The sequence below is a fragment of the Carcharodon carcharias genome, chromosome 14 (assembly GCF_017639515.1).
Source record: "Carcharodon carcharias isolate sCarCar2 chromosome 14, sCarCar2.pri, whole genome shotgun sequence".
Taxonomy (NCBI): Eukaryota; Metazoa; Chordata; class Chondrichthyes; order Lamniformes; family Lamnidae; genus Carcharodon; species Carcharodon carcharias.
Window position 1 is genome coordinate 94,709,446 of NC_054480.1, and position 72,089 is coordinate 94,781,534.

At 47.8% G+C, this 72,089-nt stretch overlaps 1 protein-coding gene across 1 annotated transcript; it reads left to right on the forward strand.

Moving 5' to 3' along the window:
• The first annotated feature begins 40,116 nt into the window (after positions 1-40,116).
• Positions 40,117-45,033, forward strand: LOC121287325 (vimentin-type intermediate filament-associated coiled-coil protein-like). The gene is made up of 2 exons (XM_041205105.1): positions 40,117-40,408; positions 40,727-45,033. The coding sequence occupies exons 1-2, from the start codon at positions 40,209-40,211 to the stop codon at positions 41,097-41,099; spliced, it is 573 nt and encodes a 190-aa protein (XP_041061039.1). The 5' UTR covers positions 40,117-40,208; the 3' UTR covers positions 41,100-45,033.
• The last annotated feature ends 27,056 nt before the right edge of the window (positions 45,034-72,089 follow it).

Below are 72,089 nucleotides of genomic sequence, written 5' to 3' on the forward strand. Positions count from 1 at the left end.
TGTCCACGCATACCACCTATCATGCCTGCTGCTAGCGGACACGGAAAATCTGGTTGCCATGTCTATAAAATGTCAAATGAAAATATTTCAGTCTTTATCCCATACCTTTAGATCCATGGCAACCACCTCATTAAAGTCACGTGCCAATTGAAGGACATGGCTGTTTTGCTCTCATCTCTTCAGTGAGTCCTGTATACTCCTCATCAACCATACCTGAATCCTTTAGCAAGATTTTTAATCTTTGACAAGAAGGGTGAGCAAATTGTCTGTGTTGCTTTAAGACAATTTGCTTTTTACCTCTCTATCACCTGATGCCATTATTACTTCTGTAACACTCTGATTACAGATGCTATGTTTTTTCAGAGGGATACAATAATGCCCTGATTGAAAAGTCAGTGGATCTGCAGTTTACCCAAAAACAATTGCTTTATTATGCTCCATGTCCTGTTTCATTTGTGCCTTTTCTTGGAAGGCTGACTTAACAGCAAAGGCGTCTTACTACAGGCTACATCAGTCCTAATAAAGTGGCTTACTACAGCTATTTTGCATAAAATCATCACTCTTATTAGTGACCTCATTTTGCTGTCATCCCCGAAATCAATACAAGTAGAATTTCATACTCCTTGACTTTACATCGACCTTCATTACTGAGTGAGTTTAGATAATAATTTAGCCAATCTGTTCAACACACTGTTGAGGTGCAACCACTATCTAACACCACACAGTTAAATGATTCTGAGATGAATACACTCATCACTGAACAAAGGCTTCCTGTAACTAGTACAATTCCTTTAGGCAGATCACTAGCATCATCTCCAGCCTTCAAATTCTGTGCCAAGCATCAATTCGAGAACCCAGCTTTTCTGCTCTGGCAGCTCATTGCACAATGATATTTTCAGTCACATCTGAAGCGCCTGTTTACTGTTCTCTGGGCATTCCTGGGATTCATTCACCTACTATTGCTGCTCCAATCCTGTTGTCTGCTGTGGTATCCAGGTTTGCTAAAAGTGCTTTCATTCTCATTCCTTCTGTCTGTCACTCTTCTTTTGTCCAGTATCTGGACGATTTGGAAATACCACAACCATATTGTCCTCCAACTTTTGTGGCACTGCAGAATCTCCCATTTGTACCACAAGGCTACTGAAAATGACGGCTTCCCCTGGATTTTTTTTCCAACGCAGCAGACATCTGCTCCAGAAGGGAGTCTCTTTCTGAGAAATGAACCCAGTTAAGACCAGGAATCTGTCAATAAGCGACACCACAGCACAAACCTGCAATTTGAATGCAAAAACTAAACAAAGGATCACCAAATTCAATTTATGCGATCTTTCATGTAGTCTATTAAAGTCCATGATATATTCCTCCATGGAATGACCAGCCATCTTGCAAAATCTCTGTCCACGGCTCGTAAACATCAACTAGATCATTTTCCTGGTACATTTCATCCATGAAACCTCAGAAGAGCCAAACCTTCCTCAGTATCCAACTGATGGGCTTCCAGCTCACAAAATACTTTTCTTCTAATTTTACTTTCGTTAGGAAGTGACAGTGCCAGGGCCATATCTCATTTCCTCTTTGGAGGGGATGTAACCAGTGTTCATGTATCCACTTCATTCTTCAACTGGTCACAAGATTCAGATTTGGAGAACTTCAGTGTGTAATCATACCCTGAGAATTTACATTCGCTTTCAGCCAGTCTTCACAAAAGCTAATCGGATTGTAATCTTCTGTCTAAAAAAATATATTCTTTCCAATCTTCACCTATAGGCAACCATTCTCTGTTACAATGTTAAACTTCATATATCCAGCTGGTGAAGGGCAAGACCAGAATCCTGACCAGAAACCAAAATCTTTACTCAGTTATAGATTTATTCACAAAGTGAGGCATTACAAATGTATCAGTTTCAACTCTACAACCCATCACCACTGTCAATAAGTGACTCTTTATATCTGCCCAAGTAAATATCCAGTGACTGCCCCCACTGGTACACACTTAACATTAATTTATACAATTAACATAGCTAAGGAATCAGCAGTCTGGGATGTGAGGTGACGAGAGATTATGAAGATGGAGAGGTAATAGAAAGGGGAATAATTAAAAGATCAAATTGCAATCATATTTCGAATGGTGTGACTTCATATTAATGATCAATCTGCAGCTTCCGTAATCCCATATATCATTACAAATGATCAGCCTCTTTATTAATGTGTTTCATTACTGATGAACAATTTATTGATTATTTTTGATTAGTCTAGACAACTAACGAGGGATTACTTCACTAAAATTAACCCTGCTCGATCAATTATTCTTGTTTTTGTTAATTCTCAAGATATGGGCTTCATTGGCAAGGCCAGCATTTATTGCCCATCCCTAACTGCCCTTGAGAAGGTGGTGATGAGCTGTCTTCTTGAACTGTTCCATTCCTGTGGTGTAGGTACACCCACAGTGCTGTTAGGGAGGGAGTTCCAGGATTTCTGACCCAGCGACAGTGAAGGAACAGTGATATATTTCCAAATCAGGATGGTGTGTGACTTGGAGGGGAACTTGGAAATGCTGGTTTTCCTGTGTTTGCTGTCCCTGTCCTTCTGGGCAGTTGTGGTTGTAAAGAGGCACTGTCAAAAGAGTCTTGGTAAGTTGCTGTGGTGTATCCTATATATGGTGAAAACTGTGTACTCACTAGTGATGGAGGGAGTGAATGTTTAATGTTGTGGGTAGGGTACCAATCATGCAGGTTGCTTTGCCCTGGATGGTATCAATCTCTCTGTATGTTTTTGGAGCTGCACTCATCCAGACAAGTGGAGAATATTCCAACACACTCCTGACTTGTGCCTTTTAGATAGGGAATCAGGGTGAGTAACTCACCAAAGAATTCCCAGCCTCTGACCTGCTCTTGTAGCTGTAGTCTTTATATGTCTTGTCCAGTTGAGTTTCTGCCTTTATTCTATTATTAGTCATTATTGCCATTAGTGACAGCAGTAGCTCATTAATAATGACCAAATCTGATGATGATCCTGCATTACTAACATGTTAACATGACTAACTACCAGTCCTCATCGCTAATTATTCACTTAATTTCACTTCACTAGTAATTATTACTCTGAATTAATAATGACCATATTCCAATATGTTTAATCTGCTCCTGTTTTTCTCAGTAACTATCTGTATTCTCTGCTTTGCAGCGATATCTATGATGATATTGACAGACCAGGTATGGAACTTTTTCCTTTGTCTTTTGTATTTTGTTGTTCGATTACTCATTGAGGTTATTTCTCTGGTATTACTAATATTTGGGGGCTTGAGCCAAAATTGGGAGAGTTGTCTCAAGGATTAGTGAAGTAACAGCCTGACATAGTCATACTCTCAGAATCATACCTTATAGACAATGTGCCAGACACCACCATCACCATCCCTGGATATGTCCTGTCCCACCAGCAGGACAAACCCAGCAGAGATGGCAGCACATCAGTATACAGTCGGGAGGGAATTGCCTGGGAGTTCTCAAAATCAACTCAGGACCCCATGAAGTCTCATGGCATCAGGTCAAACATGGGCAAAGAAACCTCCTGTTAATTACCATGTACCACCTCCCTCAGCTGATAAATCAGTGCTCCTCCATGTTGAACACCACTTGGAGGAAGCACTGAGGGTGGCAAGGGCGCAGAGTGTACTCTGGATGGGGGACTTCAATATCCATCACCAAAGGTGGCTCAGTAGCACCACTACTGATCGAGCTGGCCAAGTCCCAAAGGACATAGCTGCTAGTCTGGGTCTGCAGCAGGTGGTGAGGGAACCAACAAGAGAGAAAAACCTACTTGACCTCATCCTCACCAACCTGCCTGCTGCAGATACATCTGTCCATGACAGTATCGGGAGGAGTGACCACCGCACAGTCCTTGTGGAGGCAAAGTCCCATCTTCACATTGAGGATACCCTCCATTGTGTTGTGTGGTACTACCATTGTGCTAAATGGGATAGATTTCGAACAGATCTAGCAGCTCAAGACTGTGGACCATCATCAGCAGCAGAAATATACTCGAGCACAATCTGTAACTTCATGGCCTGGCATATCCCCCACTCTATCATTACCACCAAGACAGGGGCTCAACCCCGGTTCAATGAAGAATTGCCTAGCTCTGTCTATCACTTACTGCTTTTGCTGTTTGGCATTCAAGTAGCCCTATGTTGTAGCTTCACCAGGTTGACACCTCATTTTTAAGTATGCCTGGTGCTCTCCTGGAATGCCTCCCTGCACTCTTCATTGAACCAGGGTCAATTCCCTGGCTTGATGATAATGTTAGAGTGGAGGATATGCCAGGTCATGAAGTTACAGATTGTGTTTGAGTACAATTCTGCTGCTGCCGATGGCCCACAGCACCTCATGGATGTCCAGTCTTGAGTTGCTAGATCTGTTCGAAATCTATGCCGTTTAGCACAGTGGTAGTGCCACACAACAGGATGGAGGGTATACTCAATGTGAAGCCGGGGCTTTGTCTCCACAAGGACGCTGTGTTGGTCACTCCTACTGATACTGCCATGGACAGTTGATGAGCAGGCAGCTTGGTGAGGATGAGGTCATGTACGTTTTTCCCTCTTGTTGGTTCCCTCACCACCTGCTGCAGGCCCAGTCTAGCAGCTATGTCCTTTAGGACTCAGCCAGCTTGGTCAGTAGTGGTGCTACCAAGACACTCTTAGTGATGGACATTGAAGTCCCCCATGCAGAGTATGTTCTGTGCCCTAGCCACCCTCAGTGCTTGCTCCAAGTGGTGTTCAACATGGAGGATTACCAATTCACCAGCAATAGCACTGAAGACTTGTGTTCCAGAACTAACTGCACCCTTAGCCAAACTGTTCCAGTACAGCTACAACACTGGCATCTACTTGGCAATGTGGAAAATTGTCCAGGTATGTTCTGTCCACAAAAAGCAGGACAAATCCAAGCTGGCCAATTACTGCCGTCAGTCTGCTCTCCATCATCAGCAAAGTGACAGAAGACGTCATCGATAGTACTATCAAGCGGCACTTACTCAGAAACAACCTGCTCACTGACACTCAGTTTGGGTTCCATCAGGGTCACTCAGCTCCTGACCTCATTACATCCTTGGTTCAAACATGGACAATAGAGCTGAACTCCAGAGGTGAGGTGAGAGTGACTGGCCTAGCTAGTGACACCCATATCCTGTGAAAGAATAAAAAAAATGTGCTGACCCCAACCCTATACTACTGTCCTCAGTTTTCTTTTATTCATTCACAGCATGTGAGCTTCGCTGGCTAAGCAGCATTTAGTTGCCCTTGAGAAGGTGGTGGTGAGCTTCCTTCTCAAACTGCTGCAGTCCTTGTGGTGTAGGTACACGCACAGTGCTGTTCAAGAGTTTTAAAGATTTTGACCCAGCGACAGTGAAGGAACAGCGATATATTTCCAAGTCAGGATGGTGAGTGGTTTGGAGGGGAGCTTCTATCTTGAAGGTGTTCCCATCTATCTGCTGCCCTTGTCCTTCTAGGTAGTGGAGGTCGCAGGTTTGGAAGGTGCTGTCAAAGGAGCATTGGCGAGTCGCTGCATTGCATCTTATAGCTGGTGCACACTGCTGCCACTTGCATTGGTGGTGGAGGGAGTGAATGTTTAAGGTGGTGGATGGGGTGCCAATCAAACGGGCTGCTTTGTCCTGGATGGTGTCAAGCTTCTTTAGTGTTATGGGAGCTGCACTCATCCAGGCAACTGGGGAGTATTCCATCACACTCCTGACTAATGCTTTGTAGATGGTGGACAGGCTTTGGGCACTCAGTTAAGTGAGCTACTCACCACAGAATTCACAGCCTCTGACCTGTTCTTGTAGCCACAGTATTTATATGGCTAGTCCAGTTTAGTTTCTGGTCAATGGTAACCCTCAGGATGTTGATTGTTGGGGATTCAGCAATGATAATGCTATTGTATATCAAGGGGAGATGGTTAGATTTCACCTTGTTGGAGATGATCACTTGTGTGGCACGAATGTTATTTATCACTTATCAGTCCAAGCCTGAATGTTGTCCAGGTCTTGCTGCATTCAGACAAGGACTGAGATATTGTCTATTAGTATCAGGTCAAGTGATAGGGTCTCTACATCAGTGCTCTGCTTTTGCTGTCTCTCCTCCTGAAGTAGTTCTTGGGTGTCTGAAATCAAAAATCAGAAGCGGAAGGCTGGGGTGAGGGAAGAGGTTTAGTGGAAAGCAAGAAGTACAAGATTACACCAGCTGCAACTTGCTCATAAAGCTAGATACAGGATGATGAAGGACTGGGAGCAGGGAAGTGGCATAAAGCAGGAACGTATCATCACTCCCAGTGTTCTCATTGATGCCAGTTGCCACGGGTTTTATCACAACCAGTCTTATGGTGCTGAGAGTCATCTACTCCATAGGGTGACCTTGTCTCCTGCTGGTTCTACTCTTCTCCCTTCTGATGTATACCACCTTGTCCTGAAAGAGCAAGGGTAAAATATCAGTGAATGTGTTGCACTGAGTTTCATTGATGTTCCTGCCAAAACTGAATAGCTGGAGGTATGTGGAAGCAGTGAGATTGGGCATGAGGCTGGCAGCATTGGTAAGAGTATCTGGATGTTAGACGTGAGTCCTGAGTGCCGGGCTGTGGTGCATTGAGCAGTGTGAGAGGACATTGCTACAGTAGGTAGATGTTGTGTGAAGATGCATTCCCTGACTTTGATCAGGTATGTGAGGTCATTAGATGGCTTGTGGCACTGCTGCCAGGTCTTCAGGTCCAGGAATTGACCCTCCTGACCACATGCTCCCAATCCTTTTTAAGGGAGGTTCTTGTGAGCTTTTTGGCCCCCTTCGAAACAATGGCCTCTCTCTTCATTCTCAAGGTCTCCAACCCTGCATCCTTCACACTGGAACTGTCACTCTGCCCTGGTGTTCCATTTTCCTTATTTACAATTGTAACAATAGCATCCAGTAGGCTCTTGTGATTAAATGCAGCTTCCCTTTAAGAGGGACAGATTGCCTTTGAGAATAGAAGGTTGGCTGCACACTGCTCGGCTCCCTGCTGAATCAGCTAAATGTGAATGCAGCGACAAATTTGCATGTTGCCATCCTCTATTTCAAAGGGCACAGACAGGTCACAAATCATAACTCTTATGCCCAGAAAATTGACACAGGCAAATTTTTACCCTATGAGTTTGCAACTGAGCTCACCTTGTGTTTTGCACACTGATAGGAATTATTTTACTCTCCAGAACTGACAGTTGCATCTTATAAAGAAACATGACTTGTATAGGCAGAGCTGCTCTATTTCTCAGTGACATTTCTTTTGACCACAGAAGGCATGTACTGCAACAACTAACAGGCAGAAGAAAAGAGCACATCCATCAAAGTGTCAGAAGTCAAGATTGCAAGCTAGAGTAGAAATATGTTTGCTAACAGCACAAGACCTTGCAGTTTAAGGCTACCTACTTATGGTTACATTACCAACAACCTGAAGCCAAATAGCCCCAGCCCGGGAACCAGCAATTCTCATCTGCAATTGTGGCATCAGAAGCCTCAGATTTTCAATAGGATTTGATCAATCTCTGTACAAATGTGGAGAGCTAGCAATATCAAGTAATTGTTCAGTCAGTTTGTGGTTGTGTTTGTTGGGGGTGGAAGGTGGATGGATGTCTTTGTAATTGGGTTCCTCTCTAACTGCCACTTTGATCACAGCTGTTTTTTTACAATGTACAATAAACAAAGTATTGTGTATTTTTTGCCATAATTGAAACCAGATGTGTGCTGTTTTGTATTCTCTGGCATTGTGCTCTAATGTATAATAAATGTTTCTTTCGAATAAAATGATTTGAAAATATTTATAAACATCAGGTGGAAACTTTGCATGATTGCAGTCAGGAAATGGCTTCCATGCATCAATCAGACAGATTCTTTAAGAAGCAAAGACAGTATTGCTTATCCGTCACAGCGTTTAGTGCTAATTGACCTGATGAAAACTTGGAGATCTATTTTTACAAATGGCAGTAATTTCTGTGGCAACTTAATGTCAGGTTGATAGAGCCACTGATGTAAATTCTGTGATTGTACCATGTTACACTTTGCACTATGGTGCCATTCAGCAGTAAAACACTCCCAATATAGACTGAAAATGGTTCTCAATATCCTGGTCTCTTATTGGGTGAGTAAAAACACAGCTCAGCCAATATTCCTGCCTTCGATTGGTATCAAGGGTCACCTGGAGGGCAAGGCATGGATGTGAGTACTGGGTTAGGAGAGGGTTGACTGAGCAAAGAAATTATCCAGTGTCGTTCGCTGCTCAGGCTAGAGTCAGTCATCTGAGTGATGGTTTGCCAACCTAAATGAACTTTACCCAATGCTGTGGTGGGAAAAGGGAGATGAACAAAATGTCATAGCAACAGAAACCTCCCAATCACACATTTAATTCCCACCAACAGGAAGTAACTCTTTTTGAGTTAGAACAATTAAACTAAATTAACAAAATGAGGGATAAATCAAGCACAGCCCCTAATTCAGGTCAGTTGTAAAACTAAGGACAAAGTTTAAAGGAAACTTACAAACTTTAAACCAAAATGTGATCAAAGGGGTCAATAAAAGACCCCAGTCCCCGTGGTGCCCAGCGAGTATGGAAGGCCTCGAGAGTTCCGGCAGACATCGCATGTTCCCTCTCCAGGGACACCCGACTGCGAACGTAGCCGCGGAAGAGTGACAAACAATCGGGCGGGACTCCCCCGTCGATCGCCCGCTGCCTGGACCTATTAATGGCCAACCTGGTCATGCCCAGGGGCAGGTTCACGAGGAGGTCCTCCTCCTTCCCGACCCCCTTCCGCACCGGGTGTCCATAGATCAGGAGCGTGGGGCTGAAGTGCAAACAACACAGTAACAAAAGGTTTTTTAAATAACTAAAAAGGGAGTGCAGCCTACCACACCCTCCATAAGCATGGTCCACGGACTCCACAAGACCACAAAAAGGGCATGTGTCCTGAGAGTCCGTGAACCTACACATTCTACAATTATAGGGGACTGCTGCATGCAACACCCTCCAACCCAGGTCCCCGATAGAAAGCGGGAGGATACCTCCATAGAGAGCCTCCCATCGGGGGCCTCTGCCACCGGACAGCAACAAGGCATGCCAGGGCATGTCCAGGCTGCGGACAAGGGTGAGAAAATGAAAGGTGTGCAGCAGCAGTCCATACAAAAAGCTCCTCCTTGCCATGCCAAATGGCACAGAGGGCATGTCCCCGAGGCAGCTCATATTGCGGGGCACCGGCACCCGAGGGAGGGGTCGGGTCTTGGGGCCAATGTGGAATTCCGTCCGAACAGGGGAACATTCAGCAGGAAGACCACCGCGCACCTGGGCCACCTCGAGACCTAAAATAACATTGGGTCCGAGCACAACCGTCCTTAGGTCTTGGATGGTATTGGCTGTGAGCTGGACACTCACAGACGCGCGACGCGCCAACTCCTGCAGGAGCATCCAGCCCAATCCTCCGCCACCCAGCACGTCCCCCATCCTGGTCACCCCTGCAGCCACAGCCTTTCTCTCCGCCAACCATTGAAAAGGACGGAGGGGCGGATTCCTGAGCAGCGGCTCTCTGACGATAGCCGCTACTCCTGACGGGGAGAGCTGACCAACAGGAAGTATTAGCCCTAATTAATGCCCCATGTCCACCCAATCAGGAATTGACCCATACATTGCTCTAGATGGATCAATCAATTCATTCATTACTCCAGCCATGAAAAGAAACAATTGGCCAAATAAGAAAGATGTTATTGTAGTGCCAGATGTCCAACGTGCTGGGTGTTGTGGACTCTATCATGAGTAGATTGATAGATTTCTGGTAGTGCAATGTTGTTCATCGATTGTAAAACCTGTTCCTTCAATGCATGAATGGTCTGTCAGGCACACCTTTTTTTCTGATGAAGAGTCATACAGACTTGAAACGTTAACTGTGCTCCTCCCTACAGATGCTGTCAGACCTGCTGAGTTTTTCCAGCTGTTTTTGTTTTTGTTCCACTTTTTTTTATCCATTTATGGGATGTGGGCTTCGCTGGCTAGGCCAGCATTCATTGCTCATCCCTAATTGCCCTTGAGGTGGTGATGTTGAGCTGCCTTCTTGAACCGTGGCAGTCCATGCGGCATAGGTACACCCACAGTGCTGTTAGGGAGGGAGTTCCAGGATTTTCACCCAGCGACAGTGAAGGAACGGTGATATATTTCCAAGTCAGGATGGTGAGTGGCTTGGAGAGGAAATTGCAGGTGGTGGTGTTCCCATCTATCTGCTGCCCTTGTCCTTCTAGATGGTAGAGGACACGGGTTTGGACTACAAGCCTACACCACGAACCTCCTGTGCACTGGTGATTTACACAGGTCAGTGAATTATAAGGCTGTCCTTTACTTTTGTAAGTTTCCCATTAGGACCAGGTAATGCCAGCAAACATCCCTCAAATGCCGGCGAATGACTGGTTCGAATGGGATGCACAATGACATCCATGTCACGCCAAGCTTCTGCCTTACTTGTCTAAACAATGGGGTGCTCAGCTTGTTCTAGGGGTCACTGGCTAGTTCTGGGGGTGGGGATAACTTGGATTATTGTGGCATGCCTGGATTGTTCTGGAGTTACTCGGTTATTCTAGGGGTTCCCGGATTGTTGTCTGTGTGACCAGGCGGTTCAGAGGGTATCCAGATTGCTCTGGGGATGAGTGACTGGGTTGTTCTGGGGATGGAATTCAAGGCATCAATGCAGAGATCACAGAATGTCATTTACCCATAGGAGCTCAAACAGTCTGTGTTGGGGAGATGGATGCCAAAATTGGCTTGGGATTGATTGTTCTGATTAGTGAACAACTCCATTACCACAGTACCATGCAACTACCAGGAAAGTAGAAGTTGAACTAGATGGACCTTGCTCTTTTTTTCATCTAGTGATTTCCTATATTAGCTTATTCAATAAGATACCAAGTGAAGGACTACTCCCAATGCAGCTTCCTTCAACTGTACCAACTGCCCATCGAGATATCAAGTGGGACAACCCACCAACTGCATTTGGGTGGCAAACATCATTGTATTTACATTGTCATATCCAATTTGGGCACTGCTGGAAAATATCCCTAACTCTACCCATTGCCCAACAATGCACCTAAGTACAATTTGAAGTTCATATGTGACCCTGACAGTGACAATTTACTAACAGCAATATGAAGGGCAGAGTCCCAGACAAAAGGAGGTGTTCAGTTTGATAATCTTTTAAATCTTTTAAATGTGTTCAGTTTGATGGTGAAGTGAGTAACACTGGGCACAGAATGGCTTGAATTTTCCTCCGGATCAAGTAGTAATGGCAGACAGAACTGGCACTCCTCATTGGCTAATCAGTAATGAGGAGAGGGAAATTGAGGGCTGGGGCAGCCCTTTGAAAGGCTGCAGCTGGTTCATGAGGACCAATTGGACAACCTTTTGAGATGCAGCCAGACAATTGCAAACGTTGCTGAAGGAGCAGCAGCCTCGTTGAACAGGCAGGGCTCCCACATTCACAGATGAACCTGGTGATGAGATGTTAAACTGAGGCCCCATTTGCTTCTTCAGGTGGATTTAAAAGATCCAATGGGACAATTTTAAAGAAGAGCAAGGAATTCATGCCCAATGTCCCTGCCAATATTTATCCCTCAACAAAAAAACATTATCTGGACCTTATTACACTGCTGTTTCTGGTATCTTGATGAGTTCAAAATGGTTGCTGCGCTTCCTATATTACAACAGTGATTACATGTCAAAAATTCTTCATTGGCTGTAAAGCACTCTGAGATGTCTGGTGGAGGTGAAAAGCCCTACATAAATGTAAGCCTTTCTTTAGTTTCTTTCTGTGGAGGTGTTGCAGGCTGTAGTCAGGGCCAGAAAGAAGAGACTCTTTGGCACTGAGGGCTGGAGGCTCCATAAGTGGGTGGTACAGGCTCTATGGAGGGAGGTGACTTTCAGTCAGTGCAACCTCCTACCACCCCAAGAACTGCCACACATGTCAGGAAGAGACTCAGTGACCTCAAGGGGGCAACAACAACTATTTGCAGGTATACTGCACTCTTAACATAGGAACATGTCCCAAGGAGATTCACAGGATTGGGGTTAACAAGCAAAATTTGCAATAAAAACAGAAAACGCTGGAAAAACTCAGCAGGTCTGACAGCATCTGTGGAGAGAGAAATAGAGTTAACATTCCGAGTCCGTATGACACTTCAGAGCTAAAGAGAAGTGGAAATGTGATTAAATTTGACACTGAGTCACATCAGGAGAATTTAGTCGGCGGGGAGGACCGAAAGCTTGGTTAAAGAGGTCAGTTTGAAGGAATGCCTTAAAGGAGGAAAGCAAGGTCGAAAGGTTTATGAAGGGAATTTTAGAGCTTTGGGCCTAGGCAGCTGAAGGCATGGCAGCCAATGGTGGGGATGAAAATCGGCGATACTCAAGATGTCAGAATTGGAAGTGCACATATATCTCAGAGGGATGGAGGACAGGCGGATGTTACAGAGATAAAGTGGGGCAATAAGGATACGAATTTTAAATTGACACATTGCTCAACAGGGAGTCAACGTAGGTCGCCGAGAACAGTGGTAATGGATGAATGGGATTTGATGCAAGTTAGGATATGGATAGCAGAGTTTCGGTTGAGTTAAAATTTCTGGATAATGCAAATTGAGGGGACTCATGAAACTGAAATCATCAAGCCCTAGAGACAACAAAGGACATTCAAGATAATGCCAGGCTCTGGACCAATAGCCATTCTTTACCATTCATCCAGCTATAGTCCCTTGATTAACTATCATGCACCTAAGTATCAAAAGGCAACCTCTGCAAGCACTCAAGAGCTACCTGAACTCACAACCACACTGTCAACTCACACAGCTAATACAAGAGAGTCCAAGGATAGGTCCTTTAAAATGATAGTGTACTTCCATATCTTTGTGTGAGGTAAACAGCAGAGTAAAATGTTGTGCGATGTTCACATACTGTTATTTTATCAGCAAGATCTGGCCCCTGGAGCATGAATTTTACACTAGGAGTGCAGGCTGTCTCCATGGGTATGGTTGAGGTGATGAAGAAATGGATCGCTGTGCCCACAGATTTCCCTCTAATCCATTTGTGTTTCTGCTGCTCCCTCAGGACATCAGTAATAACATTGTTAATAATGGTAAATCAAGGAGACATCCAGTCAGAGATAGAGAGAGACGGGGGCCCGATTTTAACTTTGTGCAAGTGGGTTGGTTTCGAATGAATTAAAGGCCCGTAACTTCCAAGCTCCAGGGCAGTGTAACTGGGGGGTTCCCTAAAAAGATGCACTGGGGAACCCCACCCCCGGAAATTCCCAGGTAAGTATTAGACAGCAATAGCCGGGGAAGTTCAAACTGCTGTTGGGCAATTGCCCAGCACTGAGAACCAACTGAAAGTACAATATAAATCATAGACTTCAGATAGTCCCAACTGTTTTAGAGCAATATTTACCCAGAAAAAGGAGAAGAATTAAAACCACTTGTAACCACTGAGTAACTATTGTACAGACCTCTCCTTCCCCGCCCCATGGAACTCCATCTACACCCCCACAGGCACAGAACTCCACCCATTATTCCCCACCCCTGCTAGATATCACCTGCACCCTCACCCCCCGATCCCCCACTGAACACCCGACTACCCAACCTCCTCGTGAGTACACCTCCACAGCCCAAAAACCTGTGGGATCCCCCAACCCCCATGGGACCCCCAGACTAAAGCCCCACACTCTCACTGCTCTCTTCACCTCCCTTGACTACACCGCCACCCTGCTGACTCCCCTCCCCACACCACCAACTGCCCTTCCCACACCACAACTGCTCTCCCCACGTCCCGACTACAACCCCGCCCCCAACAGCCCTCCCCAACCCCCAACTACACCTCCACCTCCCTTACTGCCCTCCCCACCACCCAACTACACCTCCACCTCCACTACTGCCCTCCCCACCCCCCAACTACACCTCCACCTCCCCAACTGCCCTTCCCACACCCTGGCCCCCCCGTGATCACTCATATCCCCCCCAACACTGACCATCCAACCTCCCCAACTGACCACTCGACCCTCCAAAATGACCACCCGACTCCCCCCCACCACCAACCTTGATCCATCCTACCTCCTGCCCAATCCTGTCGACTTACCTTAGTGACACCTCTTCACTGGCTGCTGACAGTGGCTGACCTTTAACTTGCCTGCTTTATGGCAGCTAGTGCCATTAAAAAGGGGGTATGGCCTCCTTACCTTCGATGCTGCAGCCCTGGACAGAAGGCCTCAGGATTGCTCTGCGCTACACAGATCTCACCCAACCTGAGTCGGAAAGTCAGGAGAGATAGAAGCAGCTGGATTTCCAGGTAGAGTGGCAATCTGACTCGAATGACCAGTCCACCGGAAGTTATGACCCAAAATCTTGCCCATAGAGACAGAGAGAGACAGATAGAGTGGAGAGTGAGTCTGAGTCTACAGAAGCAGCGGTTAATTTAATGGCCAGATTCAGGATCAAACAATGGAATAGGCTATTTTAAATGGGGAGGAGATTAAACCCAAAGAGTATTTCAAATATATTGAAAGAGCATTGAAAGACTTTGTGGATTTATTATTTGGAAAATAATTTAAAAATAGTATTTTTGACCACATTTGAAGGTCAGTAGATTAATATATATCATAAACAACAAATGGAACTTTAATTTCTGAAGCTAATAAATGGTAAAGGAAAGACTGTACAGTGTAAGAACATAATAAACAAGCAGGGGAAGGAGTAGGCAGCTGTATGGTCCTCTGTAGCTGTTTGCCAATCAATAAGATTATGATTGTTCATCTACCTCAACTCCACCTTCCTACACAAACCCCAGATCTCTTGATTCCCTTGGTGTGCAAAAATATGGGAGGTGGTGGCATAGCAGTATTGTCACTAGACTAATATTCTAGAGATCCAGGGTAATGCTCTGGGGACCTGGGTTTGAATCCCATGACAGCATATGGTGAAATTTGAATTAATTAAAAATCAGATGATGACCATTGCCAATTGTCACAAAACCCATCTGATTCATTAATGCCCTTTAGGGAAGGAAACTCTGCCACCCTTACTTGGTTTGGCCTACATGTGACTCTAGACCCACAGCAATATGGTTGACTCTTAAATGCCCTCTGAAAAAGGGCAATTAGGACAATAAATGCTGGCCTAAGCAGCGAAGCCCATATCCCATGAATGAATATTTTTAAAAATGTGTTGACCTCTGTCTTGAATATACTCAGCGATGGAGCATCCACAGCTCTCTGGTGTACAGAATTCCAAAGATTCACAACTCTTTGAATGAAGAAATTTCTCCTGATCTCAGCCCTCATGACCAACCACTTATTCTGAGACTGTGGCCCCTGGTTAGAGGAAACAGCCTCCAAGCGTCTACCCTGTCAAGAATTTTACAAGAATGCCTCTCATTCTTCTAAACCCTATTGAATATAGAACAAAAATAAAAATACCTGGAAAAACTCAGCAGGTCTGGCAGCATCTGCGGAGAGGAACACAGTTAACGTTTCGAGTCCATATGACTCTTCAACAGAACTAAGTAAAAATAGAAAAGAGGTTAAATATAAGCTGGTGGGGGGTGGTAGAGCTGGATAGAGGGCCAGTGATAGGTGGAGAAAGCCAAAAGATGTCACAGACAAAAGGACAAAGAGGTGTTGAAGGTGGTGATATTATCTAAGGAATGTGCTAATTAGGGGTAGAAAGCAGGACAAGCAAGGCACGGTTAGCCCCAGTGGGGGTGGGGTGGGGTGAAGGGAAGGGATCGAAATAGGCTGAAAGTTAGAGATAAAACAATGGATGGAAATACATTTAAAAATAATGGAAATAGGTGGGAAAAGAAAAATCTATATAAATTATTGGAAAGGGGTGGGGATGAAGGAGAGAGTTCATGATCTAAATTGTTGAACTCAATATTCAGTCCGGAAGGCTGTAAAGTGCCTAGCCAGAAGATGAGATGTTGTTCCTCCAGTTTCCTCTCCGCAGATGCTGCCAGACCTGCTGAATTTTTCCAGTTATTTTTTTTTTTGGATTTCCAGCATCTTGCTTTTATCTTAGTGTCCTATTGAATATAGGCCTAGTTTACTCAATCTCTCCTCATGGGGCAATCACCCCATCACAGGAATTGGTCTCAGTCAACTTTTCTCCATCTCTCCCTTAGATATAACATCATCTCTCTTTTAGTAGCAAGGGCTTTAAACTAAATAGTGGGGGCGAGGGATCACGTGAGGGAATATATGGTAAATTAATGGAAAAAGACATGTTAAGAAAGCAAGCTAGCAATAAGGGTAATGACAATCGGAGTGTGACAGGAAGGGGCAGAGTGTACAAACTTAAGAGTGCGAGAGCAGATAAGGCCAGAGTTTGCAAAAATAGTAAAATGACAGAACTAAAGGCTCTGTAGTTGAATGCCCATAGCATTCGTAACAAAACAAATTATTTGTCAGCACAGATAGAAATTGATATATATGACATGATAGCCATTACAGAGGCATGGTTGCAAGGTGACCAATGCTGGGACCTGAATATTCAAGGGTACTTGACGTTTAGGAAGAACAGAAAGCTAGGAAAGGACAGTGATGTTGCTCTGTTAAATAAGGATGACATTAGTACAATAGTGAAAGATGACCTTAGTTCTAAAGGTCATGATGTAGAATCAGTTTGGGTAGAGATAAGAAATAGCAAAGGGAAGAAGTCAATTGTGAGAATAATTTACAGGCCTGCTAATAGTAACAACACCGTAGGATGGAGTATACAGAAAGGAATAATGGGGAAAGGCACTGCAATTATCATGATTTTAATTAGTGATTTTAGTGATTTTAATCTACATATAGATTGGATGAATCAGATCAGCAAAGCTAGTCTAGAAGATGAGTTCATAGAGTGTTTTTTTGGACAATTTCTAAGAGCAGCACATTCTACAGCCAACCAGGGAGCTGGCTATTCTAAACCTTGTTGTGTGCAATGAGGCAGGATTAATCAATGACCTCATAGTAAAGGAGCCTCTAGGTAGCAGTGATCATAATATGATTGAATTTCACATTTAGTTTGAGGAAGGGGAATGTGGGTCTAAGACTAGTGCTTTAAACTTAAATAAAGGCAATTACAAGTTTATGAAGACAGAGCTGGCTAAAGTGAAATAACAAAGTAGGTTAAGCAATAGGTCAGTGGAAATGTAATCACAGATAGTTAAGGAAATATTTCATAACTTTCAGCAAGGATATATTCCAATGAGAAAGAAAGACTCTAGGAGACAAATGCACTATCTATGGCTAATTAAAGAAGTTAAAGATAGTATCAAATTAAAAGAAAAAGAATACAATTCTGCAAAGATTTGTGTTAAGGTCAGAAGATTGGACAGAATTTAAAACAGAATTTAATATATCAATGATTTGGCTGAGGGAACCAAATGTAATATTTCCATGCTTGCTGACGACACAAAACTAGGTGGAACATGAGTGGTGAGGAGGATGTAAAGAGGCTTCAAGGCAATTGAGACAGGTTGTGTGGGTAGACAAATACATGGCAGATGCAATATAACGTGGATAAGTTTGACGTTATCCACTTCGGTAGGAAAAACAAAATGGCAGAGTATTATTTAAATGGTGATAGATTGGGAAATGTTGATGTACAAAGGGACCTGGGTGTCCTTGTACGCTAATCACTGAAAACAAGCATGCAAGTGCAGCAAGCAGTTAAGGCAGCAAATGACATGTTAGCCTTCATTGCGAGAGGACTTGTGTACAGGAGCAAGGATGTCTTACTGCAGCTGTACACGGCCTGAGTGAGACCACACCTGGACGATTTTGTGCAGTTTAGGTTTCCTTACCTAAGAAAGGATATACTTGCCATTGAGTGAGTGCAGCAAAGGTTCACTAGACAGATTCCTGGGATGGTAGGATTGTCATATGAGGAGATATTGGGCTGACTAGGCCTGTATTCACTGGAGTTTAGAAGAAGGGAAGGGGATCTGACAGGATTGGACAGACTGGATGCAGGGATGATGTTTCCTCTGGCTGGGGAATCCAGAGCAAGGGGTTACAGTCTCAAGAGACAGGGTTGGCCATTTAAAACTGAGGTGAGGAGAAATTTCTTCACACAGAGGGTCATGAACCTGTGGAATTCTCTGCCACAGAAGTCTATGGAAGCCAAGTTACTGAATATATTTAAGAAGGAAATAGATTTCTAGACACTGAAGGAGTCAAAGAGTATGGGGAGAGTGCAGGAGTGTGGTGTTGAGATAGAGGATCAGCCATGATCATAATGAAAGTCGGAGCATGCTTGAAGGGCCGAATGGCCTACTCCTGCTCCTATTTTCTATGTTTCCAAAGCCAACAAAGAATGAAAACCAGAAAAGTAATTAGGAGGGAGAAATTAATGTGTGAGATAAAGCTAGCTAGGAATATAAAAATAGATAGTAAGAGTTTCTATAGGTATTTAAAAAGGAAATGAGTAACTAAAGTAAGCATGGGTCCTCTACAGAGTGAATTTGGTGAATTAATAATGGGAAATAAGGAAATGCTTGAAGCGTTGAGCAGATATTATGTGCCTGCCTTCACTGTAGAAGATGCAAATAACATTCCAGAAATACTTCTAAATCGAAAGGTCCCATCAGATTGAAAAAAAGCAAATGTAACTCCTTTATTCAAGAAAGGAAGGAGACAGAAAGTCAGTAACTACAGGCCAGTTCGACTAGCATCTGTCATAGGCAAAATGCTAGAATCTATTATTAAGGAAGTTATAACAAGGCACTTAGAAAATCTCAATGCAATCAGGCAGAGTCAACATGGTTTTGTGAAAGAAAAATCATGTTCGATGAATCTATTCAAGTTTTTGAGGAAGTAACAAGTAATGTAGATAAAGGGGAACCTGTAGATGTGGTGTACTTGGATGTCCAAAAGGCATTTGATAAGGTGCCATACCAAAGGTTACTACACAATATAAGAGCTCATAGTGTAGGGGGAAACATGTTATCATGGATAGAGGACTGATTGGCTAAAAGGGAACAGGGAGTAGGGATAAATAGGTCATTTTTGGATTGGCAGGCTGTGACAAGTGGAGGGATCAGTCTGGGGCTTCAACTATTTACAATCAAGATAAATTACTTGGATGAAGGGACTGAATGCCTGGTTGCTAAATTTGCTGATAACACAAAAATAGATAGAAAAGTAAATTGTGAGGAAGATATGAAAAGTGGAATTGTCCCTGATTTACTCTAAGTGCGGTAGCACGCAATATTGACCCAAACCTGCCGCATTACTTATGCATTTCCAGGAAACACACCATTTCCATGACGGGCACGCTCTCATTTGCCCGCCACGGCATCACCTCACTGCTTCATCATACTGGGCTCCATATTTAAAGTCCAGTCACATGCACACATCTCTGTGCTTCCAGCCCATGACTACTGCAGGGAAGATGTCCACGAAACGCAAGAAGAGTGCAGCCCCAGGTTTAATGACGCATCACTGGGATGCCATTTTGACACTGTGGAGGCCCGCCGTGATGTCCTCTACTCCCACTCTGGCCACAGGACGGGCAGCGGCATCACCAATCCAGCATGGCAGGCGGTGGCATCAGTGGTCAGTGCCAATGCCGCATAGAAGAGGTTGGCCATCCAGCGCAGAAAGAGGATGAATGATCTCATCAGTGCAGCCAGGGTATGACAGCCATCTCATCACTCTAAACTCACACTCAAGCCCATCACACATTCACTGGCATCTCACTCACTGCCAGCTCAAGGGACATCACTACTTTCTCTCTCACACACACCCTCACATCTCCATCTGGCCTCATCTCCACTGGAGACTGCCCCCTCAGCCCTCACCATCTTGAGGCCACATGCACAAATCAACGTGTCCCCACATACACAGCCTGGGATATCCCCCCTTCCCCAATATAGCTCTTGTCCTGCAACCTCTTCCCTTGCCTGAGGCCACTTCTTCCCCTTCCCCAAGCAAACTCTAGCCCTGCAGCCATTGAAAATCCACCCACGCCTTATGGCTGGTCTAGTAGATAGAGACCTGCCCGTGAGCCCCCCTAAAAGTGATATGGGGCTGTCTGTGAAGCCTGGTGCTGATGGCTGTGAGTGCTGCCTGAAGCAAAGTAGGCAAACAAACCTTGAAGTCCCAACAGGAGTGCAGACCACAAGGTGTGTGTTGCTTATATGCTGATGTGGTCATCTTATTTAAGGAAGGATGTAAATGTATTGGAAGCAGTTCTGAGGAGGTTTACCAGACTAATATCTGGAATGGGTAGGTTGTCTTTTGAGGAAAGGTTAGACAGGCTAGGCTTGTATCCTCTAGTGTTTAGAAGCATAAGGGGCGACTTGATTGAAACAGATAAGATCCTGAGTGTTCTTGACAGGGTGGATTTGGAGGGAATATTTCCTCATTTGGGAGAAACTAGAAGGGGTCACCCATTTAAAAATAAGGGGTCACCCATTTAAAACAGAGATGAGGAGAATTTTTTTCACTCAGAAGGTCGTGGGTCTTTGGAACTCCCTGAACTGGTGGTGGGAGCAGAGTTTTTGAATATTTTTAAGGCAGAGGTAGATAGATTCTTGGTAAGTAAGGCGGTAATAGGTGATAGGCGGGGTGCAGATTCAAGGTTACTATCAGATCAGCCATGATCTTATTAAATGGCGGAGCAGGCTCGAAGGGCTGAATGGCTCCTTGTTCATATGTTGGCATTCTTGCAATTCTCTTACCTCAACTTCAGTAAGGATCAATGCTTGAGGTGTCTTTGCTTCCCTAAAGAGGTAGAGACTGAAATCTGCCAACTGCAACCTCAGAACAGGTCAAGGACCACACTGCATGTGGCTAATAAGCTGACTATGGCTCTTAGCTTTATGTTTCTGGCTCCTTTCAGGCTGCTGCTTGAGATTTAAACAATATCTTGCAGTTTGCAGCATGCTGTTACCTAAGGGAGGTCACTGAGGTTCTCTGTACAGATACAGACAGCTTCATTTGAGCAGGCCCTGCTCTCATGCCCGCATGTCTGTCCTTGGCTTGCTGCAATGTTCCAGTGAAGCCCAAAGCAAACTGCAGGAACAGCATCTCATCTTCCGATTAGGCCCATTACAGCCTGCCAGACTTAACACTGAGTTCAACAACTTCAGGCCATGAACTCTCTCCTCCATCCTCACCCCTTTTTCATCCCTTTTCTTCAATATTCATTTTTATTTTTTATCCACTTATTTTCATTTATTTTCATTTTTGTTCACTGTTTTATCCCCACCTTTTATCCTATTTTTTTCCCACTACTGTCCCCTCACACCACCTCACTCCCACTAGGGCCATCTGTCACTTGTTCATGTTGTTATTTCCAGAATGCTCACCCTTGTCCTGCTATTACCACATTCTGTTTTCTGACCTTAATGCCACCATCAGCACCTCCTTTAGCCAGTATCACTATCATTAACGCCCCTTTGCCCTTTTGTTCATGACATCTTTGGCAATCTCTCCTTTGCCTCCACCTATCGCTGGCCTTTTATCCAGCCTCACCTGCTCTATCCCCCTTAAACAGTATAACTTTCATCACATTTTTACTTCTCTTTAGTACTGAAGAAGATTCATAAGGACTTGAAATGTTAACCCTGTCTTTCTTTCCACAGATGCTGTTAGGCCTGCTGAGTTTTTCCAGCATTTGTTTTTATTTCAGATTTCCAGTATCTGCAATATTTTGCTTTTAGCTTCATTTGAAACCCTATCAGAGACCAGCAGACAGGGTGAGCCTGAGGATTTGTTTGGATGGCATGTTTCCCCATGGGTGTCATTTACTGCATGCACATTGCCCCACATGAGCCTCATATGAACTCTGCAATTTTCATGAATCGAAAGAGATACCACTCCCTCAATGTGCAGCTGATGTGTGGCCATAGGCAGCGCATCATGCAAGTCAATGCCCATTATCCTGGTATCAGTCACAATTGCTATTCAACAGTGCTCTGTCGCACCTGCATTTGACCCACAATGGCAAGTCAAAGGCTGGCTACTGGGCAACAGGGTTACCCACTCATGACATGGTTATGGCTCCACTTCAGAATCATGTACACATGCACAGCAGGTCAACAAGGAGGCTTATACTGCCATGAGAAACGTTAGAAATCAGAAAAAGGGCATCCTCAAGCAATGATTCCATTGCCTGGCCCTCTCTGGAGAAGCCACTACTCCATGAGCATGTGTTCAGCTGTGCAGGTATCAGGATTTGTGCTAGTATACTGCACAACCTAGCCATTATGAGGGGACAGCACTTCTACTTTAACTATCAGGTGAGAAACCGAGGGGCAAGAGCACAAGGAAGAGGAGGAAGTGGAGGACGAAGAAGTGTTGGAGGAAGTACAATAGTAAGTGAAGGAACAGGAAGAGGGAGGGAGGCTGCATTAAGACAATCCCTTACTGCCCAGACTCTGTGATCAGATTTTCCATAAGCAATATCAGTAAACTCAACACCCACCGCCTCCCGCATTCACCAACAATCTCACACTGCATACACACCCCATACATTTCCTCTATCACTGGTCATCATCCTCTTTCCAACACAAAAATAAAAGTCACCATGAAGTGCACATCTAATCATAATCCAACTTCATTCATGAAATAATCATATAAAAACAAACTTATCACCCTTGTAGTTGTCTTCCGTAGGCCTTGACTTGCCCTAGTGCTCCTATGTAGTGCCAACCCAGGGCTGCAGCACGTATGGTGGAACAGTGCTGACTTTCAATTGAGGAGATTACAGATGGCCTTAAGGGCAGCCTTGAGCAGTTCCGTACTTGAAGGCTTTCATACAGCACCATTTCAACATGGGTGTCAGCAATCTGGGCTGGTTAGCAGGCACAAACAAAGGTATTGTTGGGGTGGCAGGGGCGGGAGGTGGAATGCGGTCATCCTGAGAGAAGACAACAGGTTTGCACTCTGTGGACCCACTGCCATGGGCTGCAGCTAAGAAATCCTACAGATCTATTGGAGAAGAGGTTGCTGGATTGCTGACACCCTAGGAGCCCATTTGAGCAGTACATGGTCTCCAGAGCATGGTGGCAGCAGTCTGATCTTCCAAAGTTGCAATATTGGTCATCAGACACTGCATCATGGTGAACTGCACGTGTGCTGATGAAGGTGACTATCCATTCCATATCAGAAAGGATGCTGTCCAATGTCTGTCTAATGCCCTATGCCAAATTGATAATGGACTGCTCCAGACTCCTTGGCATTGCGTGCAGGTTTTCCGGCCGGCTTCCCACGGCATCAAGCATTTGATTATCTACTCACATCAGCTTTCTTATGTAGCATGGCACATCAAAATGCTTATTTGACACCTCAGCAGCAGAAGTAGTGTGCAACCTCACTCTCCAGCAAGCTGGCAAATAAGAACATAAGAACTAGGAGCAGGAGTAGGCAATTTAATCCCTCGAACCTGCCCCGCCATTCATTACGATCATGGCTGATATCATTTCGGCCTCAACTCCAATTTCCCGCCCTCTCCCCATAACCTTTCAACCCGTTACTAATTAAAAATCTGTCTATCTCCTCCTCAAATTTATTCAGCGTCCCAGTATCCACTGCACTCTGAGGTAGTGAATTCCACAGATTCACAACCCTTTGAGAAAAGTAATTCTCCTCATCTCTGATTTAAACCTACCACCCTTTAGCCTAAAACCATGGCCTCTCATTCTAGAATGCCCCACAAGGGGAAACATCTGCTCCATGTCTACTTTATCTATCCCCTTTAGCATCTATAGACCTAAACTGATCAATCTCTCCTCATAAGACAAGCCTCGCATCTCTGGAATCAATCTAATGAACCTCCTCTGAATCGCCTCCAGTGCAGCTACATCCGGAAGGGGACCAAAACTGCGCATAATACTCCAGGTGCGGTCTCACCAATGCCTCGTACAGTTGCAACAACACTTCCCTATTTTTATACTCTATTCCTTTAGCAATAAATGCCAAAATTCCATTTGCCTTTCTTATTACCAGCTGTACCTGCATTCTAGCTTTCAGCGATTCATGCACGAGGACACCCAGATCCCTCTACACTGAAGAATTCAGAAGTTTCTCTCCATTTAAATAATAAGTCACCTTTTTATTCTTCCGACCAAAATGGATAACCTCACACTTATCCACCAAATTTTGGCCCATTCACCTAACCTGTCCATATCCATTTGAAAATTTCTTATTTCTTCATTACAACTTACTTTCCCATCTATTTTTGTGCCATCTGCAAATTTAGCTATAGTACCTTCTATCCCTGAATCCAAGTCATTAATATAGATTGTAAATAGTTGGGGCCCAAGGACCAAACCCTGTGGCACCCCACTAGTTACAGTTTGCCATCCAGAAAAAGATCCATTTATCCCGACTCTCTGCCTTCTGTTGGTTAGCCAATCCTCTATCCAAGCTAATATATTACCCCTAACTTCATGTGATCTTTTCTTGTGTATTAATCTTTTGTGTGGCACCATATCAAAGGCCTTCTGGAAGCCCAGATGTACTACATCTACAGGATCCCCATTATCCACTTCACTTGTCACATCTTCAAAGAACTCTAGCAAATTAGTCAAACACAATATACCCTTCATAAAACCATGCTGACTCTGATGGATTGCATTTTGACTTTCCAAATGCCCCATTACGATTTCCTTAATAATGGATTCCAACAATTTCCCAACGACAGACATTAAACTAATTGGTCTCTGGTTTTCTACTTTCTGCCTCACCCCCTTTTTAAATAAGGGTGTTATATTAGCATTTTTCCAATCCACTGGAACTCTTCCAGAATCCAAGGAATTTTGGAATATTATTACTGATGCATCCACTATCTCCACTGCCACTTCCTTTAAGACCCTGGGATGTAGGCCATCAGGTCCTGGGGACTTGTCACCCTTTAATCCCAATAGTTTGCTCAGTACTTTTTCTCTAGTGATGGTGATTGTTCTAAGTTCCTCCTTCTCTATATCCTCTGCTCTACCTGTTACTATTGCACCATTCTTTCCCCCTGCTCTGGCTCCTGCACACTTGTGCCTGGTGTCCAATCACGTGCTTATTACTCCTCTATCCCAGTCTCTAAAATACACGCAGTGTCAGTCTCTAAGTTAATGAGAGCAAGTGTAATATTGAGTGACAGTGTTTCTTCATTTTCAGTGTCCTTCATCCACTGGGCAGATTCCAATTCTAGTGTAACTGAAGTGGAAAAGGGACAAGGATTGTGTTGCTATGAGGGGAGAAGAGAAAGTAACAAGTGTGAGCTCACTGCAGCTTGTGAGTCAGAAACGTTGTGGGATGAGGCAGAGGTGAGATAAGAGGAGGATAGCTTTGCAGATGTCCTCATCATCCATCGCTTCGGCCCCACCATTGACCATGGTCTCAGCCATGTCCCTTCCCATGATGGCCAGTATTGTCTCCTCAAAACATGCAGGCATTTGGATCGTTCCCTCCGTGACACCCTGGTCCACTCCTCCATCACCCCCTACTCCTCAACCCCCTCCTACGGCACCTCCCCATGCGAAAGCAAGATATGCAACACCTGCCCCTTCACTTCCTCTCTCCTCACCGTCCAAGGGCCCAAACACTCCTTCCAAGTGAAGCAGCATTTCACTTGCATTTCCTTCAACTTAGTCTACTGCATTCGTTGCTCCAAATGCGGTTTCCTCTACATTGGAGAGACCAAAAGCAGACTGGGTGACCACTATGCAGAACACCTTCGGTCTTTCCGCAAGCATCACCCAGACCTCCCTGTCGCTTGCCATTTTAACACTCCACCCTGCTCTCTTGCTCACGTCTGTCCTTGGCTTGCTGCATTGTTCCAGTGAAGCTCTACGCAAACTGGAGGAACAGCACCTCATCTTCCGACTAGGCACTTTACAGCCTTCCGGACTGAATATTGAGTTCAACAATTTTAGATCTTAAACTCCCTCCTCTATCCCCACCCCCTTTCCATTTCTTCCCCCTCCTTTTTGTTTTTTCCAATAATTTATATAGATTTTTCTTTTCCCACCTATTTCCATTATTTTTAATGTATTCCACCGATCATTTATCTATACCTTTCATGCCCTTTTAGTCTTATTTCATCCCACCCCCACTAGAGCTATCTGTACCTTGCTTGTCCTGCTATCCATTCTTAATTAGCACATTCTTTTAGATAATATCACCACCTTCAACACCTCTTTGTTCTTTTGTCTGTGACATCTTTTGGTTATCTCCTCCTATCACTGCTTGCTTGTCCCAACAACCACCCCCCCTTCTCTCTCCCCGCCTCCCCCTTAAACCAGCTTATATTTCACCCCTCTCCAATTTTTACTTAGTTCTATTGAAGGATCATGAGGACTCAAAACGTCAACTGTACTCTTCTCCGCCAATGCTGCCAGACCTGCTGAGTTTTTCCAGGTATTTTTTACTTTTTGTTCAGGCATTTTTAAAATTCATTTACGGGATGTGGGCATCGCTGGCTGGGCTAGCGATTATTGCCCATCCCTAATTGCCCTTGAGATGGTGGTGGTGAGCTGCCTTCTTGAACCGCTGCAGTCCATGTGGTGCAGGTACACCCAGAGTACTGTTAGGGAGGGAGTTCCAGAATTTTGACCCAGCGACAATGAAGGAACCGCGATATATTTCCAAGTCAGGATAGTGAATGATTTGTAGGGGAACTTCCAGGTGGTGGTGTTCCCATAAGTCTGTTGCCATTGTCCTTCTAGATGGTAGAGGTCTCGGGTTTGGAAAGTACGGTCGAAGGAGACGTGTTGAGTTGCTGCAGTACATCTTGTAGATGGTACACACTGTTGCCTCTGTGCGTCAGTGGTGCAGGGAGTGGATGTTGGTGGAAGGTGTGTCAATCAAGTGGGCTACTTTGTCCTGGATGGTATCAAGCTTCTTGAGTGTTGTTGGAGCTGCACTCATCCAGGCAAGCAGAGAGTTTTCCATCACACTCCTGTCTTGTGCCTTGTAAATGGTGGACAGGCTTTGGGGAGTCAGGAAGTGAGTTACTCTGCAAAGGAATCCTAGCCTCTGGCCTGCTTTTGTAGCCATAGTATTTATATGACTTGTCCTGTTCAGTTTCTTGGCAATGGTAACACCCAGAATGTTGATAGTGGGAGATTCAGTGATAGTAATGCCATCGAATGTCAAGGGGAGATGTTTGGATTCTCTCTTGTTGGAGATGGTCATTGCCTGGCATGAATATTACTTGCCACTTGTCAGCCCAAGGCTGGATATTGTCCAGGTGTTGCTGCATTTGGACATGGATTGCTTCAGAATCTGAAGAGTCACGAATGGTGCTGAACATTGTGCAATCATCAGCGAACATCCCCTCTTCTGACCTTATGATGGAAGGAAGGTTATTGATGAAGCAGCTGAAGATGTTTGTCCTTATCCAGTTCTTTCCTGCTCCCCTCTATTGCGCCCTACCATCTCCTGCAAGAAAGAGGGAAACGTGTCAGTGAGTGTCCTGCAATATGTTTGGGCAATGTGGCTGCCATAGTTGAATAGCAATCAATGTGTGCTCATGAAACCCAGCTTCACTGGGTCAGCCATGTGGTTCACATGGAGGATTCCCGCATTCAGCTAGCTGAACATGGGAACTTCCACCATAGGACACCTCAAACTTAGATACGAAGACATTCTTAAAGCCAATCCTATATTCAGCGAATTGTACCCCACTTCTCTCCTTCAGGTACCATGCCCTAAGAGGGCATTGGTGACCATGGACTTCCATTGGATTGGTCCATGATTATGCTTGGCAACGTACTGCAGCAGTTTGCCATTGCCTTCTGCAGTACGGCTGACAAGGAACCTCTCCCACTCTGACCGCCTGCCATCAGGTGTATTGGAAGATTTTACAGGCTGATAATCAACCTGTTTGACCATGTTATGAACGCACTTTCTGTGGCCATCAAGTCCCAGAGTGGGACTGGAACTTGCTTCTGGTCCAGTTGCAGGGAATGCTACCACTGCGCCACAAGACCTCCCCTGTATCTCACTATATGGGAAAAAACAACCCTGGACAGATTCAAATGGAGGTGTCTCTGAAGTCTCTGTCATCAAACAATCTCAACATTTGAAGAAACAGAGTCAGGTCCCTACATGAGAAGTAAGCATGTGCAAAGCCAGGGCCTTCACCTACCCTCCAATAGTGGCTTCATATGCAATATTTGCAATCAGATTTGAAAATCAAGGTTTGGTTCAATATCACATATGGTGTCACACAACACCAACCTAGACAGTGAACAATGGATCTCCTTGCTGAACACTCATCCATTGAAGCAACAGGAGAATTCATCAATGTGTGCTAGCTGCAAGGTGTTGGTAAGAATCTTGCAACAGTGCTAATTGTGTGGGGGTAAGCTAAAGCATATGAATTGTAGGATTGAGCACTGATTGATAGAGAATGTTGGTAAAACGGTTGCTGGTGTGCAGTGAATTCAGCTTTGGGTGCAATTAGTGGTGCAGTTGCTAAGATATGGCACTTGGAGCTAAACTCACTAACTGTGTGACTTCCTTAGACTTCTTTGTGCACCGATTCACATTCTTGGAACAACACTCCTGGTAATGACCTCCGTCACCACTGCTTCTCATCAGCCCGTGAGCATCAGTCCAGTGGGCCTCCTGCTCCCTCAGCAGGTACAAGACATCTCTCCTCTCTCCATCTCTTCCACCATGACCACTTTGCTCAGCCACAATGCACCTCCTCTTTAAGAGGTGCAGGTTGCCAAAAGTAGCACTCAGCACTTGTGTTGGCAGAAGCCCTGCTCATGTGTGCAGTCACTAAACAGTGCTGGCTGGACGTGGCAATCAAGCATAAATGCAAGTGATTATTGTTATAATCCAGCCCCTTGAGATGAAGATTGACATTTGCTTGCCTGCCAATTAAATCAAAGCCACAGGCTACTATTGCATGGAAAGGCCCATATCATCTTCTGATCTGAATTAGGCAAAGGGTCTGGATTTGGGATCTGCGCTGAGCCATATTTAAAGTGTAAGGCCTGGAAGGAGAGCTAAGCCTGCTGTCCAATTACCTGCACTGAGGCACAACAGAGCAGCAGTGAGTGAGAGAGAATGAGATAGAGAAAAAGGGTGTAAGAGAGAGAGAGGGGTGGGGGAGAGAGAATGAGGGGGTGCAAGAGATAGAGGGTGAGAGAGAATGAGAGATAGAGGGAGTGTGGGAGATTGTGTGAGAAAGAGAGGGTGAGAGAAAGTTAGAAAGAGAGAATGAGTGAGAGAGGGTGAGTGAGAGAGCACGAAATAGAGTGAGTGAGTGAAAGTGGGTGAGAGAATGAGAGTGTGAGATTGAGTGAGAGAGAGAGAGTGCAAGTGATGTGGGATCATAGTGAGAGAGAGTGTACTTGAGTGGGTGAAGTTTCTAGCTGTCATCACCAGTGCTCCCTCCAAAATGGCCACAATTGTCTCGTCAAAACCCTCAATCCAGTCTAAGAGTTGCAGTAAATAACTTAGCATCTTCCTCTCCTACGGTTGTGATTCGTTATACGTGGCATCATCACTGCAATCCTTCCCTTGGCTATGGTGGGCTTACTCTCAGTTGGCAAGAATCACACCCTAAACATTTACTGAGGATTCAGGAGGAAAGTGGTCTAGGCTTGAAGTGGGCAGCAGTCTGGCCCTGATCCTCCAATTACAGTGGGCGGAGAGGGGAATTCCAGGAGCCTGATCTTAACTCTGAGCAAGTGAATGACAGATTTAAAATCTTGCCCAAGTTGTTTCATTACCATTGTGAGAGTTAGTATTTTAGGGTAAAGCCTTGATACCAGGAAAAGCCTCTCCATTCACCTACGGTTACAAACAAGACTCGAAGAGATGGGGGTTTGCCCTTGATCTTTGTCCAGATGTGTGATGCATGATTAATTTATAACAGTTTGACCCTAAACCTGACCTCTGTTAATGTGTAAGGAATAAGAAATATTCATTCATTGTTGTGAACCGCATCATATTAGTCAGCACTGATATGATTTCCCCTCATCTAATTACCCAAATACAAAGGAAAGGCAAAAGGGGTAGGAACGGCAGAGAGCAGCGATTTGTTTTGCCAGATGAAGTCCTGTCCAAGTTCTCCACTGACTGACCTTTAGACTGACAATTTCAACAATAGAATCTTTTATAGATGTTGCTGCTCAGAATCTAAAGAGACTTTGAACAGAATCAGTTGAACATTCACCGTCAATGTCAAGCATTCATTCTGTAGCAGAGAAATACTTCCTAATTTTTAAGGTGTGAGTCCACTTCTTCAGTCTGGAAACTGACCGGAAACGGAATGGGATCTGATTGAAGCACTGGTTTAGTGATTGTGGATGAGCCTGACTCTACTTTCTCATTGTGCTATTAAACTGTAACAGTGAGACTTGGAGCAGAGAGATTTTATTCTGCAGTTCACCATGTTTGCTATCAGGAGCTGGGTCTGGTAAGTGATTCTTTGGCTGAATTTATTGGACTTGTTATCCAGGTGTAGGCCCACCTTCAGCCTAGTTGTTGATTTTTTGTGCTGACCCAGGGTAGAAAGCAATTTGGTGAGGGTGTTAGCCTGTGCATGAGCAGTGAGCGCCAGGTATGCAGAGTAGGCAGCTATTGATGTTAGTCAGCATGTAACACTGAGTTAATACCACAGCTGATATTTGGACCTCTCTCTTCCAGCTAACACCCTCTCTTTACCACCTACAGCTGGTTGTGCATTCAACAACAGAATATAATCCACCACCTGTGGGGTTTAAATGGATAATCAACTCCTTTGAGGCTTGTTGCCGATTAATTTTTACTGCTCTGCTGTCTCAGTCTCTAGGAGTGCTTGGTGGTTTGCAGAGCTGTTTAAAGTTGGTACAGTCACAATGAGTGGTGCTGTTCATGGTGAAAGCTTTGGTTCTCACTTGGTCAGACTACGTGCTCCCAGTCATGGGTTCAGTAGATAACAATGCCCTTGGCCTGCAGTATGACAGGGAGATGGGACAGAGGCAGCACAGACATGGATAAGCCGCTCAAAGAGGGAGGAGGAAGAGAAGGACAGGAGCCTATAGCCACCCCGAGTCTTCAGAAAACATTTCTTACCTCAACCTAAACAAAGTACATCTTCCAGTTTGTCATCCACTGCTACATAATGGCACCTGACACTCTTTATGTCAGGAGACGGGCATACTTAGAATTTTCTCTGGCCAGAGAGAAGCAGACAGAGTGAGCTTGTGGCTTTGCGAAGAGAGTGGATTCCCCATGGTGTTAGAATCATATCTCTCAAAACTGAATTTTTCTTTTACAAATGGATGTATTTGGCCTCATCTGTACATTTGGATGATAACCTAGGATTTTTTAAAAAGGTCATAACTTCACCTTGGAACTGTAAACAAGCAGGCCTCTTCCAAGAAATCACCTGACCTTTATGGTACTTGAGGAAGATCTGGCTGTTTGTTTTGAACTGCAATCACTTTAATTGATGGAAAAAAAAACTGAAACAGGAGGTTGGTAATTTGCTGGAAATCACATGGGAGAGAGGAAAAAACTTAAGTTGTGAACCTGCTGGTTTTGAAGCTGTCTCATTGGGGAACAAGCTGAGGACGAAAGGATACCTTAACTGGCTCTCTCTCTACCTTGCCTGCGATTATGTGTGGCTATCAAGTGCAGCCAGACAACCCTCATTTGAGTGTATCTAGTTTGCATTTGAACCTGCAAAGCTGAGACTAATTGGTGAGAACATCCAGACATCCACCGGGACCAGCAGCCCATCTTCGCACGAGAGAACTCCAAGTCGACCGTGTCGAGACCCTGCGGACTTTATCCTTTATTTTATAACACCCAACCTCCAAAGCCCATCTCTGCAGAGAGACTCTGTCTGTTTGTCCTTTGTCTGTGTGTGTGTGTGCACGCGCTGAGGGAATTCTTCAGGAAGAGATAGTTATAGTTCCCAATTACAACTGTGTGTTAACCAGTGCTTGCAACTTGTTAAAAAGTTTTGTTTTATAATAAACAATCGTTCTGTGTTTATTGAATGAAGCCTGGTTGAAGACTCTTTTATTCTGGGCACCAGTAGGGGACAATTGGCTGTTTTGGTGAGAAAATTAAACTTTTAAGTTAAAGGTATGGCCTACAGAGTAGTATTGGGTCTGATCATACGCACACTCCTCCCATCCCGGTTGTAATAATGGTGAAAGGTGCCACTAGCTGTACACACATGGCTTTGTGGAGCTGCATCTAAATGCTGAGATGTACAGATTCCATTCCGTGAATGTGCAGTTGGTGTGCAACCATGTTCAGCACATCAGGCAGGCGAGTGCCTGCTATCCTGGCAGCAGTCATGATGCTTTTATTCAGTGCCAGCCCACTGTTTCCTCAGTGTTTGAGTCATCATGTCAAACCAAAGGGCGGCTGCTGGGACAAGGGCCATCTGCTGACCACCTGTCTCACGACTCCATGACACAACCCAGCCACACATTGACAGCATGTGTATAATGAAAGCCATGCTGTCACAGGGAACATCAGGGAAGAGACCACTGGGATGCTCAAGCTCAGTTCCACAACCTGGAACATTCTGGGAGAATCCTGCAGTACAGATAAGTCCTCACTTAAAGTTGTAGTTGCATTCCTGAAATGTGCGACTTTAGGTGAAATAACTTAATTAAGTTAATTAGATGTTCCTGTTACAAACAACACAAAAGCTGTAGTTATGTTCTGTAGGGCTTCTCCCATAAAAGAAAAAAATTACAGCATGATATCGCATATGTTGGAATACTGTACATTCCTAAAGGAAATAACTTGTAAAATACAATAAATTTAAAATATAAAAGAAATATGCGAACCCTTCCTACATACCTCCCACCTGCCATCTCTCCATTTTAAGAGGCTATGATTTCTTGTTTTTTTTTATTCATTCACAGATTGGGGGCCTCGCTGGCTGGGCCAGAATTTATTGCGCATCCCGAATTGTCCTTGAGAAGGTGGTGGTGAGCTGCCTTCTTGAACTGCTGCAGTCCCTGTGGTGTAGGTACACCCACAGTGTTGTTAGGAAGGCAGTTCCAGGATTTTGATCCAGCAACAGTGAAGGAACGGCAATATATTTCCAAGTCAGGATAGTGAGTGGCTTGGAGGGGAACTTCCAGGTGGTGGTGTTCCCATCTATCTGTTGCCCTTGTCCTTCTAGATGGTATTGGTCGTGGGTTTGGAAGGTGCTGTCAAAGGAGCCTTGGTGAATTCTTGCAGTGCATCTTGTAGATGATACACACTGCTGCTACTGTGCATCAGTGGTGGAGGGAGTGAATGTTTGTGGATGTGGTGCCAATCAAGCGGGCTGCTTTTGGACAGTGTCAAGCTTTTGAGTGTTGTGGGAGCTGCACTCATCCAGGCAAGTGGGGAGTATTCCATCACACTCCTGACTTGTGCCTTGTAGATAGTGGACAGGCTTTGGGAAGTCAGGAGGTGGGTTACTCATCACACGACCCCTAGCCTCTGACTTGCTCTTGTAGCCACAGTATTTATATGACTAGTTTGGTTCAGTTTCTGGTCAATGATAACCTCCAGGATGTTGATCGTGGGGGATTCAGTGATGGTAATGCCATTGAACATCAAGGGGATATGGTTGAATTCTCTCTTGTTGGAGATGGTCATTGCCTGATACTTGCATGGCACAAATGTTATTTGTCACTTGTCAACCCAAGCCTGGATATTGTCCAGGTCTTGCTGCATTTGGACTGCTTCAGTATCTGAGGAGTTGTGAATGGTGCTGAACATCATGTAATCATCAACAAACATCCCCACTTCTGACCTTATGACAGAAGGAAGGTCATTGATGAAACAGCTGAAGATGGTTGGGCCGAGAACACTACCCTGAGGAACTCCTGCAGTGATGCCCTGCAGCTGAGATGACTGACCCCCAAAAACCACAACCATCTTCCTTTGTGCTCGGTACGACTCCAACCAGCGGAGAGTTTTCCCCCCTGATTCCCATTGACTCCAGTTTTGCTAGGGCTGCTTGATGCCACACTCTGTCAAATGCGACCTTGATGTCAAGGGCAGTCACTCCCACCTCACCTTGGGAGATCAGCTCTTTTGTCCATGTTTGAACCAAAGCTGTAATGAGGTCAGGAGCTGTGTGGCCCAGGCGGAACCCAAACTGGGTGTAAGTGAGCAGATTATTGCTAAGCAAGTGCCGCTTGATCACAATGTTGATGACTCCTTCCATCACTTTGCTGATGATAGGGAGTGGACTGATGGGGTGGTAATTGGTCGGGTTGGATATGTCATGCTTGTTCATAAACCTAATAGACATTTAAGGGATTACATGTTTTTTCACCCTTGATCGTTTTTTTCTTTCCAGTATCAATGATATTGCATTTGAAATAGTGTTTCATTAGATTGCTAGAGGTTTAATTGTTTTCCAATGATTTTTAAATAATTACCATTGTCTTCCTTGGCTCCTAAAGACTACACATGGCACATACTGGGTGAGTGGCTATATAGGATACATTGGGGCATGGCAATCTGAGGGGGCATGGAAAGGCATGGGAGTGAGTGAAGGGGTGAGGTTTTGGGGCCTTAAAATGGTGCTTGAAGCTGTTATTACAGTCTCTTAAAAGTTCATCAATCGTTCATGGATCAATAGACCATCTGCTGAGCTGAAGCCATTAGTGGCTTTTGAAACCCAGCCAAGCATTCATAATAGCTACAAATGTCAAAACAAAAGCTTCCAGCTACATTGCCTGAATTCTATTACAGAATAGAATGGTGTCCCATTTCCATGTCAAAACAGAGTTCCTGACAATCATTGCAGGGGAGCAGAAGAGATTTTTTTCTACTTTCAGAAGCAGGAAAATTTTTAACTGCCAGAGCTGTCAAGTGATTTAACTCACAGCAGTGTGTGTTTTGCCCCACGGCCTTCCTGACCCTTCAAAGGTCACACAAACATAGTGTGGGGTTGGAAAGGCAGAAGAAAAGCTTTTTCCAGCAAAAAGAAACCTCAGAGTTTGGCATTTGGATTCACACCTCCATTGAGGAAGAAATCCAGACAATAGTCTCTAAGTTATGAAATTCCCTCCCTAAACACTCTGCCTCCTGTCCTCCTTTCAGATGCTTCTTAAAATCTACCTCTTTGACCAAATTTTTGGGCGCCTGTCATAATGTCTCTTTCTTTTGTTTTGTGTTACTTTTTGTCTGCTAACATAGCTATGAAGCAACTTGTAATGTCTTAATAAGAACAGAAGAACTAGGAGCAGGAGTAAGCAATTCAGCCCCTCGAGCCTGCCCCGCCATTCATTACGATCATGGCTGATCTCATTTTGGCCTCAACCCCAATTTCCCGCCCTCTCCCCATAACCGTTCAACCCGTTACTAATTAAAAATCTGTCTATCTCCCCCTTAACTTTATTCAGCGTCCCGGCATCCACTGCACTCTGAGGTAGTGAATTCCACAGATTCACGACCCTTTGAGAAAAGTAATTCCTCATCTCTGATTTAAATCTACAACCCCTTAGCCTAAAACTATGGCATCTCATTCTAGAATGCCCCACAAGGGGAAACATCCGCTCCACGTCTACTTTGTCTATCCCCTTTGGCATCTTATATACCTCAATTAGATCTCCTCTCATCCTTCTAAACTCTAGTGTGTATAGGCTTAAACTACTCAATCTCTCCTCATAAGACCTCCTCTGAACCGCCTCCAATGCAACTACATCCTTCCTCAAGTAAGGCGACCAAAACTGCGCACAGTACTCCAGGAGTATGTTGTTATGTTGTTATTGAACCTGCTATCCTTACTCAGTCCGGCCTACAAGTGACTTTAGTCACACATCATCTTGTGATTGTCTTAAGCCATCATTAAACTGAAGGAATGCTGCACTGTCTTTTTGATGAGATGCTAAACTGAGGGCCTGCCTGTTTTCTGATGCTCCATTAGTTCTTAAGTTCATTGGGATCTTTTACGCCCACTTGAAAGGGCAAATGAAGCCTTGGTTTAAAGCCTCCTCAAAAAGGCAGCACCTCCAATTGTGCAGCACTCCCTCAGTACTGCATTAGAGTGAGCCTTCATTTTTGTGCTCAAGTCCTGGAGTCCAGAACTTTCTGAGTGAGATGCAAGAATGCTATCCACTGAACCACAGCTGACATAACCTCCATCTCTCCCCATAGCCTTGTATCAATCCAAATTATTCCTACTGCCCTACTCTCTCTCCAGAGCCCTCCATAGTAATTAGTTAAGCAGGTAGGTGACTGGTTGGTGAGTTGGTTTCTTGATTTCTGTAAACGCTAGGGCAGCAGTTTAAACTAGGATTGAACAAGAACGGTATTAAATTTATAGCATAACAAGTTAAACTACTTGATATAACCACAAATAATCATTGAATAAAGACTTGAATTAATAGATAAAATAAGGTTAGTCTAAGATATGACAGAGCAAGTTGTGTGTCTGGTCTACAGGATGTGGAAGTTTTTGGATGGCAAAACTGTCCTGAGCAAACACATCTGCAGGAAGTGCCTCCATCTCAAATCTCTGCAGCTGAGTTGTTGAGCTGGAGTGGGAGTTGGGGAGCCTCCAATACAGAAAGGAGGGGAAGGAATTTCTGAACAGTTTTTTTCCCAGAATATAGTCACACCCCAGAATAAAGCAGAGGTTCAGGAAAGGGAAGGTGTGACTGACAGGGAGCAGGATAGCAGAGATTTAGGAGAGGTTAAAGAGGAGATCTTGCAGACACTGGTCCTGTCCAATAGGTTCGATGTACCCGTCAACTGTAAAAGCAAGGAGGACTGCAGGGAGGACAGCCACAATGTCAACAACCCTTCAGGAAAGGAAAATTCCCCAAACTCTCTGCTCTCAGTGAGGATTGACTCCCCATCCAGTAGAAATATTCTTTGCCCATTCACTCTACCAATACATTTCTGGGGGTGTTTAGGTATTCAAAGCTTTCAGTCTCTCAATCGACAACATTCCATTCCTATTCCTTGTTGTTTCTCCTGTTCTGCCCTCACATAGGAATTGTCCTCAGGTAAGAACACAAGCAAAAGGAGTAGGAATGAGTTATACTCCCTCCCTGGCCTGCTCTGCCATTCCATAAAATCATGGTTTAACATCTCCATCACCAGAAAAGCATACCGATGTGGGTAAAGACAAGCTGAGTTAGACAGGAATGGACAGAGAGTTTAACAGTAATAGTGCATCAGAGAGTAAGATCCATGCAAGGAATAATAGTAAAAAAATAAACTTGAAGTCACTTTATCTGAATGCATGGTGCATCCGCAATAAAATAGATGAATTCGTGGCACGAATAGAGATAAATGGTTTAGATCTAATCACCATTGCAGAGACATGGTTACAAGGCGACCAAGGTGGGAAACAAATATTCCAAGGTACACAACATTTCAAAAAGGGAGGCAGAATGGATAAGGAGGAGAGGTAGCCTTGATAATAAAAGATGACATAAGGACGTTAGTGAGAAAAGATCTTGGCTCAGGAAATCAGGAGGTTGAATCAGTGTGGGTGGAGATTAGGAATAACAAGGGTCAGAAAATGCTCGTGGGAGTAGTTTATAGGTTTATAGTTTATAACAGTAGTTAGACCATTGGGCAGAGCATTAAGTAAGAAATTACTGGAGCTTGTAACAAAGGCAATGTAATAATTGTGGAGGACTTTAATCTTCACATAGACTAGGACAATCAAATTGGCAAGAATGGTCTAGAAGATGAGTTTGCAGAATGCTTTCCTGACAGTTTCCTGGAGCAATACATTGTGGAACCGGCTAGGGATGAAGCTATTTTAGATATAGTATTTTGCAATGAGGCATGATTATTTAGAAATGGAATAGTAAAATATCCACTGGGAAATAATGGTCACAATACCATTGAATTCCAAATTAAGTTTGAAAATGACATACTCCAATCACAAACAAGGATCTTATACTTAAATTGGGTAAATAGACTAAAAGTTATGGCAGTAAATAAACAGTGGGAAACATTGAAAGAAACAACTCAAAATGTTCAACAAAAATATATTCCATTTAAAAACAAAAGCTCAGCAAGGAAGTTCGTTCCTTGGCTTACTAAGGAGGTTAGAGATAATAGATTAAAAGAAGAGACTAAAATTGTTGCAAAGTAAGTCTGAGGATTGAGTGTTTTAAAAACCAGCATAGGCTACCAAAAAGTTGATAAAAAGGAAGAAAATAGAAGATGAAAGTAAACTAGCCAGGACTATAAATATAAAAACAGATTTTGAAAACACTCACAAGAATGTAAAAAGGAAGAGAGTAGCTAAATTAAATGTTGATCCCTTAGAAGCAGAGACAGGAGAAATTATGACATAGATTGAGTAAATGGCAGAGACAAATATTTTGTCTATTTTCATAGCAGCAGACACAAGTTACATATTAGAGAATAACCTAGGGACTAACAAGAGTGAGAAAATTAAGGTAATCAGTATCACTTAAAAAAGAGACATGCTATCGAAGCTTTTCGTCTTGCACGCATCAGGACAGCTCACAAGAAATACTAACAGTACAGGGAACATCAGTTCATACTGCATGCGAAGAGAGTGCTGATTGGTTGGCAAGTGGACTCTGATTGGTAGAGGCGTGGCCATTGAGAATGCGGCACAGAACAGTGAACTGCCAAGCTTATATTCAAATTCAAACCAGGCAGGTCAGCTCTGATTGGTAAATGCATTACCATTAGGAATGAACCAGGGAATGGCTGTCTCTCAAGCTTTTGTTAGTTGAAAATGATGCTATGCCTGGACATGTTCCTTCAGTCTGCAAAGGACAGGGCCCTGTGTACGAATATATGTGGCTTCTAGCATGCGGGAGCCACACGCGAGTCTGGTTCATAATCTTAAATTGGTTTTCAGTGTAATTCTTAGCACAAATGTGCCGCAAGTATCAGTGCTAGGGCTTTAGCTATTTACAATCTATATTAATGACTTAGACAAAGAGACAGAGTAATGTATCTAATGTATCTGCTGATGTGCATACCTAGGTGGCCGTGCAAATTGTGAGGCAGAGAGAGAGGCTGCAAAAAGTTATAGATAAGTTAAATGAATGGGCAACAAGGTGACAGTTGGAGGATAATATGGGGAAGTGAGAGGTTGGTTATTCACTTTGATTGTAAAAACAGAAAAACTGAATGTTTTTTAAAAGGTGTGAAACTTGTAAATGTTGATGTTCAGAGAGACTTGGGTGCACTCGTACAAGGAACACAGCAATTTGGCATGCAGGTGCAGCAAGCAATTTAAAAAAATCAAATGGCATGTTGGCCCTTATTGTAAGAGAATTGGAGTACAAGAATCAATAAGTCTTGCTATAATTGTAAAGGCTTTGATGAGACCACACCTGGAATTTTTAAAAAATTCATTAATGGGATGTGGACATCGCTGGCTGCGCTAGCATTTATTGCCCATCCCTAATTGCCCTTGAGAAAGTGGTGGTGAGTTCCTTCTTGAACCGCTACAGTCCATGTGGTGTAGGTACTGTTAGGAAAGGAGCTCCAGGATTTTGAATCAGCAACAGTGAAAGAATGGCAATATATTTCCAAGTCACAATGGTGAGTGACTTAAGAGGGGAACTTGCAGGTGGTGGTGTTACCATCTATCTGCTGCCCTTATCCTTCTTGATCTCATTTTCAAGCACTTGGCCTGTAACCCTGTACAGTACGGTGCTCATCTAAATACTTCTTAAATGTTGTGAGGGTTTCTGCCTCTACCATTCCCTCAGGTGTGTGTTCCAGATTCCAACCACCCTCTGGGTGAAAAATTTTTTCCTCAAATCCCCTGTAAACTTGCTACCCCTTATCTTAAATCTATGCCTGCTTGTTATTGGCACCTCTGCTAAGGGGAAATTTTTCTTCCTATTTATGCCCCTCATAATTTTGTATACCTCTATCAGGTCCCCCCTCAGCCTTCTCTGCTCCAAGGAAAACAACCCCAGTCTATCCAGTCTCTCTTCATAGCTGAAACGCTCCAGCCCAGGCAACATCCTGGTGAAGCTCCTCTGCACACTCTCCAGTGCAATTACATTTTTCCTAATAGTGTGGGGTGGGGGGGGAGGAGAGGGAGGGCATGCGCATTGGAGCGGCCGGGAAGTGGACCAGAGAACGCATGCGCACTGGGCCGGCCACGGACGGCCAGCGCATGTGCAGAAGCCGGTGCTGGTTCGGGCCTCGGGATCGGGTACCGGGGCTTCCGCCTTGGAGAACGCTGACCGTGGGCTCCGATGCGCAGGATGTCGGTGCTGAGCCCGGTGCAGATTAAAGAGGCAAACGCGCACCTGGCGGCTGTCCACCTCCGGGTGACGGAGCTGGAGCGGCGGCTGGAGGCGGCCGAGCGGACGGTGCGGGAACAGGCCGAGCGGCTGATGGGCAAAGACCGGGAGCTGCAGGCCGCCATCCGGGAGCTGACCCTACGCAAGGACCGGTCAGCACGCAGCCTGGAGCGGGGGCGCGTACATAGGGGAAGGGTCTACAGTCGCGTGCATGCGCAAAATCAGCCTTGGGCTCGCAATGTCGGGAATGGTGGTGGAGATGGGGATTGGGTGGGGTTTGGGGGCGGGGAAGGAGGGGATTGGGTGAGGGGATGAATTGGGAGGGTGGAGGAGTAGATGGGGGAATTGAGGGTGGAGAAGTTGTGGGGAGGAGGATGCAGGGGATGAGGAGGAAAGGGGGAAAATGGAGGAGGGGCTGTGCATGTTGTTTGTGCCTGAACTGATATTTCTCCATTGCTGTTGTTCTTCAGGGAGATGGTGGACGTGCAGGAGAAACTGCAGGATTGTGAAGGGACAGTGCAGAGGCTGCAGACAGTGATGAAGGAGAAGGACAGTGTGATCGCCCAGCTCAGACACCGCAGTCAGCTGCTGGATAAAATCACTTGCAGCCGGCCCCTCCTTGATAACCTGTTATCATATATGGCTGAGGCTGAACGCTCACAGAGTGTCCACATCTCGCACCTTGACTCTCACCCTGGCTTCCCTGACCTCCATGCACACTCCCTCCTCTTGGGAACCAATGGGTTAATGAACACCTGCCTCAGTGACCGCAATTTCTCTGTCAGTGAGGATGATATGGAGGAGCCAGGTCAAGACGATGCAATCTTTGGTACCACGGTTTAAGTCTCTGCATCCAGAGGTCTGACCCTCTCCTGCTGAGAGATGTTGAGAAGAGTCCACAAGTGCCTGTCGTTTCTGCAGAGCTGCAAATCACCACACCGACACCTATGAATACCAAACCATCAGTGACATTAGTTAAAAGAAGTGGAAACCAGAAGCACTCCTAAACTGTGTGTCCATTTTCTGTACTTACTGACACTACATTCCAAAGATTCTGGGGATTTTTTCACTCTTTAACTTGGAACTGAAGGGTTATTTCACTGAATGTAAAAAAAGCAGACTGTGACAATGTTTATCAATCCCTTGGTGCAGTTATGAACAATGGTGTTGGGTTATGGCTGGGTTTAGTTAAATGAAAGCTTTATTCCGAAAGGCTGGGAGAAGAGTTCAGGAGGAGCTGGGTAACAACCTTCTTGTAGGCAAAGCACAAAAAGGAAACTCCAGCCTCTTCTCTCGAGGCTTCTCCCAACTTTTGAAGCTGTAGAAAAGAATAGGATCATGTCACCAGAGTAATAAAAGTGGGGATTGTTCCCAAAGCTTTTGGAGTTTAGTTAGGTGCATTGAGTGTTTGGAAAGGTGAAAGTTACAATACTATGACAGCCAATTCCATTTTAGAGCCCAATCATTCACCAGGTACACCAGCCTGGAACATAATGACGGAGTAATAAAAGTTCCTGCGATCTGAGTTTTAATCCAGCTCAGGTTGGATAAGGTCCCTGATCTCTGTGGGTATTGTGCAACATCCCCGTTAACAGAGCTGCCTGAATTGTAAATGCTTGTTATAGCTTTCATGTCCAGAGATTGTGTTTATTCACAACACAAAACTACCTAGCCCGCGAACACACTATATCCATCAGTGTGAGAGTCAAGATCTGGGAATGTGGAGATTGGGAACTTCATTCTGGGACAGTGGTGAGTGTTGAACAAAGGACCTTTTCAGGCTTTGTACTTCACCATTTCTGAATTCTTCCTGTGTCCTGATACTGCCCACAACAGTAGTGACTGCAAGGTGCAGTGGAATCCATCCCTGACTAAACTCATCTGTTAGGTCCATCCTTTGCCCGCCTTCAAGAATTCAAACTTCTGTGTTTTTTTTTTTCTCCAGAGTTAACCTAGTGCTCATGATATTGACCTGGAATATCATGAGATGTTGGCCTGGAATTTGCTCCACTGCTGTTCTACCACTGCCACTTTGCCGGAGGTGCAGGCGGCTCTGGTGTCTGTGTGTGTGAACAGGTCTTACAGCAAAGATATGGCAGTAGAGGAAGAGATTCCTGGCCATTGAGTTAAGAACACCGATTGGCTCTACTTTAATCATCTAATCTCCTCAGTGAGGAACAGGAAAGCTGCAAACATTCGAAGAGTGACAAAGAAAAGACCCACTGGATCATCGAGCCTGTCCCAAAGAGTTGTGATGCCTTGTGCACCCCATATTAAAAACGGGGAGAATAATCTTTGTTACCGAAGAAGTTCCTGCAATAGTTGTACCCTGCTTCAAACTCTGCCATAACCCAGAGCAATGTTCACCATTATTACTGTCCATTGTTTTTGTGTATGTTTCCTCAGATCTTAGTGTCTTCACTCTCTAATTGACCACTGTATGCTCTTACACAGCATGCAGGCTAGGGATTAACCCCCTGTGGGTATGATGACTCTGTCCTGGGAGCATGACAATGGGCAGCTAGGGAGTGAGTCTTGTCCTGGGAGCACAGTTCAGCTGTGATGTTCAGTCTACATTAGAACAGTGACTACATACATTTACTGTAAAGCATTTTGGGACATCCTAAGTTGTGAAAAGCACTATGGAAATGCAAGTTCGTTCTTCCTTTTAGTGCTGAACTGAGCTGGCTACCAGGAGGCTCGCAGCAATAACCAGGTCAGCCATCCCCTCCAATATTCACTTCAAAACTGGCTTGGGTCAGGAGCGTATCCTCCTCTGTTCTGTGTTGTATTGTTACATTATGTACAAAATGCGTTTTTTGCCACACTCAGCAAATATGAATTTAATTTCCCTGAAAGTAAGATTTGCACTTTATTCCATTGGGTTTGCACAGCAGTGACCTGAAGTCTGGCTGAACATGCAGTCTTCCTCCTTATCAGACCTTCAGTGACTCATACATAGATGTGAATTTGGGAATTGTTAATGCAGGTTTGGGAGTTAGATTGTCAGAGGTTACTGAGCTATGCAATTGTTTAGCAGAAAGCACACTCATTTCATTGGATCCATCAGTCCTGTAGTCCTTATCTGATGTGTCATGGGACTGAAGATGTCCTTATCTGCACCAACTGAGACCTCATCTGTCCATACTGACAAACCAGCCCAACTGTATCTTAAAGGGAAATGAACAAGTTAATAACAGCAACGTGTGTTGTATTTGCAGCATACAGTATCTGAACTCTGGCACTCAACCCAGCCAGGAACTCAGTCCTATTTATAGTTTATGTTTGTTGCTTTATCCAGTTTGAACAGTTGCTGTCTCATTAACTTATAAATCCTAAATCACAACAGCTGATATGAGCCAGTAGTGATCCGGGAACAAATGGAAATGGCAGTATGTGGGCCAGACTCCTTGCAGCCTTGAATGTAGTACCTGGTGACTGATTTCTGGTAAAGTACTCCACATTATCACCTGATGGTGTCATGGTGAAGTTGACAATAGGCACAGACTGTTGGTGTGCCCCAGCTATTTGAATCGCAATGTGCAAGGGGAGGGGAGGTCCTTTATATATTCTCTGGGTTCAATGACCAGTCACTCTTTTTGCTCTTGTGCTCTGCGAGCCCCTTGATAAACTTGTAATCATTCCCTGGTCTGTATATAAATTATTCCTTAAAATGCATTATTGTCTGATTGCTCCTAGAGCTAAGTTATTGTCTATTGAGTAATCACTCTCTGCCAGCCATTATCCTGTGTAATCACTTGATATTTGTTATTCTGTATGTACTCACTCTCATAACCATTATTCTGTGTGTAATCACTCTCACCCATTATTATGTCTAATCACTCTCTGATATCCATTACTCTGTTAATTACTCCCTGGTGTCCATTATTCTCTGTAATCACTTCTGATATCTATTCTGTGTAATCATTTTGGTGTCCATATGTCTCTATAATCATTTCTCTGTCTATTCTGTGTGTAATCTTCTGGATGATGGCTATTTTCGAACATCCAAAAGAATTCTTTGTGTAGTCACTGTGTATACCAATCTCAATATAATCACTCGAGGCAAACTAATGTTCATGTCATCACTCCTAAACCATTATTTTCCACATATTCAAAATCCAGCTTATAATTTTCCATATATCTACATAATGCTAGAATGTCATTATCATGCTGGAACTCTATTTAGTAATTTACTTCTCCAGTTCTCTTAGTAGTTTAAGGATGTTTGTTACAAATTACATGGGTGGAAGTTACAAGGCAGTTGACCACCTTGACTTACAAGTTCAAGCAACAGTGAGCTTTCAAAGTAAATCTTGAGCTCATTTGGCAAGTTCTTTGAACCCAGAGGTTGGCGAGAGATGGATCTGACTCTGAGGACTTTGTTGCATCATTGCCCATTTCTCATTCAATATTCATGTTGCTGATTTAGCTTTGTAACTACACTGTATATTACCTGACTTCAGCAATGCAGGTAGGAAACCATTCTGATGTACGTACTGAAAATGATAACATGGTTTTGAGGGGAAGGCACTCTTGATTTTGCTTGTAGATTACAGGAATATGTCCAGTACTAGGTTATTTATTTTCCCTTAAAATATATATTTTTTAGAGGGATTTGGGACTGAGATGTGATGTTCCTTGTTTGAAAGTTACTGGGTGAATGTACCACAACTCGCTCAGGGCTAATATTTTACATATTTACAGTTTTTGATCAATGTTTGTAGACACAAATCTGATAAATTGGTGCCTTTTATAAAACTGTGCAATAACTTTATAAGCAGTTTGTGTTTAATCTGTGTGCAATGATCCTGAAGAGTTTTTGCTGCCAGCTCAAGCGATGATTGTGGTTGGTAATTCTCAGTGGGGACTTTGGAACCTGATCCTGCCTTCATCTGACCTCCTGTATATTGAGATCAACAATGCAATTTTTCAAAAGGCCCTGTGAATATTCAGTTTTCAACCTATATCCAGGACAAATTCTCTAAATGGAATGAGGAAAATGGAAGCTAAGGCAGCTAACTGTTCTATGCCACATGGCAGTGCCTGTCAGTTGTCAATGCTAGAGAGAAAGGGGAACCTTCTACTGTAATGTTAAGACATAACGCAGCAACAGCAATGTCAGAGATGTGGAAAGAAGCAACTGCCTGTACCAGCTCTTTGTCAAAACCCCTCATAACTTTGAACACCTTTATTAAATCCCTCCTTAACCACAGAATGCTCTCAAGGGAACAGCCCCAGTTTCTGCACAAAACTGAAGACCCACATCCCTGGTACCATTCTAATAAATCTCCCCTGCACCCTCTCCAAGGTTTTGATCTCTCTTTTCATAAATCTTAGAAGTAGAAATGATTTCAAGCCTCCCTGATGGGCAGTGGATAAAGGCAGAGCCTGCTGTTTGATTTGAACCAGAAGAGTAGTAGGTTCAAATCCCTCTCTGACCCTTAGCAGATAGCCTAAGCTGATACATTATCGCTACCAGGGCAGCACTATTATGTCAGGGGATGTCCTTGGTGGTTCAGGTGGTTGTTGGCCACCCCATGGCTCTAAATGAAGAAGAATAAGGAGTTCTGGTATTCTGGCCAATATTCCTCCTTCCATTGCCACTAATAGGTGGTTAATTCTTCATTCCTTTCACTGCTGTTTGAGAGGCTCTGACAGTCTGGTCAATCACTGGTATCCATCAGACTAGTCTGTGACTCCCTGAAATAATTTGGTGAAAATCCTGGAACTCCCTCCGGGTAACAGCACTATGGTCATACCTACACCACATGGACTGCAGCGGTTCAAGAAGGCAGCTCACCACCACCAAAGGCAATTAGGCATAGGCAATAAATGCTGGCCTAGCCAATGACGCCCACATCCTGTGAAGGAATAAATAATCTTTTTCTCTTATGGCTGTCGATTTCCCTCGACATGTCAATTTATGGGGTGGTGGAAACTCCCGTAGAATATCTGTATCTTCGGCTGTGTGTCATTTAATCTCTGAAGGTGGATCAAGTTAAATCAGGTCAATTTAAATTTGCTTAGTTACAAAAATAAGGAACATGCATCTGCCACCCCACTACAAAGGCCCATTAGTTGTAAACACATGAACTCTCCTCAGCCAGGCCAGGAGCTCTCAAAAAAGCTTTGCCAAAAAGGTAGGTTTTAAGAACAACTTAAGGGAACAGGAAGAAGTGATGAGGTTTAGTGAGAGAATTCCAGGCTTTGGCAGGTGAAGGCATGGTCACCAATGGTGTAGAGATTAAAACGGTGGATGCTCGAGGCCAGGTCTGGGCAGACATCTCAGAGGGTTGTAAGGCTGGATGACGTTCCAAAGATCGAAGAGGGTGAGGCCATGGAGGATTTTGAAACCAAGGCTGAGAATTTTAAAATTGAGGTGTTGCTGGACGGGGAGCCTACTATATAATCCGGTGAACATGGGTAATGGGTGAACGAGTTAAGGTTATGGGCAGCAGAATTTTGGATGTGCTGAAGTTTATGGAGGGTGGGAAAATGGAAGGTAGGAGTGTTCAAATGGTCAAGCTAAAGGGTAAAAAAAATGCATGGATTAGCTGTTCAGCAACAGACCACAGAATTGTTATAGCGCAGAAGGAAACCATTTGGCCCATCGTGTCTGCACCGGCTCACGGAATGAGCAATTCCATCATTGCCATTCGCCCACCTTCTACCCAGTACCATGCACATTCTCCCCCTTCAGATAACAGCTTAATTCCCTTTTGAATGCTTCGACTGAACTTGCCTCCACCACACTCAGGCAGCGCATTCCAAACCTTAACCACTTGCTGCATGAAAATTTTTCCTTGTGTTGCTTTTGCTTTTACCAATTTCTTTCAAATCTGTGCCCCCTCATTCTAGATTCTTTCACAAGTGGGAACAGTTTCTCCCTATTTACACTGTCCAGACCCCTCATGATTTTAAATGCCTCTGTCAAATCTCCTCTCTGCCTTCTCTTCAAGGAAAACAGTCCTAACTTCTCCAATCTGTCTTCATAACTTAAGTTCCTCATTCCTGGAACCATTCTTGTGAATTTTTTCTGCATTCTCTCCAACGCCTTCACATTCTTCCTAGAACTGGATGCAATACTCCAGTTGAGGCTGAACCGGTGTCTTATACGAGTTCAGCATAACTTCCTTGCTCTTGTACTCTGCCCCATTAATAAATTAATAGGATACGGTGTGCCTTATTAACCGCTCCCTCAACCTGTCCTGCCACCTTCAATGACTTATGCACATAAACATCCAGGTCCCTCTGTTCCTGCACCTCCTTTAGAGTTGCATCCTTTATTTTGTACTGTCTCTCCATGTTCTTCCTACCAAAATGAATCACTTCACACTTCTCTGCATTGAACACCATCTGCCCACCTGTCTGCCCATTCCACCAACTTGTCTATGTCTTTTTGAAATTCTACACTATTGTCCTTAGCTCACAGTGCTTTCAAATTTTGTATCATCTGCAAACTTTGAAATTGTGTCCTGTACACCAAGGTCTAGATTATTAATATATATCAGGAACTCCACTACAAACCTCCCTCCAGCCTGGAAAACATCCATTAACCACTATTTGCTGTTTCCTGTCACACAGTCAATTCCACATCTATGTTGCTATTGTCCCTTTTATTCCATGCACTATAACTTTGCTCACAAGCCTGTTGAGTGGCACTATATCAAACACCTTTTGGAAGTCCATGTACACCACATCAATTGCAATGCACTCATCAACCATCTCTATTACCACTTAAAAAAAAGTTCCAGCAAGTTAGTTAAACATGATTTTCCCTTACGAAATCCATGTTAGCTGTAATTAACCCACTGGTGTAAGTATTAATATTGGCCCAAATTACTGTTTCTAGAAGCTTCCCCATCACCAATGTTTGACTGGCCTATAATTGTTGGGCTTATCTTTACACCCTTTTTTCGAACAAGGGTGCAATGTTTTCAATGCTCCAGTCCTCTGGTACTACCCCCAAGGCTAAAGAAAACTGAAAAATTATGACCAGTGTCTCTGCAATTTCCACTCTCACTCCCTCACTATCCTTGGATGCAGTTTATCCAATCCTAGTGCCTTATCAACTTTAAGTACAGACAGCCTATCCAATACCACCGCCTTATCAATTTTAAACACTTTGAGTGTCTGAATTAACTCCTCTTTCACCATGGGCTGGGTGGCATCTTCTTCCTTGGTTAAGACTGATGCAAAGCATTTGTTTAACATCTCAGCTTTGCCCTTCACCTCCATGTGTAAATCCCCTTTTTGGTCCCTAATCAGCCCCACACCTCCTTTTACCACTCTTCTACTATTTATATGCCTATAGAAGACTTTGGGATTCCCTTTTATGTTAGCTGACGGTATCTTTTCATACTCCCTCTTTGCTTTTCTTGTTTGCTTTTTCACCTCCCCTCTGAGCCTTCTATATTCATCCTGGCTCTCAATTGTATGTTCTACCTGACATCTGTCATAAGAACACGTTTTCTCCTTTATCTTAATTTCTATCTATTTTGTCATCCAAGGAGCTCTGGCCTTGTTTAGCCTCCCTTTCCTTTTTGAAGAATATACCTTGACTGTGCCTGAAATACCTCTTCTTTGAAGGTTCAACTTCCCGCTTCCTGCCAACCTTTGATTCCAAAATATTTGGCCCAGGTGTGTTCTTAGCCCATTGAAGTTAACTTTCCGTCAGTTAATTATTCTTACTCTGGATTGCTCTTTGTCCATAGTCAGCCTAAGCCTTATGATACAATGATCACCGTCCCTAAATGTTCTCCTGACATTTGATCCACTTGGTGGTTCTCACACCCCTGCCAAGTTAGTTTAAACTCTTCCTGATAGGAGTATAAAATGCTTCGCAAGAAACTAAGTCCTGGCTATGTTTAGGTGCAACCTGTCCAACCTATAGAGGTCCCATGTTCCCCAGATCTGGCCCCAATGTCCAAAGATTCTAAAGCCCTCTTTCCTGCATCATCTTCCCAGCCACACATTCATCTGTTTTACCCTCCTATATCTATACTCCCTTGTGTGGGGCACTGGGAGTAATCCAGAGATTACTACTTTTGAGGTCCTGCTCGTTAATTTCCTAACTAGCTCCCTAAATTCTGACTGCAGGACCACATCCCTCTTTGTGCCTATGTCATTTGTACCAATGTGGACCACAACTGCTGGCTATTCACCCTCCCTGCTCTGGGTGCTCTGGAGCTGCTCAGTAACCTCCTTGACTCTGACACCAGGGAGGCAACACACCATTCTAAAAAACCTATCTATTCCCCTAACTATTGAATCACCTGTCAATATTGCTGTTCCAGTCTTCCTTGTACCCTCATGTACAGCTGAGCCACCCGTGGTACCATGGGCTTGGCTCTGGCTGCACTCCCCATGGGGACCATCACGCTCATCAGTATTCAGAATTGAATACTGGTTGAAGAGTGGGATACATGCAGGAGACTCCTACACTTCCTGCCTGGTGGTCACCCATCCCTTTTCTTTCTGCACGCTCTTAAGCTGTGGGATGATCAAATCTATAAACCTGCTATCCATGTAGCTCTCAGCCTCACGGATGCATCACAGTGATGCCAGCTGCTCCTCAAGTTCTGAAACCCAGAGCTCAAGCTGCTGTAAATTAAGCACTTCCTGCACAAACGGTTATCGAGGACATGGGAAGTGTCCTAAAGTTGTCACATAGTACAGGAGATTTACTCTTGAGGATGAAGCAGTCTTGCCATTCTTTAATTTATTAGTTAAACTTGTTACTTGGAGAGGATATGGAGTCACATATTCAGTAGGTTCTGAAGATCTTTGTGGATTGACAATTCTGGGTTGTCTTCAAAGTGATGATACTCTTTCAGCATTTCTACCATCCTGCACACATCAGGATTTGGCATATCAGACAGGACTGGGAGTCATTGTACAGACGTTGATTTCAGGGTACCACTGATTATTCACTTATTCACATTGATATGTTGAGTACAGTGTCCAAGCGTTTTGTGTGCCTGCTGTCTGCTCACACAAAGCAGAATGCAGTTTGACAAGGTTATTCAGGGTTACATAACCAAAGTGGTTAGGTGGAGTTAATATATTGTACTTGACCTAAATAAATAGTGGAACTCAAGGAATTGAATAGTTTGTTCCTGTTCTTATGAATACGCAAGGAAATGGGCTGAGAAAACCAAGTGATACAGAATGCAAGAGACTGTATTCATGAGTGATTAGTAACAATGCTGAATGAAGGTAGTAATCAGATTTTGCTCACAAAAAAGCAACAGCTCTCAGGAAAAGCCAACAGCTCCCTGTACTCCCAGGAAAATCCAAAAGCTCCCAGCATTCCCAAGCAGTCACCCATCCCAATTCTAATCAGGTGTGACTTTCAAGATCAGATTTGATTGGGTTTTTTTTAAATTAGAATTTCTCAATATTAAACATGGAATATTACTTTGTACCAGACAATTCCTTTACTAGATTTTAGTTACAAAATTTAAAGTTATTGCTAAAGACATCAATGCTTTTTGCCTTAACTGCCCCCAGTAGTCGTGAGTTCCACATTCTAACCACACATTGGCTAAATAAGCTCCTCCTGAGTTCCCTATTGGGTTTATTGGTGACTATCTTTTCTAGGTGTTAACCATTGCTCTTCTTGCCTCTGAGGCAGAAGGTCCATGGGTTCAAGTTCCACTCTGTTCCAGGGTGGCCGAGTTGTACTACTGATGATAGAATTAATCTGCAGACACTTCTTGGATGGAAGTATTAAGTTTATTTACAATGTACTCAGCAGCAACTACATGTGTGCTTTCAACTCCAACTCTATCTCTACACTAACTTGGAGGTAGCCTGCGCTACTCTCCTATTGGTTACTACAGATCATGTGATGTTCTCTAACAAGTATTATTCTTAAAGCTACATTACACACTAAATAAAACTATAGCTACTACTAAACTTGAGCATAAAAATCAAGGCTGACAATTCAGCACTGAGTACCGATGCACTGTTGTCGTTCCAGACTTCTGGATTAGATGTTAAACCCCATCAGCCACCTCAGGTGGGCATAAAAGTTTCCATGGCACTATTTTGAAGAAGAGCAGGGGAGTTCTCCCTGGTGTCCAGGTCAAAATTTGTCCCTCAATCAACATCACAAGCACAAATTATCTGATCATTATCACATTCCTGTTTGTGGGAACTTGCAGCGCACAAATTGGCTACTACATTTAAGGGACTTGTGACAGGGTCTGATTTATATTTTCACAAACTGACACTCAGTGATATCAAGGTATCAGCGTGATACAATTACACACTGTTGATCAAAAGGGAGAAAAGCTACATGGAAACCATTTGAAAAGACCAGTGTATAGGATGACCAGGCACACCCAGGAATGAATTCTGGAGAGTGAACCCCACCACAATGAGTGATCCAGGATGTGACTTGCATCCCAGAAGAGACATCTACCACCATGAGTGACTCCCACTCCTGAACGTAACCATGCTCCATCTCTCTAACAGTCACTTCCTCCCCATGACCCCATTTCCACTGGTCATTGTCCCTCCTCCTGCCAATCCCACTGGATCATAAATCAGGAAACATTTTGGGAGTGGCAGCATAGTGGTTATGTTATTGGATTAGTAATCAAGATACCTGGATAAGTAATCTGGATCCATGGGCAGAATTTATCATTTCCCCACTGGCAGATTTGTAGTTTGACCATAAAATTTCTTGGATGGCCTTTCTGCCAGGCTTCTGCTCGCCCTGACCTCGCTTCAATTTTACGGCATATGAGGGAACTAAGACCTCAAACTGTGTATTTTTTAAAATATATATAGATATCCACATGGCTATTTCTAAAATTTAAAAACTGGACAAAGGCCTTTCAAAATGGCTGAATCTATGTCAGTCTGTGACTACTGAACAAAAGGGGCTACCTGGCAGTATCGTAGAAACTTGCACATCTTTATCCCTGAAGAGCCATTAACAACCCACTGTGGGCTGCATATACCAAATTCAAAGAGAACTGCACAAAGGCCATCTGCATTTCATAACCCAGGCTGGCCAATAGGAGTCTGCTCATCTGCTAAGACAAAGGGCCCTGCAGCCTTCCTTTAAATTCCTAATGGTTGAGATATTTAACAATCTTGGGGACCCAGACAAGTGATACAAGTCCTTTACCAAATACAGTGTGGACAGGTGGAAGTCATGTGATATGGACCTTTCACTTGTGGAACCAATAGTATTGCCTTGTGGAACTCCAAAGTCAGTCTGCCATGTTAACATCTAACTAGCAGAGTCACAGACAAGGAGCTTTGGCCCAGGTTGGTCACCTGGTCCCATCTACACTGATTCCACTAGAAATTCTATACCATCACCTAGAAGGCTGTTTCATCTCTGCATGCCTATCTCATCATGTGAAGTCAATACCACCAAAAAAATGAATTATACAACATCGGTTTTTAGCCTGCCGACCTCTGTGAAGGAATACCTCATTGGACTTTGATATTGGACTCTGGAACTCAAGTGAAACAATATTCTTTTTCTCTGTGGTCTCTGCACTGTAAATCTTTCCTTTCTCTATCCCTCTTTTACTGTATAAATGCAAAGGAGGCAACGTTGTGACCCTCTTCCCATATTTTAAGTGTTTGCAAATAAACTAACCCTTTGAGTTCACCCTATCTCGAGTTTGCCGTGGGGTTGCTAATAGAAAATTGGATCAAACCAAAACTAAGGGATTGGGAAATACACCACTTCTTATAAAGGGGGGAACAAATCAAAACACATTTCTGTTTACGTACGGGTGGTGAGAGGAGAAAACAGTACTGTTTAAATTATCCCCCCTCCTGGCCATAACAGATATTGGCAGCTCAAATCTGGGAACATCCACTTGAATTTGACTAGAGTCCAAGTTAAGACACGAGCCAAATCTTATATAAAAGAGCCAATTGGAAGCCAAAAGGGAAAAAAAAAATCGGTGGCTGGAACAAATTTTAAAAAACAAGTAAATTACCGTATCAAGTTCCTTATCCCCTAACACAAAGAAAATGGCAACTTTTGATGCCCAGATGTGGGTCAAGCAAGGAAATTTGAACGGTGAAACTTTAGCGGCCCTGAGCATAAAACAGCGGAAGCTATAGCCAGGGAGGTACAGTTAAAATTATCTGGTAAAATGAAGAGAAATGAACTGATCCAGTTGTTGGTAGATTACTTGGAGCTCACGTTACCGATAGAGCAGCTAGATGTAGAGCACAACCATGACTCCAAATTCCCACTGTCAAACAGACAAATTCGAGCTGGAGAAGTTCAGATTGTAGCTAGAATTTCAGGAAAGGGTAAGAGAGAAAGAAAGGGAAGTGTAGGAGAGGGAAAGAAAAAGAGAGAGAGAGAAAGGGAGGGAGAAGAATTCTAGCTCTGAAAATTAGAAATAGAGCTATAAGTTCAAAGGGAGAAAGAGGCCAGACATCTGGAAGCTGCAATGGAAAATCTCTCTCTACCTGGTAGCACTCCCTATCTTGCTAACCCAGAACCAATCTTTGAGGCCCTCAACTAAATTAATAAATCCAAGGAGGAGTCATATAAAGTTGCTAGAAAAAGTAGCAAGCCCAAGGATTGGCAGCAGTTTAGAATGCAGCAAAGGAGGACAAAGTGGTGGTGAGGGTGGGGGGGGGGGGGGTATGAGAATAAACTTGCAAGAAACATAAAAACGGATTGTAAAAACTTCTATAAGTGTGTAAAAAGAAAAAGATTAGTGCAGACAAATATAGGTCCCTTACAGTCTGAAACAGGAGAATTTATAATAGAGAACAAGGAAATGGCAGAGCAATTAAACAACTACTTTAGTTCTATTTTCACAGAGGAAGAGACAAATAACTTCCCAGAAATACCAGGGAACCAAGGGTCTAGTGAGAAGGAGGAATTGAAGGAAATTAGTATTTGTAAAAAAATAGTGCTGGAGAAATTAATGGGACTGAAAGCCAATAAATCCCTAGGGCCCGATAATCTACACCCCAGGTGGCCATGGAAATAGTGGATGTGTTGGTTGTCATCTTCCAAAGTTCTGTAGATTCTGTATCAGTCCCGGCATATTGGATGGTGGCAAATGTAACCTCACTATTTAAAAAAGGAGGGAGGGAGAAAACAGGGAATTACAGACCAGTTAGCCTAACCTCAGTGGTAGGGAAAATGCTACAGCTTATTATAGAGTATGTGATAACCATTAGAATAGATAAGGGAGAACCAGTGGATGGGGTATATTTGGATTTTCAGAAAGCTTTTGATAAAGTCCCACAAGAGATTAGTTTGTAAAGTTAAGGCACATGGGATTGGGGGTAATATATTGGCATGGATTGAGAATTGGTTAGCAAACAGGGAACAGAATAGCAATAAATGGGTCTTTTTCGGAATGGCAGGTGGTGACTAGTGGGGTACCACAGGGATCAGTGCTTTGAACCCAGCTATTCACAATATATATCAATGATTTGGATGAGGGGACCAAATGTAATATTTCCAAGTTTGCTGACTACACAAAACTAGGTAGGAACGTGTGGTGAGGGGGATGTAAAGAGGCTTCAAGGTGATTTAAACAAGTTGAGCGAGTGAGCAAATACATGGCAGATAGAGTATAATGTGGATAAGTGTGAAGTTATCCACTTGGGAAGGAAAAACAGAATGGCAAAGTATTATTTAAATGGTGATAGATTTTGAAACGTTGATGTATAAAGGGTCCTGGGTGTCCTTGTACACCAGTCACTGAAAGCAAGCGTGCAGATGCAGCAAGCAGTTAGGAAGGCAAATGGTATGTTGGCCTTCATTTTAAGAGGATTTGAGTATAGGAGCAAGGATATCTTACTGCAGCTAGAAAAGGCCTTGGTGAGACCACACCTGGAGTCTTTGTGCAGTTTTAGTTCCCTTACCTAAGAAAGGATATTGTTATGACCAGGTCCCCAGGCAAGATCCCTCAATTTTTGATTCTGGATGAGATACCCCAGGTGTTATGCTCCCAGGTGAGGAGGGATGAACTAGCTCCCCTTCTTTATTCAACCTCCTTGGTTGGTCATGACAAGGTTAATTTTAAGAGGATCCCTTCCCTTGTGGATACCTTTTCCCAGTCCAAATGTATTTATGTTTTAAAAGGAGCCAATTTAACCAGGTTTTCCTGAGTCAAAGAAAGAGTGAATTTATTATTTACTAAAACATGAGAGAAAATAATAAAAATGCAACACACATACAAACAGAGTAGAAATGAGAAGTGAGTCCAGAAATAAAAATTTAAAAAGATATATGAATCAGTCTTTGGCTGGTCTGTGAGGAGTAGATGATGAAAAGTTGCAGCTGTTAAATTGGATGATTCCAGTAGAACTGGGCAGTTGAACAGTGGATTTGCACATTCTTGGTTCTGCAGGTTAGCCAAAAGGAGTTGTCCTCTTTCCTTTTCAACTGTAGCTTTGCTGACTTGTCACTTGCTTTCAGCAATCAGAGAGAGACTTTTTACCTACAAGCACAGTGATGCCTAGTTGATGTTCTTTAGCTGTGACCTTCACAGCACACACTAGCACTGGAACAGAATACCAAAACTAGCACAAGACACCAGGGTTGCAGTTGGTTTTTAACCCCTTTTCTTGTGTGTTCCTGGAAAGAAACTGCTTTCTTTCAGCTCCGATCATGTCCACAGTCTGGGATATAACTCAACAGGAGATGGTTTCTGCTGAGATGGTAATCAGGTTTTTTTTGCATTGCATCTCTTCCTTTGAAGTGTCTCTGTCTGAAGGAGGCCTTGACACCTTTTTAGGTGTAACATTCCATTCTCTCTGGACTAGTTGGTCACATGTAATCCAGACAGGAATTTTACAGTAAGTGGTGACTTTACAGTCACAGCCAGCTTTTGTTTGTGTATTCTTTTTAAAAAAACGTGTCTTACTTAAAAGTTCAATATATCTGTAAGTAATTTGGGGCTATGATCCGTGGTCATGACAATACACTTGCCATAGAGGGAGTGCAGCAAAAGTTCCCCAGTCCAATTTCTGGAATGGCAGAGTTGTCATATGAGAGCGATTGGGTCGACCAGACCTGTATTCATTGGAGTTTAGAAGAATGAGAGGGGATCTTATTAAAATGTATAAAATTCTGACAGGGATGGACAGGCTGGATGCAGGGATAGTGTTTCCCCTGGCTGGGGGGGTCTAGAACAAGGGGTCAAAGTCTCAGGATATGGGATAGGCCACTTAGGACTGAGATGAGGAGAAACTCTTCACTCAGAGGGTGGTGAACCTGTGGAATTCTCTACCAAGTGGAGGCCAGGTCACAGAATATATTTAAGAAGGAAATGGATAGATTTCGAGACACAAACAGCATAAAGGGGTATGGGGAGAGAGTGTAAGTATGGCGTTGAGATAGAGGATCAGCCATGATCATATTGAATGGCGGACCCCCCACCCTCCCACCGCCCCCACCTCCTGACACAAGGTCTGGCTTCTACAGGTGCTCCCTAGCCCCCATACTCTCCACCAACGCCCCCTCATCTGCCCACTGCCCCACCCCTAGGCATTATCTACCTTCCCCACTGAGACCCCACAAAGGTCATGGAGCTCTGGAACTTAAACTCTGGGGACTGCTTGCAGCACCAGTCTTGTCCACTGCAGCTTCTGGCACTACTGGGACTAGAGAGTGATTGACCGGTAGCTCTCTGAGGTGGGTCCTCCTCCTGAGTGAGGGGCAGAAGTCCCACCTCTGGTCAATTAATGCTCGCTGGAGCATGAAATGGCTGCAGGGCAGCCAGTACCAGCGGCGATGAGATTGCCACCAGCTCCTCAGAGGTGGGAAGGGAAAATCCTGGCCCATGAGTTCAAATCGTACCATGGCAGCTGTGGATTTAAATTCAATTAATTAATAAATCCGGAATAAAAATCTAGCCTCAGTAATACTGATCATGACACTAAAATTTGTTATAAAAACCCTTCTGCTTCACTAAGACTCATAGCAATATAGTTAACTCGTAATTGCCCTCTGAGATGGCCCAGCAAGTCATTCAATGGTAAATTCCTAGAAGGTCAAATAAGAATACAGTAGGATGGACCACCTGGCATCGAGCTAAGCACCAGAGGTGACAAAGGCACAAACAAACACATCTGACCTCTCTAAATGTATGACCTCACACTTCTCTATGTTAAAATCCATCTACCACTTTACCACCTGCTCCACCAACCCATCTATATCGTTTTGGAGATTATGGCTATCCTCTACACTATCCACTACTTGGCCAATCTTTGTGTCATCTGCAAATTTCCCAATCTTGCTCCCCACGTTCACATCCAAATCGTTTATAACACAAACAGCAAGGATCTCAACACCGAGCCCTGTGGAACACTATTTGAGACAGCTTTCCATTCACAAGGGCATCCATTGACCATTACTCTTTGTTTCCTATTACAAAGCCAAACTTTTATCCAGTTTGCCACATTATCGTGAATCCCATGGGCTTTTACTTTCCTGATCAATCTACAATGTGGGACCTTGTCAAATGCCTTGCTAAAATCCATGTACACAACATCCACTGCAGTACTTTCATCAACCCTTCTTGTCACTTCCTCAAAGAATTCAATAAAATTTGTGAGGCAAAACCTTTGTTTAACAAATCCATGCTGACCATCCCTGACTAGTCCATGCCTTTCCACATGACAGTTAACCCTATCTCTCAGGATTAATTCTACTTATTTGCTCACCATTGATGTAAGACTAACTGGCCTATAATTGTTTGGCATTTCCTTTGATCCCCTTTTAAACAATGGAACTACATTTGCATTTCTCCAGTTCTCTGGTACCTCCCCTGTATCTAGTGAAGATTGGAAAATCATCCCCAGAGCATCTGCTATCTCCTCCCTGACTTCCTTCAGCAGCCTCGGAAACAATCCATCTGGCCCTGGTGACTTATCAACTATCAAGGATTTCAACCCTTTGAGTATTTCCTCTCTCTTTATGACTATCCCGTCCAATATTTCGCACTGTTCCTCCTGGATTACTATGTCTACATCCTCCCTTTCCTTTGTAAACATGGAGACAAAATATTCATTCAAAACCCTTCCCACAGCCTCTGCATCTACACGCAAGTTTCTATCTTCATCTCTGATAGGTCCCACTTTTTCCTTAACTAACCTTTTAGCATTACTGTATTGGTAAAACATCTTTGGGTTATCTTTAACTTTACTTGCTAATCTTTTTTCATGCCCTCTCTTTGCTTTCCTTTTTTACTTGGTCCCTGCACTTCCTATATTCATCTAGGCTATCTGCAGTGCTTAGTTCTTTGCGCCTATCGTGCGCTTTCTTTTTCTGTTTGATCTTCCCCTATATTCCTCTAGACAACCAGGGGGGTCTAGATTTGGCAGTACCATTCTTATTTTTGTAAGGGACTTCTCTACTTTGTATAATTAGGATCTCGCTTTTTAGTACTTCCCACTGGTTTTCCACTGTTTTATCCTCCAGCAGTGCTGTCCAGTCCACCTCAGCCAAGTCCCTTCTCATTTCTGCAAAATTTGCCTTCCCCCAGTTCAAGACTTTTACTCCTGCCTTATCTCTGTCCTTTTCCATGGTAATGCTAAATCTAACTGAATTGTGATCACTGTCCCCCATATGGTCGCCAACTTTCACTTCACCCACTTGCCCTTCTTCGTTCCCCAAGACTAGGTCTAGAATTGCATCTCCTCTTGTTGGGTTTGTCACTAATTGGTTGAAAAAAATTTCCTGGACACAATGCATAAAATTTTCTCCCTCAGTGCCCCTTATATTGTTTGAATTAGGATAGTTGAAGTCTCCTACTATTATTGCCCTCTTATTCTTACAAGCAGAAATGTGCCTACATATTTGTTCTTCTATCTCCTTTTCACTATTTGGGGATCTGTAGTATACTCCCAGTAATGTGACCACTTCAATGCCTTTTTCCCACAATATCCATATATCCTGTTATGTCATTGGTTTTTCGAAATCTGTCAATCCCTACCTTAAACATACTTAGTGGCTGAGATTCCACAGCCCTCTGAAGTAGAGAATTCCAAAGATTCCCAACCCTCTTGAGTAAAAAAAATTCTCCTCATCTTGGTCCTAATTGGTTTCCCTGTCATTTTGAAATTGTGTTCCCTGGTTCTAGACTGACCAACCAGGGAAAACATCTTATCTTCATCTACCCTGTTTATCCCTTTAAATATTTTGTAGGTTTCAGTGAGATCACCTCTCATTCTTCAAAACTTTGGAATATACAGTTTCCCCAATATCTCTTCATAGGACCGTCCCACCATCCAGGAAACAAGTCTGGTGAACCTTCATTGCGCACCCTCCATGGTAATAATATCCTTCCTAAGGTCAGGGGACCAAAACTGCATACAGTACTCCAGGTGCAGTCTAACCAAGCTTCTATACAATTGAAGCAAGACTTCAATGTTCCTGTACTCAAATCCTCTTGTGATAAAGGCTAACATTCCATTAGCCTTCCTAATTGCCTGTTGCACCTGCATGTTAGCTTTCAGTGACCTATTGATGAGGACATCCAGATCCCTTTGTACATCTACACTTTCTAATCTCTTACCATTTAAGAAATACTCTGTGCATCTGTTCCTCCTACCAAAGTGAATAACCTCACATCATGTTCCATCTGCCATGGTTCTTGCCCACTCACTAAGTCTGTCCAAATCCCCATGGAAGCTGCTTTGCATTTTCCTCACAACTGTATCTTGTTTTCATGTTTTTGCTTTCAGACAGACCTTTTTCTGCTATTAATACTGGACCAGTGCTTTGTTTCTTTACTACTATCAGTCCCACTCCCTTTGTCTTTTGTTCCACGACATGTTTAGTATTTAATCTCCTCTGCCCTCTAACCTATCCCTGACCTTCCCTTTTGTTCCTTCTGATCCTACCCCCTTTTTCAACAGCATAGAAACCCATCATATTCCTACCTCTCTTCAGTTTCAAAGAAGAGTCATACTGGACTCGTTAACTCTGTTTCTCTCTCCACAGATGCTGCCGGGCCTGCTGAGTTTCTCCAGCACTTTCTGTTTTTGTGACAAAGGTACACCCTATCCAGTCAACACTGTAAAGTCCTCCTCTCTAACATCTGGAAACTTGTGCAAAATTGGGAGAGCTGTCCCACACACTGGTCAGGCAACAGCCTGAAGCAGTCATACTCACAGAATCATTGCTTACAGCCAATGTCCCAGACACCCCATCAGCATTATGTCCTGTCCCAGAATCAGGACATACCTAACAGGGGTGGTAGCGTAGTGGCAGGGAGTGGTCCTGGCAGTGCTCAACATTGACTTTAAAACTCATGAAGTCTCATGGCATCAGGTCAAGGAAGGGCAAGGAAACCTGGTGATTACCATCTATGGACAGCCCTCAGCTGACGAGTCAGTTCTCCTCCACGTTGAATATCATTTGGAAGAAGCACTGAGGTGGCAATGACACCTAGTTTGTGTGGAGAACTTTAATGTCCATCACCAAGAGTGGCTCAGTAGCATCACTATTGACTGAGCTGGCTGAGTCATAAAGGACAAAGCTGCCAGACTGGGCCTGAGGCAGGTGGTGAGGGAATCAGCAAGAGCACCAGTAGGCTGGGTTTAGCTTTAAATTGACACATAAGTTGAATCGCAATATCAATAATTATAAAATTAAAACACAGATTTTAAAGCAGCCAGAACATTAAGATCGAAGAATGTTCTATACAAAACGGCTGCCACCACCAATGAACAGGCTTCCAACCACAGGAGGACGATAAATCTAATGATGGGCCCTTTTCTTCACTCTTTACATCAAAAACTGTATTAATTAAATCAATAGGTCGGGTTCAGAGCTGGAATTGAATCAATTTGTGAATATTCACCAGACATTATCAATAGAAGCAGCTAATTTGGCGGCTCCGTCAATTGCTGTGATCTCCATGAGGGTCGGTCACAAATATCAACTGAGGCGAGTGTTGCCAGGACACCGAGCAGCCCTTGGGTTTAACAAGGATCATTTCCCCGCCTTTCCCCTCTGAGAGCTATTCTCACTCACTCCAGATCCCCCTCACGTCACCGCAGCCCCCCCTGATCCCCCCGTCACCACCCACCCCAAAAACCCTCCCATCACCGCCACCCCCCCATCACCGCCCCCCGATCCTCCTCCTGTCACCACCCCCCGAACCCCCTCCCATCACCGGCCCCCCCAGATCCCCCCGTCACCGGCTCCTCCCATCACCGCCCCCCCGATCCCCCAGTCACCGCCACCCCCCATCATCGCCCCCCCAATCCTCCCGTCACCACCTCCCCCCATCATCGCCCCCCTGATTCCCCCGTCACTGCCTCCCCCCATCACTGGCCCCCCGATGCCCCCGTCACCGCCTCCCCCCATCACTGGTCCCCCGATACCCCCATCACCGCCTCCCCCCATCACCGCCCCCCGCGATTCCCCCCATCACCGCCTCCCCCCATCATCGCCCCCTGTCACCGCCTCCCCCCAATCCCCCCGTCACCGCCTCCCCCCATCATCGCCCCCCGTCACCGCCTCCCCCCAATCCCCCCGTCACCGCCTCCCCCCATCATCGCCCCCTGTCACCGCCTCCCCCCAATCCCCCCGTCACCGCCTCCCCCCATCACCGACCCCCGATCCGCCCGTCAAGGCCTCCTCCTGTCACCGCCCCCTGATCCCCCCGTCAGCGCCCACCTGATCCCCCTCCCATCACCTCCCCCCGATCCCCCGGTCACTGACCCCACCAATCCCCCATCACTGCTCCCCCGATCCCCCTGTCACCGCCTCCCCAATCCCGCCTCACCGCCCCCACGATCCCCCTACCGTCACTGGGCCCCCGATCCCCCTCCCTTCACTGCCACCCCCGATCCCCCCCATCACCGCCTCCCCCCATCACCGTGGCCCGCGATTCCCCCCGTCACCGCCTCCCCCCATCATCGCCCCCCGTCACCACCTCGCCCCAATCCCCCTGTCACCGCCTCCCCTCATCACCAACCCCCCGATCCCCCCGTCACCGCCTCCTCCCGATCCCCCCGTCACCGCCTCCCCACGATCCTCCCGTCACCGCCTCCCGCGATTCCCCTCCCGTTACCGCCTCCTCCCGATCCCCCTTCCGTCACTGCCTCCCCCGATTCCCCTCCCGTCACCGCCTCCCCCCCGATCCCCCTTCCGTCACCGCCTCCCCCCGATCCCCCTCCCGTCACTGCCTCCCCCCGATCCCCCTCCCGTCACCGCCTCCCTGATGCCCCTCCTGTCACCGCCGCCCTGATCCCTCACCCATCTCTGCCTCCCCTTGATCCCCCTCCCGTCACCGCTTCTGCCCGAACCCCCTCCTGTCACCGCCTCCCCCGATCCCTCACCCATCTCTGCCTCCCCTTGATCCCCCTCCCGTCACCGCCTCCCCCCGATCCCCCTCCCGTCACCACCTCCCTCCGATCCACCTCCCGACACCGCCTCCCCCCGATCTCCCTCCTGTTCCCTCCTCCACAATCCCCCTCCTATCACTGCCTCCCCCCGATCCCCCTCCCGTCACCGCCTCCCACCGATTCCCCAACCGTCACCGCCTCCCCCCCGATCCCATTCCCGTCACCGCCTCCCCCCGATCCCCCACACGTCACCGCCTCCCCCCGATCCCCCTCCATTCACCGCCTCCCCAATCCCACTCACGTCACCGCCTCCCCCCTCCCATCACCGCCTCCCCAGATCCTCCTCCATTAACCGCCTCCCCAATCCCACTCCCATCACCGCCTCCCCCCGATCACCCTCCCATCACCGCCTCCCCCCGATCACCCTCCCATCACCGCCTCCCCCCGATCACCCTCCCGTCACCGCCTCCCCCCGATCCCTCTCCCGTCACCGCCTCCCCCCGATCCCCCTCCTGTCACTGCCTCCCCTGATCACCCTCCCGTCACCGCCTCCCCCGATCCCTTTCCCGTCTCTGCCGCCCCCTGATCCCCCTCCTGTCACCGCCTCCCCTCGATTCCCTTCCCGTCACCGCCTCCCGCCGATCCCCTTCCAGTCACCACCTCCCTCCGATCCACCTCACATCACAGCCTCCCCCCGATCTCCCTCCTGTTCCCGCCTCCACAATCCCCCTCCCGTCACTGCCTCCCCCCGATCCCCCTCCTGTCACCGCCTCCCCCCGATCCCCCACCCGTCACCGCCTCCCCCCGATCCCCCTCCCGTCACTGCCTCCTCCCGATCCCCCTCCCGTCACCGCCTCCCCCCCGATCCCCCAACCGTCACCGCCACCCCCTCGATCCCACTCCCATCACCGCCTCCCCCCGATCCCCCACCCGTCACCGCCTCCCCCGATCCCACTGCCGTCACCGCCTCCCCCCAATCCCACTCCAGTCACCGCCTCCCCCGATCCCCCTCCTGTCACCGCCTCCCCCCGATCCCCCACCCGTCACCGCCTCCCCCAATCCCACTGCCGTCACCGCCTCCCCCGATCCCCCTCCTGTCACCGCCTCCCCCCGATTCCCCACCCGTCACCGTTTCCCCCCGATCCCACTCCCGTCACCGCCTCCCCCTGATCTCCCTCCTGTCACTGCCTCCCCCCGATCCCCTTCCCGTCACTGCCTCCCCCCGATCACCCTCCTGTCACCGCCTCCCCGATCCCCCTTCCGTCACCGCCTCCCCCCGATCCCCCTTCCGTCACCGCCTCCCCCCGATCCCCCTTCCGTCACCGCCTCCCCCCGATCCCCCTTCTGTCACTGCCTCCCCCCGATACCCCTCCAGTCACCGCCTCCCACCGATCCCCCTCCCGTCACCGCCTCCCCCCGATCCCCCTCCCGTCACCGCCTCCCCCCGATCCCCCTCCCGTCACCGCCTCCCCCCGATCCCCCTCCCGTCACCGCCTCCCCCCGATCCCCCACCCGTCACCGCCTCCCCCCGATCCCCCTCATTTCACCACCTCCCCCCGAGCCCCCTCCCATCACCGCCTCCCCCCGATCCCCCTCCCGTCACCACCTCCCTCCGATCCACCTCCCATCGCAGCCTCCCCCCGATCTCCCTCCTGTTCCTGCCTCCACAATCCCCCTCCCATCACAGCCTCCCACCGAACCCCCTCATGTCACCGCCTCCCCCCGATCCCCCCCCTCGTCACTCCATTCACGACCTCCTTCCGATCACCCTTATGTCACCACCTCCCCCGATCCCCCTCCTGTTACCGCCTCCCCCCGATCCCCCTCCCGTCACCACCTCCCCCCGATCCCGCTCGCATCACCGCCCTTCCCTGATCCCCCTCCTATCACCGCCTCCCCCCGATACCCCCGTCACCGCCTCCCCGAGCCCCCCCCCGTCTCCACCTCCCCCCGAATCCCCTCCCGTCACCGCCTGCCCCCGATCCCCCTTCCGTCGCCGCCTCCCCCGATCCCCCTCCCATCACCGCCTCCCCCCGATGCCCCTCCCGTCACCTCCTCCTCGATCCCCCTCCCGTCACCGCCTCCCCGATCCCCCTTCCGTCGCCGCCTCCCCCTGATCCCCCTCCCGTCACCACCTCCCCCCGATCTCCCTCCCGTCACCGCCTCCCCCGATCCCCCTCCCATCACCGCCTGCCCCCGATCCCCCTCCCGTCATCGCCTCCCCGATCCCCCTTCCGTCACCGCCTCCCCCCGAACACCCTCCTGTCACAGCCTCTCCCCGATCCCCCTCTTGTCACTGCCTGCCCCCGATTCCCCTTCTGTCACCACCTCCCCCGATCCCCCTCCTGTCAACGCGTCCCCCCGATCCCCCTCCCATCACCGCCTCCACCCGATCCCCCTCCTGTCACCGCCTCCCCCGATCCCTCTCCCGTCTCTGCCTCCCCCCGATCCCCCTCCCGTCACCGCCTCCCCCCGATCCCCCTCCCGTCACCGCCTCCCCCCCGATCCCCCTCCTGTCACCTCCACCTCCCGATCCCCCTCCCGTCACCACCTACCTCCGATACCCCTCCAGTCATCACATCCCCGCAATCCCCCTCCTGTCACGGGCTCCCGCCGACCCGCCTCCTGTTACCTCCTCCCCCCGATCCCCCTCCTGTCATCACCTCCCCCCGATCGCCCTCCTGTCACCGCCTCCCCCCGATATCCCTCTCGTTAGCGCCTCCCCCGATCCCCTCCCGTCACTGCCTCCCTCCGATCCCCCTCCCGTCACCGCCTCCCACCCATCCCCCTCCTCACCACCTCCGCCTGATCCCCCTCCCGTCACCGCCTCCCCGATCGCCCTCCATTCACCGCCTCCCTCCGATCCCCCTCCTGTCACCGCCTCCCCGATCCCCCTTCCGTCACCACCTCCCCCTGATCCCCCTCCCGTTACCGCCTCCCCCCGATCCCCCTCCCGTCACCGCCTCCCCCTGATCCCACTCCAATCACCACCCTTCCCTGATCCCCCTCCTGTCACCGCCTCCCCCCGATCCCCCCGTCACCGCCTCCCCGAACACCCTCCCGTCTCCACCTCCCCCCGATTCCCCTCCCGTCACCGCCTCCCCCCGATCCCCCTCCCGTCACCGCCTCCCCCCGATCCCCCTCTTGTCACTGCCTCCCCGATCCCCCTCCTGTCACCGCCTCCGCCCAATCCCCCTCCCGTCACCGCCTCCCCCCGATCCCCCTCCCATCACCGCCTCCCCCCGATCCCCCTCTTGTCACCGCCTCCCCCCGATCCCCCTCTTGTCACCGCCTCCCACCGATCCCCCTTCTGTCACCGCCTCCCCTGATCCCTCTCCCATCTCCGACTACCCCCGAACACCCTCCCATCACTGCCTCTCCCTGATCCCCCTCTTGTCACCGCCTCCCCCCAATCCCCCTTCTGTCACCGCCTTCCCTGATCCCTCTCCCGTCTCCGACTACCCCCGAACACCCTCCCATCACTGCCTCTCCCTGATCCCCCTCTTGTCACCGCCTCCCGATTCCCCTTTTGTCACCACCTCCCCTGATCCCCCTCTTGTCAACGCGTCCCCCAGCTTCCCCTCCATTCACCGCCTCCCCGATTCCATTCACGTCACCGCCTCCCCCCGATCCCCCTCCTGTCACCTTCACCTCCCGATCCCCCTCCCGTCACCACCTCCCTCCGATACCCCTCCAGTCATCACCTCCCCCCATCCCCCTCCCGTCACAGCCTCCCGCCGACCCGCCACCTGTTACCTCCTCCCCCCGATCCCGCTCCCATCACCGCCTACCCCCGATCCCCCTCTCGTTATCGCCTCCCCCGATCCCCTCCCGTCACCGCCTCCCTCCGATCCCCCTCCCGTCACCGCCTCCCACCCATCCCCCTCCTCACCACCTCCGCCTGATCCCCCTCCCGTCACCGCCTCCCCGATCGCCCTCCATTCACCGCCTCCCTCCGATCCCCCTCCTGTCACCGCCTCCCCGATCCCCCTTCCGTCACCACCTCCCCCTGATCCCCCTCCCGTTACCGCCTCCCCCCGATCCCCCTCCCGTCACCGCCTCCCCCTGATCCCACTCCAATCACCACCCTTCCCTGATCCCCCTCCTGTCACCGCCTCCCCCCGATCCCCCCGTCACCGCCTCCCCGATCCCCCTCCCGTCTCCACCTCCCCCCGATTCCCCTCCCGTCACCGCCTCCCCCCGATCCCCCTCCCGTCACCCGCCTCCCCCCGATCCCCCTCTTGTCACTGCCTCCCCGATCCCCCTCCTGTCACCGCCTCCGCCCAATCCCCCTCCCGTCACCGCCTCCCCCCGATCCCCCTCCCATCACCGCCTCCCCCCGATCCCCCTCTTGTCACCGCCTCCCCCCGATCCCCCTCTTGTCACCGCCTCCCACCGATCCCCCTTCTGTCACCCGCCTCCCCTGATCCCTCTCCCATCTCCGACTACCCCCGAACACCCTCCCATCACTGCCTCTCCCTGATCCCCCTCTTGTCACCGCCTCCCCCCAATCCCCCTTCTGTCACCGCCTTCCCTGATCCCTCTCCCGTCTCCGACTACCCCCGAACACCCTCCCGTCACCGCCTCCCCCCGATCCCCCTCCCATCACCGCCTCCCCCCGATCCCCCTCTTGTCACCGCCTCCCCCCGATCCCCCTCTTGTCACTGCCTCCCCGATCCCCCTCCTGTCACCGCCTCCCCCCGATCCCCCTTCCGTCACCGCCTCCCCCCGATCCCCCTTCCGTCACCGCCTCCCCTGATCCCACTCCCGTCTCCGACTACCCCCGAACACCCTCCCGTCACAGCCTCTCCCCGATCCACCTCCCATCACCGCCTCCCCCCGATCCCCCTCGTCACCGCCTCCCCCCGATCCCCCTCTTGTCACCGCCTCCCCCCGATCCGCCTCCCATCACCGCCTCCCCCCGATCCCCCTCTTGTCACCGCCTCCCACCGATCCCCCTTCTGTCACCGCCTCCCCTGATCCCTCTCCCGTCTCCGACTACACCCGAACACCCTCCCATCACTGCCTCTCCCTGATCCCCCTCTTGTCACCGCCTCCCGATTGCCCTTCTATCACCACCTCCCCTGATCCCCCTCTTGTCAACGCATCCCCCAGATTCCCCTCCATTCACCACCTCCCCGATCCCACTCACGTCACCGCCTTCCCCCGATCCCCCTCCCATCACCGCCTCCCCCCGATCCCCCTCTTGTCGCCGCCTCCCCCCGATCCCCCTCCTCTCATCCCCTCCCCAATCCCCCTCCTGTCACCGCCTCCGCCCAATCCCCCTCCCGTCACCGCCTCCCCCCGATCCCCGTTCTGTCACCGCCTCCCCTGATCCCTCTCCCGTCTCCGACTACCCCCGAACACCCTCCCGTCACTGCCTCTCCCCGATCCGCCTCCCATCACCGCCTTCCCCCGATCCCCCTCTTGTCACCGCCTCCCCCCGATCCGCCTCCCATCACCGCCTCCCCCCGATCCGCCTCCCATCACCGCCTCCCCCCGATCCCCCTCTTGTCACCGCCTCCCCCCGAACCCCTCCCGTCACCGCCTCCCCCCGATCCCCCTTCTGTCACCGCCTCCCTTGATCCCTCTTCCGTCTCCGACTACCCCCGAGCACCCTCCCATCACAGCCTCTCCCCAATCCCCCTCTTGTCACCCCCTCCCCCCGATTCCCCTTCTGTCACCACCTCCCCCGATCCCCATCCCGTCACCGCCTCCCCCCGATCCCCTTCCCATCACCGCCTCCCCCCGATCCGCCACCCGTCACCGCCTCCCCCCGATCCCCCTCTTGTCACCGCCTCCCCCCGATTCCCCTTCTGCCTCCGCGTCCCCCCCATCCCCCTCCCGTCACCGCCTCCCCCTGATCCCACTTCTGTCACCGCGTCCCCGATCCCACTCACGTCACCGCCTCCCCCCGATCCCCCTCCCATCACCGCCTCCCCCCGATCCCCCTCCTGTCAGCTCCACCTCCCGATCCCCCTCCCGTCACCACCTCCCTTCGATACCCCTCCAGTCATCACCTCCCCCCGATCCCACTCCCGTCACGGGCTCCCGCCAACCCGCCTCCTGTTACCTCCTCCCCCCGATCCCTCTCTTGTCATCGCCTCTCCCCGATCCCCCTCCCGTCACCGCCTACCCCCTATCCCCCTCTCGTTATCGCCTCCCCTGATCCCCGCCCGACACTGCCTCCCCCCGATCCCCCTCCCCTCACCGCCTCCCCCGATCCCCCTCCCGTCACCGCCTCCCCCCGATACCCCTTCCGTCACCACCTCCCCTCGATCCCCCTCCCATCACCGCCTCCCCCCGATCCCCCTCCTGTCACCGCCTACGCCCAATCCCCCTCCCGTCACCGCCTCCCCTATCCCCTTCCCGTCACTGCCGCCCCCGATCCCCCTCATGTCACCACCTCCCCCCGATCCCCCTCCCGTCACCGATTCCTCGATCCCCCTCCTATCACTGCCTCCCCCTGATCCCCCTGCTGTCACAACCTCACCGATCCCCCTCCCGTCACCGAATCCTCGATCCCCCTCCTATCACTGCCTCCCCCTGAGCCCCCTCCCGTCACCGCCTCCCCGATCCCCCTCCCGTCAACACCTCCCCCGAACCCCCTTCCGTCACCACATCCCCCCGAACCCCCTCCTGTTACCGCTTCCCCCCGAACCCCCTCCTGTCAGCGCCTACCCCCGATCCCTCTCCCGTCACCGCCTCACCCGATCCCCCTCCTGTCACCACCTCCCCCCCGATACCCCACCTGTCAGCGCCTCCCTGATCCCCCTCCCGTCACCGCCTCCCCCGATCCGTCTCCAGTCTCTGCCTCCCCTCGATCCCCCTCCCGTCTCCGCCTCCCCCCGATCCCCCTCCCGTCACCGCCTCCCCCCCGATCCCCCTCCTGTCACCTCCACCTCCCGATCCCCCTCCCGTCACCACCTCCCTCCGATACCCCTCCAGTCATCACATCCCCGCAATCCCCCTCCTGTCACGGGCTCCCGCCGACCCGCCTCCTGTTACCTCCTCCCCCCGATCCCCCTCCTGTCATCACCTCCCCCCGATCGCCCTCCTGTCACCCGCCTCCCCCCGATATCCCTCTCGTTAGCGCCTCCCCCGATCCCCTCCCGTCACTGCCTCCCTCCGATCCCCCTCCCGTCACCGCCTCCCACCCATCCCCCTCCTCACCACCTCCGCCTGATCCCCCTCCCGTCACCGCCTCCCCGATCGCCCTCCATTCACCGCCTCCCTCCGATCCCCCTCCTGTCACCGCCTCCCCGATCCCCCTTCCGTCACCACCTCCCCCTGATCCCCCTCCCGTTACCGCCTCCCCCCGATCCCCCTCCCGTCACCGCCTCCCCCTGATCCCACTCCAATCACCACCCTTCCCTGATCCCCCTCCTGTCACCGCCTCCCCCCGATCCCCCCGTCACCGCCTCCCCGATCCCCCTCCCGTCTCCACCTCCCCCCGATTCCCCTCCCGTCACCGCCTCCCCCCGATCCCCCTCCCGTCACCGCCTCCCCCCGATCCCCCTCTTGTCACTGCCTCCCCGATCCCCCTCCTGTCACCGCCTCCGCCCAATCCCCCTCCCGTCACCGCCTCCCCCCGATCCCCCTCCCATCAGCGCCTCCCCCCGATCCCCCTCTTGTCACCGCCTCCCCCCGATCCCCCTCTTGTCACCGCCTCCCACCGATCCCCCTTCTGTCACCGCCTCCCCTGATCCCTCTCCCATCTCCGACTACCCCCGAACACCCTCCCATCACTGCCTCTCCCTGATCCCCCTCTTGTCACCGCCTCCCAATTCCCCTTCTGTCACCACCTCCCCTGATCCCCCTCTTGTCAACGCATCCCCCAGATTCCCCTCCATTCACCACCTCCCCGATCCCACTCACGTCACCGCCTTCCCCCGATCCCCCTCCCGTCACCGCCTCCCCCCGATCCCACTCTTGTCGCCGCCTCCCCCCGATCCCCCTCCTCTCATCCCCTCCCCGATCCCCCTCCTGTCACCGCCTGCGCCCAATCCCCCTCCCGTCACCGCCTCCCCCCAATCCCCCTTCTGTCACCTCCTCCCCTGATCCCTCTCCCGTCTCCGACTACCCCCGAACACCCTCCCGTCACAGCCTCTCCCCGATCTGCCTCCCATCACCGCCTCCCCCCGATCCCCCTCTTGTCACCGCCTCCCCCCGATCCGCCTCCCATCACCGCCTCCCCCCAATCCCCCTCTTGTCACCGCCTCTCCCCGATCCCCCTCTTGTCACCGCCTCCCCCCGATCCCCCTCCCGTCACCGCCTCCCCCCGATCCCCCTTCTGTCACCGCCTCCCATGATCCCTCTCCCATCTCCGACTACCCCCGAACACCCTCCCGTCACAGCCTCTCCCCGATCCACCTCCTGTCACTGCCTCCCCCCGATTCCCCTTCTGTCACCACCTCCCCCGATCCCCCTCCCGTCATCGCCTCCCCCCGATCCCCTTCCCATCACCGCCTCCCCCCGATCCGCCACCCGTCACAGCCTCCCCCCGATCCCCCTCTTGTCACCGCCTCCCCCCGATTCCCCTTCTGTCACCACCTCCCCCGATCCCCCTCCCGTCACCGCCTCCCCCCGATCCCCTTCCCATCACCACCTCCCCCCGATCCGCCTCCCATCACCGCCTCCCCCCGATCCCCCTCTTGTCACCGCCTCCCCCCGGTCCACCTCCTGTCACCCGCCTCCCCGATCCCCCTCCTGTCACTGCCTCCGCCCAATCCCCCTCCCGTCACCGCCTCCCCCCGATCCCCCTTCTGTCACCGCCTCCCCAGATTGCCCTCCATTCATCGCCTCCCCGATCCCACTCACGTCACCGCCTCCCCCCGATCCCCCTCCTGTCACCACCTCCCTTCGATACCCCTCCAGTCATCACCTCCCCCCGATCCCACTCCCGTCACGGGCTCCCGCCAACCCGCCTCCTGTTACCTCCTCCCCCTGATCCCTCTCCTGTCATCGCCTCCCCCCGATCCCCCTCCCGTCACCGCCTACCCCCTATCCCCCTCTCGTTATCGCATCCCCTGATCCCCGCCCGTCACCGCCTCCCCCCCGATCCCCCTCCCGTAACCGCCTCCCACCCATCCTCCTCCTCACCACCTCCGCCTGATCACCCTCCCGACACTGCCTCCCCCCGATCCCCCTCCCCTCACCGCCTCCCCCGATCCCCCTCCCGTCACCGCCTCCCCCCGATACCCCTTCCGTCACCACCTCCCCCCGATCCCCCTCCCATCACCGCCTCCCCCCGATCCCCCTCCCATCACTGCCTCCCCCCGATCCCCCTCCCATCTCCGCCTCCCCCCGATCCCCCTCCTGTCACCGCCTACGCCCAATCCCCCTCCCGTCACCGCCTCCCCTATCCCCTTCCCGTCACTGCCGCCCCCGATCCCCCTCCCGTCACTGCCTCCCCGTTCCCCTTCCTATCACTGCCTCCCCATGGTCCCCCTCCTGTCACCACCTCTCCGATCCCCCTCCCCTCACCGAATCCTCGATGCCCCTCCCATCACT

What these genes read in the sequence shown, in the direction of transcription:
- LOC121287325 (XM_041205105.1), top strand. Translation starts at nt 40,209, where the DNA reads ATGCGCAGGATGTCGGTGCTGAGCCCGGTGCAGATTAAAGAGGCAAAC. An exon ending in CTGACCCTACGCAAGGACCG is followed by an intron (nt 40,409 to 40,726) that starts GTCAGCACGCAG and finishes GTTGTTCTTCAG; the next exon opens with GGAGATGGTGGACGTGCAGG.